Raw genomic sequence first — 72089 nt, 5'->3', positions numbered from 1 at the left:
CAATATTAAATCGGATTAATCGCATTTATGTCACAGTTAATTTAGCAAATTTTTATATATTCTAAATGTCTCTTCATTTATTTTGTTTTCCATCATTTTTTTTTTTACATTTTAATGCTCTTATCAACATGGAAAAGTGGATTGGCTTTCTTTATGCAAATGTTTTATTTTATTTGAAAAACAACATTGCCAAACAGGGCGGTACAAAATAAAATTATAAAGTGCACATTTCAGGTAAACAAGGACTCAGCCTATTGTGCAGTTAAACCATGGCTTAATATTAAATTTTTTTCAAGTTTGCTGTGAACATAGCAGTCAGGCCTCTTATATCAGAAACAATGAACCATAACAGTTAGGTTACCAATAAAAGGTAAGCCTACTACTTCTTTGCTTTCAGCTAGCTACTCAAACAGACAAGCAACAAAATAACAAACAAACAAAATACACAGGCAAGTGTCGGCCTACTTTGAAATAAATTAAACACAGAACTTTGTAGGGCTATTTGAGTCCTCCCCATATTTGTGGAAAATGTATGAAATAAGTACCCTATTTTTTAAATAAATAAAACCATATAGCTGCAGCCTAATAGTGTAACGGACTGGGTTTATGTTTGGTTTTGACGTATGTTCAGTAAAACACTGTTCAAGGAGCGTTCTGATGTCTGAGGGTCAGTGAATGGGTCGGGTGGGACATGTGACTGTTTGGACCAATAGGATGGTGTTGTTTGGGGATCGGGGGCCAATGAGGAAGTGAAGTGTTGTTGATGTGTGCGAGTGACGGAGTAAGAGTGAGAAGTGCCGTGTAGAGAATAATAAAAGCTACTAAACCACGAAGAAGTTCCGTGTCCTGTCTAAGCGGGGACGCTACAATAGCTTAAAAATATATATTTTAGTTGGCGAAATATTAAAACAAAAAGCGAGAGCAGGTCAGACTGGAGTCGAACACAGATACTGAAGCTGCAGCTCTGCTTTAACTCGCATTAAAAAAATTGACGGCATTAAAATGGGTTTGCGTTAACGTTGTTATAATAATAATAATATGTTTGTTTTAAGACAATGGTTTCTTGGTTTGTGAGATTCAATGACAGTGTGTGTTCTCCTTTATGTATTGACTGTGACCAAGAATAAAGGACTAATAAAAGATAATTGCGCCCTCGCCCTCCTCCTCTTTGTTTCTGTACGAACGGAGGCTGCACTGGCTACAGTTGAACAGACATGTTTGTTACGTTTGACGTGAAGTCGGAACTGGGCAATTTCAGGTCAGAATATCTGACATACGAGTCGTCTGGAACGCAGCATTACACTCACACACACGGACAGTGAAGCAGCGATGGCGGAGGAGCACTCGTTGACATGAATGATGGTAAATGTCAGACAGCAGGATTGTTTAATTCAGAGACAGCTGTGATGTCCCCAATATATCAAATTTGAGAATTATTTTTATATGCCTGCTCTCGTACTGGGATGGTTTGGTTCTGTCGGTCAATCTGTGTGAGACTGGACTCAAATCACAGATCGATATAAAACAACAGATCATAGGGCAGTGATTCAAAACAAACACATTTAATCTAATGAGCAATTAGCAGGCAAGGATCGACATCACGTGATGGACACAGGAAGTGAAGCGTGAGTGATATTTGCAAAACGCATGTGCTTGGGCCCATTCAGTGCTGCTTTGCAGTCCTAGAGATTATAGAAAATATAATTTTAATGTTTGTTTTTGTTTTCATCTCAATTTGAGGTTGATGTGAAGGTTTGAAATAAGAATTTACTTGGAGCCGTCTAGTGTGTTTTGTTAGGCACAGCTTCAAGAAGAGTAAAGCTCAACACAGTGTTCCTTTTCCAGTGCCTTTGTTGATGAAACAATTTGTTCCCTTAATTTGTAATTGCAACTCTAGGAGGAATGATAATGATGAATCTCATCTATGAAAAGAAACTGAGCAGTGTTGGTGTCTGTTTAACTGACTTATGTATCATTGGTGACATTAGGTTTGATTGTCTTATTTATTTCAATGTTTTTCTGGGATTAATAAAAAACAAATGCTTCTTTTAATATGTTCTCTGACTCAACGGAAAGCCAATGAACTGTCTCATTGCCCTTCTCCCTTATCTTGTTCTTATTGATTTGAATTGTCATACGGGGTAAAAGATGAGCATATACAACAAAACAAAGATTATTGAACCTGGAAAGGAACCAGACCTGACTCTGAGAAGAACGACAGACGAGTTAGAATCTGCAGAGGAACCCGAGCAAACACAGACACAAGTATCTGCTCTTAACTTGGGGACAGTGGCGTTTCTACATTAGGGGCAGGTGGGGCACAGCCCCACCAGATGGCGCTGTTGTGCAGAAAGCTAAATACTGCATATCTGAACTTTGTGGCAAAAATATATTTTATTTTATTTTATATGCAAAGTAGCGTGAATGTGTGTGTGAATAAACTTGACTCACAAGCATTATAGTCTTGTTTTGGAGTAATTTGATTCGTGTCTGTTTCTGTCTGTGTGCTCGCTATCTCAAACGCTTTTCGCTTGCCGTCGTTCCCTGCTCTGGGCACAACGGGGCAAGCGTCAGACCTGTGGCATGGGAGCACCAATCAGCGTGAACCACACAGACCACAGTTAACATTGGGCCCAACCGGGAGAGTGGGGATTTTTCAGATGGGCCCTACGAGTCTCCCAAGCTACTGGACTCAGTGTCAGCCTGTTTTCCGGTTCGGCGTCACCAGAGCTAACAGGCTAACAGGCTATCTCTCGTCAGTGAACACCACCCGAGACTGTGGACAGGTTCACTCACATCGGATGAATAATACGTTTTGAAGTTCTGCTTGTTCTCCTGACAGAGAGGCTCAAGACGTGTGAACTCCCGTTTCTGAAGTTAGTCAAGTTTAGTATTGTATTAATCTATAAGTAGTGATTCAAAGGGACGTGTAACTGGTGGCAGAGGTGTCAAGTAACGAAGTACAAATACTTTGTTACCTTACTTAAGTAGAAATTTTGGGTATCTATACTTTACTGGAGTATTTATTTTTCAGACGACTTTTTACTTCTACTCCTTACATTTTCACGGCAAATATCTGAACTTTCTTCTCCTTACATTTTAAAAATAGGAGAGCAAAGCCAGAGCTGCGTGCGGCCTGCGCCACCCCCCCGCCTCCGCTGACGCGCCTCGCTGTCGGGTCCGTCGGCCATCGGGGCAGGCCGGCAAAGGCGCTGGACAGGGCTCAGAAGAAGTGGAGGAGACAGAAAAAGAGAAGGGAAGGGGGGAGCACTCGCGTCCCAACCCACACACACCCCGGCCTCGGGAGACTAGCTGGCCCTGGGGCGCAGCGTGAGACCCTAAGCACCTGTGGGGGGGTTTGGGTGCCATGCTCGACCAGATTTGAATCAGGCTGTACCGGTAATGATCCTGCCGGAGGTTCACCTACGGAAACCTTGTTACGACCATTACTTCCTCTCGATCAGGGGTGTCCAAACTACGGCCTGCGGGCCAACTGCGGCCCGCCATCCATTTTTAATTGGCCCGCATCAAAAAAATAAATAAATGAAAATAAATATGACCCGAGCTTACTGGAAATTCCTCGTTCATGGGAAATAATTGCAATCCCCAATCCCTATCATGAGTAGGGTTCAGTGGGTTACCCGCGCCTCTCAGCGAAGGGTAGACACACGCTGATCCAGTCAGTGTGGCGCGCATGCAGCCCCGGACATCTTAGGGCAGTGATTCTCAAACTGTGTGGCGCGCCCCACTTGTGGTGCGCGGACGCATAACAGGTGGGGCGCGCAATCGGTAGGAGGAAATGTGAGGCGGAACTAATATTATAGCCGAATTAATGTTTTGACGTCTGCATCTCTTTAACGGCGGAGCAGTAAACAAATCACTCTTTCGCCGTAGCCAGGGGTCTACAACCCGAGGCTCTGAAGTCGTGGGCGGCTCTTCAGTCCCTCTGCAGTGGCTCTCTGTGCAACGCACACACACAGGTCCCGGGGCTCTGCCCCCCGCCCCGCTCACTCACTCAGAGACACACAGGAGATCAGAGTTCGTTCACGTGAAGCAGGCGGTCAGGGACAAACAAGAGACAGTGTTCAAAAACCAAGTTGCAAAGAGAGTACGATGAAACCTGTCTTGCTCTTGGTTTCACAGCCAATGTGGTAGGACATGAGAGACCAGTGTGTTTCAGTGTGTCTGTATTTAATGTCTGAAAACTCTATGAAACCAAACAAATTAAAAAGACACTGAGAAACATTACACCCCAGTCACATGCATGTGTTCTTTTTGGTTGAGCTTTATCATCTTTGTAACAAAGTGATTTTAATTGAATACATTTTTTCTCTATTATTGAAAAAGTACAGACTGATGGAGGAATGTAGTGATAAATGTCACCAAAAGTACTTCAATTATGTTGAATTTAAGCGAAGTTATCGCACTATTTTTTTAAATAAGTGACAAATGTAACAAAAAGTTGTTTGAAAAATGATTTTTCAAACAACTTTTTGTCAGAAATTCCTGAAAGTAATGTGGATTTAGTGTTCATGTGTATGTTATGTAAATACACATGTTAAACTTGCCCCATTTTGTTGGGGCGGGGGAGCGGGTGGGGCATGAAAAATATTTAGACCCAAAGTGGGGCATGACAGAAAAAGTTTGAGAACCACTGTCTTAGGGCATCACAGACCTGTTATTGCTCAATCTCGGGTGGCTAAATTGGCTGAGAATCACGTCATTGAGGACTCCCAATCATCTGAGGAAGAGGAGTTGTTTTCCTCCTTGAAGAAGACCGGCCCTCTTGAAACGACCCAGCAGTTGGATGCGTACCTGGGGTTCCCAGGAGACACAGTAGATGTACTGAAGTCCTTCCCAGCTGTGTGCCAGGTAACACTTAAGTTTAATACTGCTGTTGGGACTGAGGGCCCAGTGATCTGAGTTTTCAACAATGGGTCATAAAGCTTGAGACCAGGCTCGAGTAACCCCTCACATAAAATTCCAGCATGCAGATCTTATCTCCATGTGGAAGCAAATCACTTCCTGGGTCCTTCGAAGGACCCCACTGTAAGCCGCTCCCTGAGACTTGACTTTTGACCTTTCAATTGGCCAATGGCAACACTGACCCTTGACCCCTCCTCCAGGGGGCCGGTACTCTTTGAGAAGGTACAAAAGGTGCTGAACTCACAGAAATCTCCCTCTTTTACTCAGATGCCCAAGCTACAACAAAACCCCTAGGGGTTTTACTAGTTAACTCGGTATTTTTTTAAGAGACTCTCTTTGTCCTCTTTTCCACTCCACTGCTCAAGTTGCAACTAGGCCTCTTGAGGTCTTACTACACGACTCAGCAAGCTAATGGAGGCGATAAGACATTTATTTGAATTCATTCCATTATTCTTCTTTTATCTCAGTCGAAGTTTTATTTTGAAAGGACATTTTCGCTGATTTAACTTGAAAAGACCAAACAGGAATCTCACTCGCGAGACGAGTGAGACACAGACTTTTATTCTTTTTCCTACACGATCTTCAACCGGCTCCACGCAGCCGCACATCCCTGCATAAGAAGACCAAGCTTCATCCCGTCACGGAGCATGTCTGATCCGCTCCGGTCCGGCCCAGCTGCGGTGCTCACGGGAGCCCGCCTGAGAGGCCAAGACATTGTTCACTGGAGTTCCGGGATATCCGCGCGGAACGCGCACGCACCCCATGAAACCACGGTCACAGTAAGAGGCGAAACTGTCTGGGCAGATGTTAGTTTAATACGTAGCGTATTGTTTTAATACTTGAGTGTATTTGTTTTATAGGAGACCGCTGAGTCTCCAGTGTTTTAGCGGTGACGAGCCGGCCACTTCCGGTTTCCGATTTAACGGCAATGTTTGTGTTACAGTGAATAAGCGCCGCGAGAAAAGCTTCCGGCCGCGCTGTTAACGTCTGTGGAAGTCTGCAGTGATTTTACCGATCAAAACCTCAGCCCACAACGTCCGCTTGAGGGCTGAGGGGTGAACCACTGTCAACTTATCTCTGGCGTATTTTTAAGAGTTCATTCTCTTTCTCTTGCTCTTTCTCTCTCTCTCTGTTCTCCTGAACCTGTTTTACACAAACGTTCCGATCTGTATATACAGTTCATGTCACATAGTTAAATCTATATTTAGAGAGCCTGAATGCATCTTGCCGCCATTTTGACTCCAAAGCTAAACTAGAACAAAGAATCCTTTTGTTCTACTTCCTCCTTTGTGTCTCACACGTGGTCCGGCGGCCATTGAAGATTATTCATCTCTAGACCCGCCCTAAAGTCTGGCTCTAAATTCATAACGAATCCGCCATTTTGTTTTGTAGTTTTAGGCCTAATGACTCCTTGAGTCATTGTCTGCCTCCATCTTAGATGTGACGTCACCACGTGACTGCGTCATCGCCACGCCCCCTTCTATTTCTCTCTCTCACACACACACACACACACACACACACACACACACACACACACACACACACACACACACGCATTGATAGACATAGACAGATACTCACACACACAGATACACATAGATGGATACATGTGTGTTCTAAATTGTGATAAGCTGCTGCTGTTGTTATTTTTGAAATATTGTGGTTTGTTAAGATGATGAATCATTAAATAACACTTACTTTATTTCACATACACCCACATAGACACACACACACAGAGACACTTTGACACAGACACACACACACACACACACAGAGACAGACATACATAGGTAGACCGCAGGTTTTACATGTATTTTCTGAATTGTGATGAGTGCTGCTGCTGTGGTTATCTTTGAAATATTGGAGTTTGTTAAAATGATGAATCATTAAATAGCATTAAATTTATTTCCCCTTTTTAATAAATGCTTTTGTAATTAAGGTATCTGTAGTCTGTGATTATTTGTGCATATGTGTGTGAATACAGCTGGATTATGATTGCCTGTGCTCGAACTTAGAAGCCTTCACTGTTTATTAAATAATCAGTAATATTAACTATTAAGATTATTAATTTAACCAATATCATATGAGACTGATATTTATAGCTTGATTTCGTTGGTCCCTGTAACCAGGGTGGTGCCCCTCTACGATAAGTTATGGCCTTATCATTTTTTTAAATTATTTTTAATAAATAATCTTTTATTATTTTAATAATCATATTTCATGATTATTAATAATTAGCCAACGTCAAGTCTACTCCTATTGCAAAACACTGCACTCCCTGCCTCAGCAGCCTGTGAAAGACTATTTAGTGTTGCAGGACTCATCTTCAGGCCAGGAAGAGCATGCATAGGCTCAAATAACTTTGAGAACCTGCTGCTTTTGCGGCTGAACAAAGACTATTGGTAATGTTGTTGTACATACAGGATTGAGTCCAAAGGTCTCAAGGTCTCTTCCAATAAAGGTTATTGATAACATTCCACTGAAGTTTGACTTTTTGAACTATTACAATACTTATTGGCAACTAGTTATCATGTCTTCTACTCCATGAAACGCATGTTAATGCTCAGTAGTACACATATGGCACTCTAATGTATTTGCATTGTAATAAAATGTGATAATTTTCAATGGGCATATATCCAGCTGAAACTGGTAGCCTAGTGCATCCCACATTTTTCAACATAACATTTTAATATAACATTATTGTCATAATGGCCTTTAGAAAACTGTTTTTTTTTTGTGGAGGAGGTGGGGTAGTGCACTATAGGCCCCTGAGACGCGGCTTAAGAGTTTGTCCTTAATGGAAAAAAAATTCCCCTTACATTACTTTTACTTTTATACTTTAAGTAGTTTTGAAACCAGTACTTTTACACTTTTACTTAAGTAAATAGCATGAGTTGATACTTCAACTTCTACAAAAGTATTTTTAAACCCTAGTATCTATACTTCTACTTGAGTAATGAATGTAAATACTTTTGACACCTCTGCCTGGTGGTTAGCTTAGCTCGGCGGCAAGCCCGCAGTCATGCTACATGATCCGGTCCACCCAGCAGAGAGAAGCGTTAGTTTATGAGGATGATTGTGTTTGGAGAATAATATATACAATACTAATAATGTGGAAGAACTCCATACAGTACATGCATTGTCTTGGTAGTGCACAGTTTAATCCAAAACCATATTCAAAATCAGTAGTTGAATATCCACAGAAAATAAAGATACAAACTTTGTGTAACACTTCCTCTACAAAAATGCCATGTTTTATGTTTCCTATCATTTTATTAGGTACGGACGAGCCTGCAGGACACAGCTGTGCTGACCGTGTTCTGTCTCTTATGGCAAAGAAGAAAAATAAAACACTGGGTTCTTATCTAAAGTGTATCAAATCAGGAAGCAAAAGATAAACATTGTTCTAAAAAGTGTTCATTTGAATATATAATATATAATGAATATAGAAATTAACTCTATTATCCATGACACTTAGCAATGACTGCCAACTCTAAACAGTTGCAGACTGTCTTTAGTTAAGAGAGGAAAACACAAAGTATTGTGCAGATGAAGCTGGTGCATGTCGCCTCATGTTGATAATAATAAATTAATAAATGATGCAAGTTATTTGAGCTATGTGTCTGTCTAATCTTTTTACTTTGTTGCAATCATTTTACTTTAATGCTCGATTATAGGCAACATCTTTGTGTCGGGCATGTGAAATGTATTTGAAATAGGATTTCTGCTCCCTGCTGGCACTCAAAATGCAGCCCATGGTATATCTCACTGGTCTATATAGGCCTACTGCTTATAATTATCAGCTACCTCTATTTTTGTGACAGTGACATGACGTCAAACAAAATTGCCCCACCAGAAATTTCAGGCTAAAATCGCCACTGCTTGGGGACACTCAAGTAAACGTTATATGTAGGTTGGTGAGTCTTCTGATAGAAATAGTAACTCTTAGTGAGACTAGTCAGGACAACGGCTTGATAACTGGAATCTAATGATATCTAACAAATTGAATTTTTCTTTTCAGTATCGACAGCAAAAATATTGGATCTCAAGAACAGTCAGAGCTTGAAAGCTGTGAAACATGGTGTGTAGCACCTCCCAGTGTCCATTACAGGTACCAGCATGTTCAACAAAAAAAATAGTTCAAACATATAAAAGAGTGCATGTAAATCTTTGAAAGATGTTTTCTTTATTGCTGCTCGTTTCATTTTCTTTTTCTTCTTCTTTCTGGGTTTGCTCTCGTCTTCCAGAACGACTACTTCCGTGGCAATTCGAACTCTCTTGGTCTTTGAAAGCTCTCGAGCTAGTTCTGTGGACAGAGGGAGGCAGATGATGAGTGTTAACGAGACACAGACAGAACCAGGACGTGAAATATAGAGGCTTTGTACTTATTAAGTGTAAGAGAATTAAACATAAATCCTTGTTGTTCTAGAACAGAGGTCTTCAACAGGGGGTCCGAGACCCCTAGGGGGTCCGCGGAGGTACTGCAGGGGGGTCGCGAAATCTTTGGTTGATAGACAATTTTTTTGATTTTTTATAATTTTTTTTTTTTTTTTGTCACGAATTTAAATGTCCTTCAATACACGTTAACATGCATCCAACATATTGTGAGGCTGATTTGACCTTCTGCCTGACAACCTCCATCCATCCAAGATTAGATAAGTTGTGTGCTACCCATCAGGGTCCGACATCTCACTAATGTGGGAGTATGTGTGCCATCCACAGATAGCTTGAGGATTCACTGTCTCTTCTACATGTATGTTTAAAACAAAAACATGAATCTGTGAATTACTTTAATAGCTCAGTGTTGTATGCAAGATGTACAGTGGGTACGGAAAGTATTCAGACCCCTTTAAATATTTCACTCTTGGTTCATTGCAGCAATTTGCAAAAATCAAAAAAGTTCATTTTATTTCTCATTAATGTACACTCAGCACCCCATCTTGACAGAAAAAACAGAAATGTAAAACATTTTTGCAAATTTATTAAAAAAGAAAAACTGAAATATCACATGGTCATAAGTATTCAGACCCTTTGCTGTGACACATATTTAACTCACATGCTGTCCATTTCTTCTGATCCTCCTTGAGATGGTTCTACTCCTTCATTGGAGTCCAGCTGGGTTTAATTAAACTGATTGGACTTGATTAGGAAAGGCACACACCTGTCTATATAAGACCTTACAGCTTACAGTGCATGTCAGAGCAAATGAGAATCATGAGGTCGAAGGAACTGCCCAAAGAGCTCAAAGACAGAATTTTAGCAAGGCACAGATCTGGCCAAGGTTACAAAATAATTTCTGCAGCACTCAAGGTTCCTAAGAGCACAGTGGCCTCCATAATCCTTAAATGGAAGAAGTTTGGGACGACCAGAACTCTTCCTAGACCTGGCCGTCCAGCCAAACTGAGCAATCGTGGGAGAAGAGCCTTGGTGAGAGAGGTAAAGAAGAACCCAAAGATCACTGTGGCTGAGCTCCAGAGATGCAGTAGGGAGATGGGAGAAAGTTCCACAAAGTCAACTATCACTGCAGACCTCCACCAGTCGGGGCTTTATGGCAGAGTGGCCCGATGGAAGCCTCTCCTCAGTGCAAGACATATGAAAGCCCGCATAGAGTTTGCCAAAAAACACATGAAGGACTCCTAGACTATAAGAAATAAGATTCTCTGGTCTGATGAGACCAAGATTGAACTTGTTGCCGTTAATTCTAAGCGGCATGTGTGGAGAAAACCAGGCACTGCTCATCACCTGCCCAATACAATCCCAACAGTGAAACATGGTGGTGGCAGCATCATGCTATGGGGGTGTTTTTCAGCTGCAGGGACAGGACGACTGGTTGCAATTGAAAGAAAGATGAATGCGGCCAAGTACAGAGATATCCTGGAAGAAAACCTCTTCCAGAGTGCTCTGGACCTCAGACTGGGCCGAAGGTTCACCTTCCAACAAGGCAATGACCCTAAGCAGACAGCTAAAATGACAAAGTAGTGGCTTCAGAACAACTCTGTGACCATTCTTGACTGGCCCAGCCAGAGCCCTGACCTAAACCCAATTGAGCATTTCTGGAGAGACCTGAAATTGGCTGTCCACCAACGTTCACCATCCAACCTGACGGAACTGGAGAGGATCTGCAAGGGAGAATGGCAGAGGATCCCCAAATCCAGGAGTGAAAAACTTGTTGCATCATTCCCAAGAAGACTCATGGCTGTACTAGCTCAAAAGGGTGCTTCTACTCAATACTGAGCAAAGGGTCTGAATACTTATGATCAGTTTTACTTTTTTATAAATTTGCAAAAATTTCTACATTTCAGTTTTTTTCTGTCAGGATGGGGTGATGAGAAATAAAATGAACTTTTTTGATTTTAGCAAATGGCTGCATTGAAACAGACTTAAATATTTAAAGGGGTCTGAATACTTTCCGTACCAACTGTATGTTTATAAATGGCAGTGGCATGGCCACCCTGTACCTTGCACATGTTTAAATTAAAAACGTGAATATATGAACCCGTGTAATATTTGAATAGCTTAGTATTGAATGCACAATATCAGGGTAGTTATGTTTGTACATGGCACTAGGCCCAGTTTAATATAAAACACAATTTGATACAATATATATAGTAGGGGGTCCCTGCTCCATCTCTCCACCTGTTTGGGGGTCCTTGGCCTGAAAAACGTTGAAGACCTCTGATTTAAAGGGTTAGGATTGAGAAACTTGATGAATGATAATCTTATGAATTGAAACACACACATTAGTAATCCTCCATCATAAAACTGTCCACTGCTTTCACCTTGCAGAACAACAAGGAGAGTTGGTGTAAGTTTTTAAAAGTTGGACATCAAATTTAAAATACATTTTACAAAAGAATGCAATTACCTGGTTTCATGAGCCTTGAACTCAGACACGCATTTCGGTTTTTCCAATTCACACAACCTCACGATCTCATCATCTCCTGCGACGGCCAGGAGGGAGTTCTGAAAAACAATCACAATAAAACATCCATGTTATTTTACATGTGGTATATTGTTAATCTACAATAGCAGGGCTCGTAAAACAATCATCACAACCACAACTGTCTCTACATCACTAAGAGAAGCCACAGTTTGTGTAAGTATTCACAGAACTTACATTTAAGAACTTAACAGACGAGATTATTTTGGGGTTCATGATTGTTCCCGTCAGCGACGCCGTCTCCAGGTCGTAGATGTTCACCTCGTCATCTAACACCACCACATATTTATCTCCATCTGGAGACCACCTGACAATGTGTGCAGCTGTTAAAAGTGAACAGAGAAAACAAATGAGTCCAGGATGAATTCAAACTTACAAATATCTCAGTTCATTAAAACACACAAAGAAACTTACTCTGTTTTATGTATTTGATGAAGGTCAACATCACGTGACGCACGCAGGAAGTGAAGCTTTCATCCTCTCCGCAGTGCGTAAAACTCATGCAACGCTTCAAAATGCATGTGCTCGGGCCATTCAGTGCTGCTTTTCAGTCCTAGATATTGTTGTTTATTTTTGGTTTTACTGTCGGAGTTTGTTTAATTTAATTATTGAGTATTTCTACTTATCTGTCTTAGTGCTTTTACTTGTATCGGAATATTACTTTACTGTCTTGTGACTTTTACCTCAGTGAATGATCCGAATTCTACTTCCATTATTGGTTAAGTTTATTTCGTTGCTTATACTTTAGTACTTCTTTAACAAGTACATGTAACAGAGTATTTCTACTGTGCAGTATTAGTACTTTGGTTTCCTCTTCATCCTCCAGTCCAACAGGGGTCGCTGCAGGCTCGGAGCTCAGAGTCTCTGTTTCCTGTTGCTGGCTGTCTTTGTCCCCTCAGAGACTCAGCCGTGAGCCCCTCCGCCGTCCCGGAGCACTCACAGGCGGTCAGTCTCCCAGTAGCCTTGCAGGCAGACAGAGAGAGAGAGGAGAGCCAAGCTCTGCGTCCTCCAGACTAAAAATGTTGCCGGTCCCAAGCCCAGATAAAGCCGGAGGGTTGGACGTAGAGCCAGCAATTCCACCCCACTTAACACCCTTTGATTAAATTTGATATTTTAACATTTAACAATATAGTACAAAATTGATTTTGTATGTGGGTCTAGAAACAGCATTAAGTCATGAAGTTATTTTGAGATGTGATGGCCTATTTCAATGGCAAGATAACAAATAAAAGACCAGAATCAACAGAAGAATACGGAAGCGTATTGCATTCACTTGAAAAACAAAAGTTGTTTTTTATTTTATTTTATTGAGAACCTATAATTATCTCAAAAAGACATAATTTAGTTTTTTAAGTTAATTCAATACGCTTCCGTAGAAGAAAGCTCATTTGTAGTTCTAATCATATTTAGGATGTTTTTTTCTCACTTTTTGTACGTCCTACAGCGACCATTACAAATATGCAAATTTGGCGATGACGTCATTTAGCGACTTCTAGCGACTTTTCGATCAGCCAATAGCTGCTTTCCTTACTGAGGAGTCGGCAACACTGCACTCAGAGACTCAGAGAGGAGCAACATGGCCGCCATGCAGCTGCTGCGGGTGTTGGTACATGAGCGGATCCGCGCTGCCGCTGAAGACTTCCTGCTGCAGGTGGAGGAAGGAGGAGGAAAGGCTCGAGTCCCGGAGCTGAGAGCGATGCTCACCGAGCGGCTCGCGGCGGCGGGAGAGCAGATCCTCGCGGGGCTTGAGGAAACCTTGTTAGAGTCCGAGGAGCGAGTGGAGCGGACCGAGCTGGAGATCTGCCGCCAGAGGAGGCTGCTCGATGCCGTGATGCAGCCCGAAGTCCGGCTGCACAGAGCAGGTCAGTCCCGGCAGCAGGGGAGGGGGGATTCATGTTGTGGAGGGCCGGACCAACAGGCTGAACTAAATTCTACTCATATTCATTTGATAAGCTGCTACTGGTAAGAGTAAATGTTATGATTACGTCATTACGGTAAGCGTGCTAGCTCCTCTGCTAACAGCTGTTTCTCTGCATCACTCCGGCTACAATCACCGGTCTGTAGTTAAACAGCCACACATCCCAGCCCCTCCTCTCTGGTGCTCAGTGACTCTGTGTTCTGTGTGAGCTCAGCCTCGTAGTCTAACAGGCTGATACAGCAGCGATGGCTTGTCTCTCTCTCTCTTGCTCCGAGTGTCTCATGTTTACTGACTCCTCCGCCTCCATTAACAGTAGTGCTACATGTAATAAATGCAGTGTGTTGGTAGCGATGGAGGAGAGGCTTAGCGACTTAAAAGCTTGGCTCTGCAGCTTAGAAGCTCCGTTAGCTGTAGTTAGCTTAGCCGCCGCGGAGCTACCTAGCTTAGCACGTAGCTTATCCTTAGTTAGCAGTACCTGGACCTGCCCCGTGCAGCCGGGAGCCCAGGGCGGCTGGGTGACGGTCCGGAGGGGGCACAGTGCTACCCTTAAAGAGCCCACGATTAAAGAGCCACCAGCTCACGGTTCAAACAGATTCTCCAGCGACCACAGTCAGCTGCATCCCAGGGACCAGAGCCGGGGCATCGAATCCAAACTGAAGCTGCTGGCTGGGACTTAACGTAAATACAGTAAAATCGTAATTCACGTCGGCAGCAACGACTCCTGGCTTCGCAGGTCAGAGGTCACTGAAGTTAATGTTGAGTCGGTGCTTTTGCAAAAACGATGTCGGACACAGTAGTTTCCTCTGGCCCTCTCCCTAACACAACAAGTGAGGACATGTTGAGCCGCATGTTGTCTTTTACCCGCTGGCTGTCCAGATGCTGTCCTGTAAACGGTTCCCGGCTTTGTAGATAATTGGCAAACTTTTTGGAGGAAACCTGGTCTTGTTAGGAGAGACGCGTTCATCCCACTTGGGATGGAGCAGCTCTCTTATCTAGGAATATTACCCGGTCTGTCACATGACAACCCAGAGTTGGGACCAGGAAGCAGAGCTGCAGTGCTACACACTTCTCTGCTCCCTCTGGATCAGTCACACAACCCCATAGAGATCGTGTCTGTCCACCGTCTGATTAAATTATTAAAATTAAACAATAACAGAGCCAGAACTCTACACAATAATCTAACACATATTAACACAACCTCTGCAACAACGCAGGAAACTAAAACTTTTAAAGGTGGTCTTCAGGGTATCCGCAGGGTCTTGAAAAGTATTAAAAGGTTATATATAAATTTAAGGAAAATCAAAAAATGACACGAGAGATGGTTCTTTAATCGGGAGATCGCACCCGTTTATTTTCCTTCGCACTTCTCTCTCGATAACACCCCTTTCGTTAGAACCCCCCTTCAAAACAAGAGTTCCAACCAGCTCCTTGCTTATAACAGGAACTACACATCAACCTTCCACAATAATGCCACTAAATAAAATAGCTTAAAGATGTGTTGTTTTCTCTGTGAATAGCATATTTGTCAAAAGTTGTTAAAAGTTTATGTGCATTCACTTTTTCTAGTCCTCACGACAACGTAACAAAAAAATACCTGGCGTTCAAGCGGGGACGGGGCTCGGCGCGAATAGCACGAGTTGTTGAATCTTCCATGTAGAGGACGGCTAGCTGCGAACAGTAAGCTATACATTATTTATATAGCTGCAATGGGTAAGTGTAAATTCGCGGAGTCGTGGCTGGAACACGAGCAGTTCAAGCCCTGGCTGAAGCCCGTCGCTGGGAGTGAACTGGAGGCTACTGTTTGGTCTGTAGGAAGAAAGCGAGTGTAGCTTCAATGGGGATCAATGCTCTCCGGTCACAGATGCAAGGCGCTAGCCACGAATCCGCTACGGCACACAGACAGCGATTGTCCATCGAGCATTGGGCAACACCTTCCTCGGTTAACGTTGTTAAACGACCCAGTAAGAGTGTTGATCTGATATGTGTTATTTATGCTGCAAAATATTTTTATTATTTAAAGTATTATAAAAGTGCCTATTGCAGAGTTGAGGGAACCAGTTACTGCTCAGTGTGTCTGTGCAGTGTTTCTCACACCACAAGTAGATTCTGACTGCCATATTAATTTTCATCTAGCCTTTTAATTTGTCTCTCAAAGTGGACCAGATTGATGCATTTTTACTTTAAAATCTAATTTTATTTGTATAGCCCATATTCACAAATCACAGATTGTCTCACAGGGCTTTAACATGGTGTGAAATCCTCTGTCCTTAACCCTCAACAAGAGTCAGGACAAACTACTAAAAACCCTTTTAACAGGTAAAAATACGTAGAAACCTCAGAGAGACACACGTTAGGATTTGGTCTTTTAAACATTAGATCACTTTCATCAAAAGCTATTATAGTTAATGAACTAGTCTCAGATTACAACATAGGTTTATTAGCCCTAACTGAGACGTGGCTGCATCCTGATGAATATGTCAGTTTAAATCAGGGGTTCTCAAACTTTTGCAAGCTGGTTAGGGGTAGTTGGGGCCCCCCCACCGCCGCCCTCAACTAAACCACCATATATAGATAGATAGATAGCATATTGTTATTGATAGGCCTGGCATGTCAAGGTTAGGCTATTATTACTGTTAGGCCCATACAGACAATTATTATTACTATTTTATCAATAGGCATTTCTGATATTCGGCGTGACACAATGTCATTTGATATAGGTCAGGGGTCACCAACCTTTTTTAGACTGAGAGCTACTTCGAAGGTACTGAGTAGTACGAAGGGCTACTTGTTTCCAGTGGTGGGAAGTAACAAAGTAGAAATACTTTGTTACTGTACTTAAGTAGATTTTTCACATATCTGTACTTTACTTGAGTATTTATTTTCCTGACGACTTTTAACTTTTACTCGCTACATTTGAGCACAAATATCTGTACTTTCTACTTCTTACATTCTCAAAACTGGCTCGTTACTTGAGCAGCGGAGGTTGGCGGAACATGCACCTTTACGCACGGCGCACCTCTCTCTCACTCTCTTGCTCCTGCAGGAGCTCGGTTCAGTCTTTATTATAAAGGCCAGAGCACTGACAGACGTGAGGCCCTATTGAAATTGTAAGGATTATTATTCAGGCAAATGAATTTTCTTTTTGAGGGCTTTTATTAGGTGACTTAACATAATTTTTTGAAGGTATTCCTTTTTCGATTCACATTCGTTTTCCCTTTCCTGCTTCGTGTCAACATCTGCACATAAATACATAACTCAAAGCAGTGAGTGGTTAACTTTTCTTAAAGAAAATATTGGAAGTATTTGGTTTAAACAAAAACTGTTGGTAAATAGACTATCATTGGTTGGCCGTGTCTACTTAGTCTTACACGTCCACGTAAACAAAACAAACAGATTTAAAACAAGTCGAGATGGAAAAACAAACAACACAACCAATTATATAAGCAAACGCAAAAACAACTTTCAGCCAACACAACCAAAAACAAACACTGCCGTGGACTACTGCATATTCACGCACACAATTCAGGTTTTTTAATGGACCTCGCAAAATGGAACCCTGGGTAATCAGGCCCAGTTTTCCACTCACTATAATGCCAATATAATTTTTGCAAAGATATTATATATCTATATATTGCCAATTCCAATCCTTAGTCGCCCTTTGTGCTGACTCAACACAACTTAGAAGCTGTTGAGTCTTTATATAAATATTGTACAAACTGGCTAATGTGTACAACTTCAAGCAGGGTTGTGTCTTCACTTTGTCGTCCCTACAGGCAAGATACCCTACAGGTGTGTTGTCACCCTGCTTCAAACAAATGCAAACACAACCGCAGGCCCATTCAGTGAAGATAGTCTCATGATAAATAAACAGGCTTACATGTAGATGCGTGGACAAGCTGGCGGGCAGCTACACAGGCAGGTAAACATCCAGGCAGTTACACAATACAGCTAATAGACACAAAAGGTTAATTTGGTCTATTAGTGTTCTTAGGAAGAATCAAGAGGCACTTGTTTATTCTGTTGTGTTGATTCTTTGTTGTCTCTAGAAGTTCAGATGCACTAGTCCAATACTTTTTTAACCTCAGCATCTCGGGTTCAAAATTTGTAAAATTATACAATATATATATAGTGTTGTTATAATTTTTCAGTCAGTTGAACTGAACAATTTTGGGTAGTTTTGTGTCTCTATAGGCCTACTATAAAAAGCACTTAGCATTATTAATTTTGGTACTTGTACTTTTACTTTTGATACTTAAGTACATTTCAACACCAGATACTTTTGATACTTAAGTACATTTAATATGAGCAACTCTAAGACTTTTACTCAAGTCATTTTCTGACAGGTGACTTTTACTTTTACCGGAGTCACTTTCAAGTAAGATATCTGTAACATTTATCACTACATTCCTCCATCAGTCTGTACTTTTTTTAAAAATAGAGAAAAAATTAATTTAATTAAAATCACTTTGTCACGAAGATGATAAAGCTCAACCAAAAAGAACACATGCATATGACTGGGGTGTAATGTTTCTCAGTGTCTTCTTAATTAGTTTGGTCTCATAGAGTTTTCAGACATTAAATACACACTGGTCTCTCCTCATGTCGTACCACATTGACTGTGAACCCAAGAGCAAGACAGGTTTCATCGTACTTTCTTTTCAACTTGGTTTTTGAACAATGTCTCTTGTTTGTCCCTGACCGCCTGCTTCATGTGAACGATGCTCTCCACTGTGTGTGTCTCTGAGTCAGTGGGTGGGGGCGGGGCGGAGCCTCGGGGCCTGAGTGTGTGCGCGACGTGCACGTCACTGCACAGGGAGCCGCTGCAGAGGGGCTGAAGCCGCGGGCTGCCGACCACTGGCTACGGCGAAAGAGCGATTTGTTTACTGCTCAGCCGTTAAAGAGATGCAGACGTCAAAACATTAGTTCGGCTATAATATTAGTTGAGCCTCACATTATCTCCTAACGGTCGCACGCCCCACACAGTTTGAGAATCACTGCTCTGAGCGAATGATTGGGGGCGGAGCCCCGGGGCCTGTGTGTGTGTGCTGTCTGGACGGACACACACACACACACACACATGTCCCCCTCCCGGTCGCGCGCCCTAGCTGTTATGCCTCTGAGCCACACAGTTTGAGAATCACTGGCATAGAGTGAGCTGGCGGTTTGACTATTTTTTAAATTTCAAATTAAATTTTTTTTTTTCTTTTTTTTTTCAATTTTTTTTTTTTTTTTTTTTAAATTTAGAGCATGTCTTGCGGGCGACTCGCGGGTTCCCTGCGGGCGACCAGGTGCCCGCGGGCACCGTCTTGGTGACCCCTGACATAGGTATTGCCCTGAGTTTAGCAGCTGCACTCACTCCTATTATTGTTCTACACATGTCTTGCGCGGCTGGCAAAATCAGTGTTTCGGCGATTGTATGGGGTTTGCCAAGCTTAGCATTGTGTGAGCCACTACATACGATGCCTCCAGACAGTGCTTGGAGACAGTGCTATGCTTGGAGATGATGGCTTGTTGCTCGAGGCCATCACGTTTACGTTTAAAGAAGTCCACAGGCTTCTCTTTCAAGTCAGGGTGTTTGGTGTCAAGGTGCCTTTTTAATTTGCACGGCTTCATGCTGTCATTTGCCCGCACCTCGAAACAAAAAACACACTGAGGACGTTGCTCAGTGTGTTCTCGTGCTCTCGTCATATTTGCGAAGCTTTGGCTTCTTCGCGACTGGCGCATCGGTTGCCTGACTTTTATGAGTCAGAAACTTGTCCATAGAACAGTGTTTGTGAAGTTAATAAAGTTTTAATTGCAACGACGTGGTCTTCTGAGTGTTTGTATGTGTGGCTGTGAGCGACTCGCACACGAATAATGAATACGAACAGTACACAATGTAGACAGGGACAGCACAGAATAGTATTCAAGTGCTGGTGTTTTATTTGTTGCAACACAGTGGATGATTGAAGATGTAAAGGTATGTGTTAAGGAGAAAAGGGCTAGCTGCATTTGGAAGAAGTTAGCTAGCTAGAAGGCTAGCTCTTGAGGCTACGAGCTTTCTAAAAAGACTGTGGAGCAAATTTCTCCTTAGATCAGGCTACGAATAGGCCTACTGCACGTGAAGAAAGGCATTACTAAGGAAGGAGCGAGTCTTTAAAAATACTGTTTATAAAGCAATGAATAAAAACAAAAAAAAATACTCCGTCTGTGACGTTGCGCCCCCCCTGGAGTAGGGCTGAACGATTAATTGCATTTGCGATTAAATCGTGATATGATAAAACACAATTTCTCAATCGCAACGTGCGCGATTATAACGTGCAAACGAGAGTAGGGCACCGGGCTGCTGTGCGCACCCGCAGCCAGAATGCCGCGGGACAACAAAACTCCGCTGATCCAGAAGATAGCGAAGCAGGCCGGCATCACGTGGCGGAAACACACAGCGAGCTCATCTCGCTGGTGACCGCGGTGCAGGCGGCGGACCTGAAAATCGCTCCCGGAAAAGCAAGCCGAGTTCCGGGGCGGCGGAGCTCTAGAGCCCCCCGGTCACCTACACGCACATCTGCGAGAAGGAGGTGCTCAGCATGGGGGTGTTCCTTCTGAGGCCCGGCGCCTCCTTACCGCTGCACGACCACCCGCACATGAACGGAATGCTTAAGGTCTTTACTCCGACTCATGTCTGCTGTGTTGTTGCTCCACACACACTCTGTCTGTTAGGTGACTTGTGTTCGAAAGGGTTAAAAATCACAGTCTGAGGAGTGGGACCATTTCATCAGCTTCAGGAAACTGTTCATACATACAGTTGTGTTTGACTTTGTGGCCTGTGCATTTCTCCGTTTTTTATTTATGTTAAGTATAGTAGAGGCAAATTCTATGTTTCAGTTGTGTGAAATGCTACTGACTTGGGAGCAGTAAGACACCGATTATTTTAAATATTATTTAACACTAAATGTATCTTATATTGTGTTGGTCATATTTAAATCATTCATTACGTTTTGTTGGGAAAAAAATTGGATCAAATAAAAAAATCGCATATTAAATCGCAATAATGGGGGGAAAAATCGCAATTAGATTTTTTTCCCAAATCATTCAGCCCTACCCTGGAGAGTGTTCGTGCCCCCCCACTTTGAGAACCACTGGTCTAAATGGATCTACTCCCCCCAGTCCTATAAATTTACACGTTCCCAGAGAATTCGGCCGAGGAGGTGGAGTTGCTGCTATTTTTAACTCAAGTATATCAATTAATCCTAAACCTGAACTCAGCTACAACTCATTTGAATATCTTGTTCTTATTCTTCCACACCAATCCAAGAAACACCAACAGCCAATCATACTTGCTGCAGTTTACCGTGCTCCTTGGGCTTATACTTAATTTTTAGCGGAATTCCATTAGTTTTTATCAAACCTAGTCCTAAAGACAGATAACATTATTATTGTTGGTGACCTGATATTCATGTTGACAATAATAAAGATAGCCTTAGCGTAGGGCTGTGCAATTAATCAAATTTTAATCGTAGTTTTGATTTTTGGGTCAAACGATCTACAAACTAAAATAAACGAGTTGAAACGATTTTCTCAAATTGCATGTGCAATTCAGTCCTTCCCCCAAAGCATTCAACACGGCCCTGCTGACTGGCTCTCACTCTCAAGCAGATGTAAAGTGAAGGAGTGAAGTGTGTGTGGTGACCTGCGGTATTTAAAAAAGAGCGCAGGTGGAAAATGGCAGAGGGAGGGCAGCCCCGTCTGATCGACAAAAAGGGTGGAAAAAGTTCTCTTGTATGGTAACACTTCGGATTCAAAGAATCCGACAAGGGCAGAACCACACAATGTAGCGCCGCGCAGCGAAGCACCATTCTCAAGCAGCCGCCTGGCTGTTCACACCGGACTCGCATTTCACCGCGCCGGTCAGCCCGTGATTCTCCGCTTGTTGTATGTAACCCGTTCAATGTAGGTTCTCGGGGGTAAATGATGATGGTCCTCATAGCCATCCCCAACCCCTCTCTTTCTCTCTCATTTACAAAGTGTTTTTTTGGAGAGAAATACTGAATAAATGCATCATGTTTTAAAACTCAAAAGGAATCGTTTGAATAATCGTGATTTCAATATTGTCCAAAAAAATCGTGATTATGATTTATTTCCATAATCGAGGAGGAACCGCTCACAGGCTTACATTAGCTAGTATCAGCTCCAGCAGCAGAGTTAATACGCCACTTCCTGTCTCTGTCTGCTGCACCCGGCTGCTCCACCTCTCACCTGAATATTGAGGAGGATTTGATGCTGTTGTGAACGAGTCTGTGCAGAAAACCTGCTGCTGTGAAGGAAAAACGTTTTGACCAGAAACCCTTTGTTTTATGCTGCTTCCTTTACGAGCTGCGTCGTTACACCAACTGTAAACAACCTCAACATCTCTACTTCCTGATATGATCTTTCAAAAATCACAGTTGACATTGAACCACATAACACAAGTTTTTCTAAACACTTCAGGAAACTCTGAAATGATAAATGTGTGTATTTGTGTTTCAGTGTGTCCTGCAGACGTCCAGCAACTGATGGTGATTAAAGAAGAGGTTCCCTCTGAGGAGCAGCAGTGGAGCCCCCTTGTGGACCAGGAGGACCCAGAGCCCCCCCACATTAAAGAGGAACAGGAGGATCAGTGGACCAATCAGGATGGACAGCAGCTTCAAGGACTGGAGGAGGCTGATATCAAGTTCACATTGACTCCTGTCGCTGTGAAGAGTGAAGAAGATGAAGAGAAACTTAAATCGTCAAAGCTTCATCCGAGTGAGACGAAGGAGAAGAGAGCGGACTGTGGAGGACCAGAACCAGCCAGGATCTCAGCTCCTGATGGACGTTTACAACTGATGGTGATTAAAGAAGAGGTTCCCCCTGAGGAGCTGCAGTGGAGCCCCCTTGTGGACCAGGAGGACCCAGACCCCCCCCACATTAAAGAGGAACAGGAGGAACCGTGGACCAATCAGGATGGACAGCAGCTTCACGGACTGGAGGAGGCTGATATCAAGTTCACATTGACTCCTGTCACTGTGAAGAGTGAAGAAGATGAAGAGAAACTTAAATCGTCAAAGCTTCATCCGAGTGAGACGAAGGAGAAGAGAGCGGACTGTGGAGGACCAGAACCAGCCAGGAACTCAGGTCTTGATGGAAGTTTACAACCAGGTCCTGAGGACAAGACTGACTCTTCTGAGACTGAAGTCAGTGAGGATGATTGGCTGGAGACCATGGAAACTCAGACTGGTTTAAATACAACAAACAACAAACAGCCTCTAAATGATATGGGATTTAAGACAGAAAAAAAAATGTTTAGTTGCACTGAGTGTGGTCACAGATTTAACCAAAGAAGAAGTCTAAATAGACATATGAGGATTCATACAGAAGAGAAGCCGTTTAGTTGCTCTGAGTGTGGTAAAAGATTTAACTATAGGTGCAGTCTAAGTAGACATATGAAGATTCATACTGGAGAGAAACAGTTTAGTTGCACTGAGTGTGGCAAAAGTTTTAACCAAAGTTCACATCTAAATACACATATGAGGATTCATACAGGAGAAAACCCATTTAGTTGCTCTGAGTGTGGTAAAAGATTTAACAAAGGGTCAAATCTAAATACACATATGAGGATTCATACAGGAAAGAAACCATTTAGTTGCTCTGAGTGTGGTAAAAGATTTAACCAAAGGTGCGATCTAAATAAACATGTGAGGATTCATACAGGAGAGAAACCGTTTAGTTGCCCTGAGTGTTGCAAAAAATATGCCAATAGAGGCAGTCTAAATAGACATATTATGATTCATACAGGAGAGAGACCGTTTAGTTGCTCTGAGTGTCGTAAAAGATTTAACCAAAGGGGGGATTTAAATAGACATATGAGGATTCATACAGGAGAGAAACCGTTTAGTTGCCCTGAGTGTGGCAAAAAATGTACCGAAAGGGGCGATCTAAATAAACATATGAGGATTCATACAAGAGAGAAACAGTCTAGTTCGTCTGAGTGTGGTTAAAGAGTTAAAGGAGACATACACTCCTGATCAAAATCTTAAGATCAGTTCAAAATTGCATGAATTTGCATTTTGCACTGTTGGATCTTAGGAAGGTTCTAAGTAGAGCTTCAAAATGCTAAAAGAAGAAATGGGAACAAGAGACCAAAAGTTGTGAGCAGGCAATTTATTGAAAACAACAATTTAACTCAAATAGGCTGTTCATCAGCTGATCAAAAGTTTAAGATCCCGGATTTTTAGCTATCCATTACCTCTGTAGAAATATGGCTACTGGAGACGAAGATAAAATCTTGCAACCAGATCGTTTTGAGTGAGGTAGGCCGAAGCCCGGCTCCGGGGTGAGACGGGCCCGCCAGCTGACCGGCGGGCCGTTCCGCGAGCTGACCGGGCCGGTGGAGCCGAGCCGTGTAGCGTGACTATGACGTGTGTTCTGGTCATAATCCCATTCAACCATTCCATCTAGCTATTGTTTTTTTCCAGAGGAACCACAACAGATCGCGGGAGGTTTTTTTTTCCAGAGTTTTTGGGACGGTAGACATGCTAGAGACCCAAATTAACGTGTAGAAGCACTACAAAAGTGGAATTTTCATAATATGTCCCCTTTAAGATTCAGTCCCATTGTACGAGACGTGAGGATTAATAAAAGAGAGAAGTGATTCAGTTGCAACTTTTGCAACAAAAGATTTATTAGGATATATCAGCAGATATTCATATTATACATATTCATAGTTCTGTTTTAAGTAGACTATTACCAGTTTTATGTCCCTAGAAAATATAACTCATTGAATAACACGAAAGATTTGTGCTTATATATCTTGTTTCTACTGATTTCTACATAATGTATCTATTTTTCATAAAGTCCTTCATGTCATTTTAAGGTTAAAGTGTGTTCCTTGCACCGTATGAATGTGTGTTCTTAACTAGTTCATATGATTAAATATGTTTGTTTAAGACAATGGTTTCTTGGTTCGTGAGATTAAATGACAGTGTGTGTTCTCCTTTATGTATTGTGTTACGCCCCTGGTCTAGGGGAAAACAGAGACATAACATGTGGTGCTTCTCCCCATTCTTCCCACTCCCAAGCAGACCAGTGTCACCAGGTATTTTCGTTTAGGGGTAGCTTTTTATTTTCACTTCAGAGGGAGAGAAGGCCAACACAACAAACAAAACAATCTATCTCCCTACCTTCCTGCTACAAACCAAAAATGTTAGCAAAAAGACAAAAGCTTACCTAACTCCTAATACAGGAAACACAGGAGAAAAAAGGGTAAAAGAAAATGGCTTCTCCCTCCTACAGGACTACCACCCACAGTTTTCTACTTGCATACATACGCAACAAAACAATACTTCAGACAGACACTGGTCCCAGTTGGATGTGGGAGAATTGGTGGAGAGAGGCAGACTGCAGTCAGTCAGTGCTTCAAGTAGGCTCCTCTCTTCACTCTGGCCAATCCTGGAGCAGCAATCAGGCGGCTCACGCCAATCAGCAGGTCCAGCCTGCTATCAATCAGGCACACACACACACACACTCAAAGAAGACTACTCACACTCTAGGAGGAGGAACAGAACAGGATCACATATACACACAGGGTCATAACAATTGAATGTGACCAAGAATAAAAGTCTAATAAAAAGATAATGGCCTCCTCCTCTTTGTTTCTGTATGAACGGAGGCTGCACTGGCTACAGTTGAATTGTCTCATCATGAGACAAATTAATCAGCCTCTCACAGTCAGACATGTTTGTTACGTTTTACGTGAAGTCGGAACTGGGCAATTTCAGGTCACAATATCTGAAATACGAGTCGTCTGGAACGCAGCATTACATTCACACAGTGAAGCAGCGATGGCGGAGGAGCCCTCGTTGACATGAATGATGGTAAATGTCAAACAGCAGGATTGTTCAATTCAGGCACAGCTGTGATGTCCCCAATCTAAAAAATTTGAGAATTATTTTTATATGCCTGCTCTTGTACTGGGATGGTTTGGTTCCGTCGGTCAATCTGTGTGAGACTGGACTCAGTAGATCATTGATCTACATAAAACAACATAGGGCAGTGATTCAAAACAAACACATTAAATCTAATGAGCAATTAGCAGGCAAGGATAGAGATCACATGACAGACGCAGGAAGTGAAGCGTGAGTTATATTTGCAAAACGCATGTGCTTCGGTCCATTCAGTGCTGCTTTGCAGTCCTAGAGATTGTAGAAAATATAATTTCAGTGTTTGTTTTTGCTTTCATCTCAATTTGAAGTTGATCTGATGCAAAAGTTTGATATAAGTATTTACTTGGAGCCGTCTAGTGTGTTTTGTTAGGCACAGCTTCAAGAAGAGTAAAGCTCAGCACAGTGTTCCTTTTCCAGTGCCTTTGTTGATCAATTTGTTCCCTTCATTTGTAACTGCAACTCTAGGAGAATGATAATGATGAATCTTTTTTTCAAGACATCTATGAAAAGAAACTGAGCAGTGGTGGTGTCTGTTTAACTTACTTATGTTTCAGTGGTCACATCAGGTTTGATTGTCTTATTTATTTCAATATTTTTCTGGGATTAATAAAAAACATAAATGCTTCTTTTAATATGTTCTCTGACTCAACGGAAAGCCAAAGAACTGTCTAATTGCCCTTCTCCCTTATCTTGTTCTTATTGATTTGAAATGTCAGACGGGGTAAAAGATGAACATATACATCAAAACAAAGATTAGTGAACCTGGAAAGGAACCAGACCTGACTCTGAGAAGAACGACAGACGAGTTAGAATCTGCAGAGGAACCCGAGCAAACACATACACAAGTATCTGCTCTTTACTTGGGGACAGTGGCGTTTCTACATTAGGGGCAGCCCCACCAGATGGCGCTGTTGTGCAGAAAGCTAAATACTGCATATCTGAACTTTGTGGCAAAAATATATTTTATTTTATTTTATATGCAAAGTAGCGTGATTGTGTGTGTGTGAATAAACTTGACTCACAAGCATTATAGTCTTGTTTTGGAGTAATTTGATTCGTGTCTGTTTCTGTCTGTGTGCTCGCTATCTCAAACGCTTTTCGCTTGCCGTACATCTCTGCTCCGGGCACAACGGGGCAAGCGTCAGACCTGTGCCATGGGAGCACCAATCAGCGTGAACCACACAGACCACAGTTAACGTTCTCCTGACAGAGAGGCTCAAGCCGTGTGAGCTCCCGCTTCTGAAGGCCAATTTATGCCTCTACGTCTTTTCTAAAACGGATAGATAAGACCGCCCTATCCGTCATGGAACGCCCTCTCCGAGCGCCTCGGACAGCTTTTCGTGCACCTCTGATTTTTCGAACTGTCCCTGTTTATTTCGGAGATCCAACGGACAGACCTTGGCTGTGATTGGTCCGCGAACGACATCATTTTCCGTATTTCACATTTCCGGACCTCAAACTTCCTGCTTCCTTCCCTGTCACAAAAACCCAAACACAACTATGATTCTACGATTAATGTGTAATTGACGTGTGTGTTAAGCCAGCGGAGTTGTGCGGCTGACGGTGGCTCGTTAGAGCACTGACGGCATGTGTGCACGGTCACATACGGTTATAACGAGCTTTCAAACGGCGCTAGCGTGCTAGGCTAGCGGGCTAGCCACCATGCTTACTGCGGTGGTACCGGTGCAAAAACCCGCCGTCACGACTTTAATTCCACTTCTATCATGACACTGTTTCTATAATACCGTCAGGTTAGAAGCAAACACTGGGTAGTAGTTAGTGCCGGGAGTCCCTGCTGACTGTGTGTGGAAGCTGGGGGGGAGCTAGCTGGGAGGGGAGCTAGCTAGCTCCGTGTAGCCTCAAGCAGATTAAAGCTGTGGAATCAGCAACACAGTTCGGAAACAAGACCGGGGAACCGCTGCGCTAAGAAACGATAACATCAGCATTTTGACCCGCTGGGTGTCACTTTATTTAGTTCTGTTAGTTGCAATGGTTCCGTGTGTGGGAGGCCAGCCGACAGAGGTAAACAGACACACGTGGACTTCTTCTTCCGAGAAATGGGGTAGGCTTCTCTGAACTCGTCTTCCCTTTGCGCCACCTATGGGTTTGGCGGTGAATTGTTTTCAACGTACAGTCGTCAGAGAGGTAAAAATCAAAAAGACTCTCTGCTCTCCGTGCAACCCTCTCCGAGAAACGGATACGTAGAAGCATACTGGAGCCTTGAGGTTAGTTAAGTTTAGTATTGTATTTATCTGTAAGTGATTCAAAGGGACGTGTACCTGGTGGTTAGCTTAGCTCTCCGGTCCACCCAGCAGAGAGAAGCGTTAGTTAATGAGGATGAGTGTGTTTGGAGAATAATATATGCAATCTAATAATGTGGAAGAACTCCATACAGTACATGCATTGTCTTGGTAGTGCACAGTTTAATCCAAAACCATATTCAAAATCATTAGTTGAATATCCACAGAAAATAAAGATACAAACTTTGTGTAACACTTCCTCTACAATAATGCCATGTTTTATGTTTCCTATCATTTTATTAGGTACGAACGAGCCTGCAAGACACAGCTGTGCTGACCGTGTTCTGTCTCTTATGACAAAGAAGAAAAATAAAACACTGGGTTCTTATCTAAAGTGTATCAAATAAGGAAGCAAAAGATAACATTGTTCTAAAAAGTGTTCATTTGAATATATAATGAATATAGAAATTAACTCTATTATCCATGACACTTAGCAATGACTGCCAACTCTAAACAGTTGCAGGCCGTCTTTAGTTAAGAGAGGAAAACACAAAGTATTGTGCAGATGAAGCTGGTGCATGTCGCCTCATGTTGATAATAATAAATTAATAAATGATGCAAGTTATTTGAGCTATGTGTCTGTCTAATCTTTTTACTTTGTTGCAATCATTTTACTTTAATGCTTGATTATAGGCTTCATCTTTGTGTCGGGCTGAGCGCTAAAGCATGTGAAATGTATTTGAAATAGGATTTCTGCTCCCTGCTGGCACTCAAAATGCAGCCCATGGTATATCTCACTGGTCTATATAGGCCTACTGCTTATAATAATCAGCTACCTCTATTTTTGTGCAGTGACATGACGTCAAACAAAATTGCCCCACCAGAAATTTCAGGCTAAAATCGCCACTGCTTGGGGACACTCAAGTAAACGTTATATGTAGGTTGGTGAGTCTTCTGATAGAAATGGTAACTCTTAGTGAGACTAGTCAGGACAACGGCTGGATAACTGGAATCTAATGATATCTAACAAGTAGAATTTTTCCCTTCAGTATCAACAGCAAAAATATTGGATCTCAAGAACAGTCATATCTTGAAAGCTGTGAAACATGGTGTGTAGCACCTCCCAGTGTCCATTACAGGTACCAGCATGTTCAACAAAAAAATAGTTCAAACATATAAAAGAGTGCATGTAGATCTTTGAAAGATGTTTTCTTTATTGCTGCTCATTTCATTTTCCAACTGCCTTTTTCTTTCTTCTTTCTGGGTTTGCTCTCGTCTTCCAGAACGACTACTTCCGTCGCAATTCGAACTCTCTTGGTCTTTGAAAGCTCTCGAGTGAGTTCTGTGGACAGAGGGAGGCAGATGAGTGTTAACGAGACACAGACAGAACCAGGTCGTGAAATATAGAGGCTTTGTACTTATTTAGTGGAAGAGAATTAAACATAAATCCTTGTTGTTCTAGAAAATTACTCATTGGGAGCTTGTTTTCTTGTGTACACTGTAAATATTCATATTTTCAACCTCAAACTGCATTGACTGTAAATACGAACTGCTGAGTGGAGACAAGCTCAGGTGAGTGTAAAGGTTGAGATCATGATGTTCTCATTTCACCTCCTTCAACACAAACACTCCCTGTCCCAGCTCGTGTCTGGTTTCTCTTTAACAACACAATGATCCTGTGAGATGAACGTCCGGTCGTCACCTTCAGATGTCGTCGCAGCAGCTGCTGGTTCCTCAGCGGGCGGCTGCACCGATGAAGGTTTCCACACGGCGAGGCACGTCAGCCGGGCCGAGGTGTTCACTTCCACGAGGAGGGTGGGAGGTTCCAGCTCCTGTGGGACGACAGCGGTTGGTCAGTGGATGATCGGCAGCTCAGCGGGTAACTGTGTTTTTTTAATCTTCTTTGTTTCACAGAGTTGTGTTTATTGAAAGCTTGTTATATAATTTACAGGGTTAGGATGGAGACACTTGATAAATGATAATCTTATGAATTGAAACACAGACATTCGCCAAAAATGTAAATGTGTTAAAGTATTGGTTGAAATAAAACGTAAGTGGCTTCTTCTCCCAAACTGTTTACAAACAACAACACAGACGTGCCTCTTTAAGGTGGAGCTTCCACATCTTGATCAATCTGTCATTGGAAGCCGTCACCAACACGCAGTAATCCTCCATCATAAAACTGTCCACTGCTTTCACCCTGACACCACAACAAGGAGAGTTGGTGTAAGTTTTTAAACATTAGACATCAAATTCAATAATACATTTTACAAAAGAATGTAATTACCTTGTTTCATGAGCCTTGAACTCACACACACATTTCAGTTTTTCCAATTCACACAACATCACGATCTCATCATCTCCTGCGACGGCCAGGAGGGAGTTCTGAAAAACAAACACAATAAAACATCCATGTTATCTTATATGTGGTTTATTGTTATTTTCAATACCAGTTCTCCTAAAAAACAATCATCACAACCACAACTGTCTCTACATCACTAAGAGAAGCCATAGTTTGTGTAGGTCTCCACAGAACTTACATTTAAGAACTTAACAGAGGAGATTCTTTTGGAGTTCGTGATTGTTCCTGTCACCGACGCCGTCTCCAGGTCATAGATGTTCACCTCGTCATCTACCACCACCTCATATTTATCTCCATCTGGAGACCACCTGACAATGTGTGCAGCTGTTAAAAGTGAACAGAGAAAACAAATGAGTCCAGGATCAATTCAAACTTACAAATATCTCAGTTCATTAAAACACACATAGATTTGGCACTGCTTTCTTATGAATAATTAAGTTATTTTCTTAAAAAAAAAAAAAAAAAATGTATTCAGTGTCATAACTACATCTCTGACGTTTACAACAAACCAGATCGTTTAAACATCGATTGAAAATTGAGCAAGATATGGTTATTTACCAATACAACACAATGTTATGGGTGAGCGAACTGCCCCCTAGCAAGATGGCCGCCATGTGTGGACGTCCGGCTCCGTCGAACGAGACATCTAGTCTTTATAAATATATCTATGGTCTATGTCCCCTCAGAGACTCAGAGAGGAGCAACATGGCCGCCATGCAGCTGCTGCGGGTGTTGGTACATGAGCGGATCCGCGCTGCCGCTGAAGACTTCCTGCTGCAGGTGGACGAAGGAGGAGGAAAGGCTCGAGTCCCGGAGCTGAGAGCGATGCTCACCGAGCGGCTCGCGGCGGCGGGAGAGCAGATCCTCGCGGGGCTTGAGGAAACCTTGTTCGAGTCCGAGGAGCGAGTGGAGCGGACCGAGCTGGAGATCTGCCGCCGGAGGAGGCTGCTGGAGGCCGCGATGCAGCCCGTAGTCCGGCTGCACAGAGCAGGTCAGTCCCGGGAGCAGGGGGGGGGGGGGGGATTCATGTTGTGGAGGGCCGGACCAACATACTGAACTCAATTCTACTCATATTCATTTGATAAGCTTCTACTGGTCAGAGTAAACGTTATGATTACGTCATTACGATAAGCGTGCTGCGTCATTTCCTGTTTACCAGCCGCTGCCGCTGGTCGCTCTCTGAACTAGCTCCTCTGCTAACAGCTGTTTCTCTGCATCACTCCGGCTACAATCACCGGTCTGTAGTTAAACAGCCACACATCCCAGCCCCCCCTCTCTGGTGCTCAGTGACTCTGTGTTCTGTGTGAGCTCAGCCTCGTAGTCTAACAGGCTGATACAGCAGCGATGGCTTCTCTCTCTCTCTCTCTCTCTTGCTCCGAGTGTCTCATGTTTACTGACTCCTCCGCCTCCATTAACAGTAGTGCTACATGTAATAAATGCAGTGTGTTGGTAGCGATGGAGGAGAGGCTCAGCGACTTAGAAGCTCGGCTCCGCAGCTTAGAAGCTCCGTTAGCTGTAGTTAGCTTAGCCGCCGCGGAGCTACCTAGCTTAGCACGTAGCTTAGCCCAGTGGTTCTCAAACTTTTTCTGTCATGCCCCACTTTGGGTCTAAATATTTTTCATGCCCCACCCGCTCCCTATTTACATAACATACACATGAACATTAAATCCACATTACTTTCAGGAATTTCCTCCAAATAATAATAATAATAAATGACAATTTCAAACCATAAAAAGTGTACAAACTCAAAGTTCACAGACTTAAATCAATTGTGTCTTACACAGAATTTTTCATATAATATAAGACCATTTTACTTGAATTGCACATTTGTGTGACAGATCATATTTTTTAAAGAAAACCTCTTCTATTAAATACAGTACAACATGACAGTTTGTATGGTTTGAAATTGTCATTTATTATCACACTGGCATTTAATTATCACGGGAAACAATTACACTGCACCTAAAATGTAAGTGTAAATGTAAAGTGAAAATAACAAAACCAGTCATTATGACTTGTGAACGAATATAATTCACGTCTTTCTATACTAAAAACACAGAGTGTTCATTTCTCCGGGAGACAGTGAACGTCCCTCGCTACAGCTCCAGCACTGAGCCAATGCAGGTCACCTGAAAAATGATCCAAAGACTCGTACCCGAAGACCCAGTATGGAAATGAACGAATCATTTCTGCTTCCTTGACTGAGCCTATGGAACAGTCCCGATGCGCAGTCCCTCCCCCCCCCCCCCCCCCCCGTTGAAATGAACGAATGACTCGAAAAAAGATTCGTTCATTTTACTGAACGAGATTGAAAGAACCGAGTCGGTAAAATGATCCGAACTTCCCATCACTCCCTGTGCAGGTTTGTGCACGTCGCGCACACGCTCAGGCCCGGGGCTCCGCCCCGCCCCTACTCACTCGCTCAGAGACACACACAGGAGATCAGAGCTCGTTCACGTGAAGCAGCCGGTCAGGGACAAACAAGTCTGAAAAGTGAAAACTCTATGAGACCAAACAAATTAATAAGACACTTAGAAACATTACACCCTAGTCACATGCATGTGTTCTTTTTGGTTGAGCTTTATCATCTTTGTAACAAAGTGATTTTAATTGAATAAATTTTTTCTCTATTATTGAAAAAGTACAGACTGATGGAGGGATGTAGTGATAAATGTCACCAAAAGTACTTTAATTATGTTGAATTTAAGCAAAGTTATGGCACGATTTGTTGGAATAAGCGCATAAGGTCACAAAAAGTAGTTTGAAAAGGGATTTTTCAAACAACTTTGTCAGAAATTCATGAAAGTAATGTGGATTTAATGTTCATGTGTATGTTATGTAAATACACATGTTAAACTTGGCCCAATTTGTTGGGGCGGGGGAGCAGGTGGGGAATGAAAAATATTTTAGACCCAAAGTGGGGCATGACAGAAAAAGTTTGAGAACCACTGCCCTAACACAACAGGTGATGACATGTTTAGTCGCATGTTGTCTTTTACCCGCTGGCTGTCCAGGTGCTGTCCTGTAAACGGTTCCCGGCTTTATAGATAATTGGCAAACTTTTTGGAGGAAACCTGGTCTTGTTAGAAGTGACGCGTTCATCCCACTTGGGATGGAGCAGCTCTCTTATCTAGGAATATTACCCAGTCTATTACATGACAACCCAGAGTTGGGACCAGGAAGCAGAGCTGCAGTGCTACACACTTCTCTGCGCTCTCTCTGGATCAGTCACACAACCCCATAGAGATTGTGTCTGTCCACCGTCAGATTAAATTATTTAAATTAAACAATAACAGAGCCAGAACTCCACACTAAAATCTAATTCAAATTAACACAACCTCTGCATAAACGCAGGAAACTAAGACTTTTAAAGGTGCTCTTTTAAACATTAGATCACTTCCATCAAAAGCTATTATAGTTAATGAACTAGTCATCATTCAAAACTCTATTTTAAAGATGTATGGAATGCAGCACACGCTGCATGTTGAGTTTCAACCCTCCGCTGCATTCTTCCATCACATGCAGATAATTCCCAGCATCCTTCACACTACAGCAGGGCTGATTGAGGCCTGCTGTAGTGTTCAGGACGAGTCAGGTCAGTTTCGATGATATTACTGGGGAAAATATATTAGCATGCTGATTGAGGATTGTTCATCTTGCCTATTTCCATTGATTTATCTATCAATTCTAAAATATGTTTACAGACAATTCCAATTGTTTGGATAACTATTTATATCTCTGGCATTGCATTAGCGTTTTTTTACAAACTTTTTTCTCATCTTATTCTACAGAACAATGCCACGTGCACTATCTCATGTGTGGAGACATTTCACCCCATCCAATGTAGAAGGAAAGGCTGTGTACATTTGCAAATACTGTGCAAAGACCTATGTTAAGAATGCCACAACGATGCAGAAGCATATAGTCAAGTGCTCGAAGTTTCCTCAGGGCTCAAATCAGCCTATGACAAAACAAAATGTTTGTATTTATGTCTGTATATGACAAGGTAAATACAGTTAGTATAAATTACCCACAACATTTCCAGTTTCTTCCTGTTAATTCACGTATATTCCCGTTAATTCCCATGGAAAGTTTCCAACTTTGAATGTTCCCGGAATTTTGCAACCCTAATTACAACATAGGTTTATTGCCTTTAACTGAGACGTGGCTGCATCCTGATGAATATGTCAGTCTAAATGAATCTACTCCCCCCAGTCATATAAATTCACACGTTCACAGAGAATTCAGCCGAGGAGGTGGATTTGCAGCTATTTTTAACTCCAGTCTATCAATTAATCCTAAACCTAAACTCAGCTACAACTCATTTGAATGTCTTGCACACCAATCCAAGAAACACCAACAGCCAATCATACTTGCTGCAGTTTACCGTGCTCCTGGGGCTTATACTTCATTTTTTCCGGAATTTCCAGAGTTTTATCAAACCTAGTCCTAAAGACCGATAGCATTATTATTGTTGGTGACCTTACTATTCATGTTGACAATAATAAAGATTAGGGATGGGTATTCGATTAAATTGTCTTATTCGATTGTCAGGAGTGTTAATGACGAATTTTCGATAAATCGTTAATATTTTTATATTAAAATTCACCATTTATAGGCTGTTAAAATGGAGTGAAAATAGAAAAAATACAGCGCGTTTCCTCATTGAGATCTTTATTGCAAGTTGAACAACTCTTGTGGCAGTTAAACGGGATCCGATCAATGGTTACACTTGAAAATATGCGCTGTTGTACTCTTAAGCCCCACTGAGAGAGCAGCTAGCCGCTGAGAGCTAGCTGGATTTCGCGGTTCTCGACCTATTACTCCGGTTGTTGTCACGTCCTCACTCCCGGAACCCCTCAACCAAACCCGGATTTGTCCGGGTCCAAAGGGGCTAGCTTTGGAGCTAGCCTCTGCTAGCTCCGGAGGCTAGCTGTGGAGCTCGGCTTCATGTCCGCACACGAACCCTCAGTCTACTGGGAGGGAACCCAGACAGACCGGGGTCTGGGTGAAGGGTTCCGGGATTGAGGACGTGAAAACAACTGGACTGAGAGGTCGAGAACCTTCAAATCCAGCTAGCTCTCAGCGGCTAGCTGCTGGTCTTTCAGCGGGGCTTGTAGAGTATAACTCCGGGCTGCTTCCTACAGCTGCTAACATCCTCACTGTGCTGCGTTCAGGCGACTCGGATATTCCGACCTCCTACTTGAAGAAGAGCAGTGGACACAAAATAATGTCATCGACAAAATTCTTAATGATCAATTAATTGATCATCGATTAATTATGTCCATCCCTAATAAAGATAGCCTAAGTGTAGGGCTTGCAATTAATCGAATTTCAATCGCGATTTCGATCTTTGGGTCGAACAATCTCCAAACTAATATAATCGAGTTAAAACGATTTTCTGAAAATGCATGTGCAATTCAGTCCTTCCCCAAAGCATTCAACACGGCCCAGCTGACTGGCACTCACTCTCAAGCAGATGTAAAGTGAAGGAGGCGAGTTGTGTGTGCGGTGACCGGCGGTATTTAAAAAACAGCGCGCATGGAAAATGGCTGAGGGAGGGCAGCCCCCGATTGATCGACAAAAAGGGTAGAAAAACTTCTCTTGTATGGGAACACTTCGGATTCAAAGAATCCGACGAGGAGCAGAACCACACAATGTAGCGGCCGCGCAGCGCCATTCTCCAGCACGCAGCCGCCTGCTGTTCACAACGGACCCGCATTTCTCTGCACCGGTCAGCCCACGATTTTTAACTTATTGTTGCATGTAACCCGTTCAATGTCGGTGTTCGGGGGTAAATGATGATGGTCCTCATAGCCATCCCCCACCCCTCTCCTTCTCTCTCTGTCTGCTTGTGTGTTAGGGGGGGGGGGCAGATGGGGACATTTAATAATGATAGGAAATTTCAAAGTTCTCATTTACAAAATGTTTTTTTGGAGAGAAATACTGAATAAATGCATCATGTTTTCAAACTCAAAAGTAATCGTTTGAATAATCGTGATTTCAATATTGTCCAAAATAATCGTGATTATGATTTATTTCCATAATCGAGGAGGAACCGCTCACAGGCTAACGTTAGCTAGCATCAGCTCCAGCAGCAGAGTTAATACGCCACTTCCTGTCTCTGTCTGCTGCACCCGGCTGCTCCACCTCTCACCTGAATAATGAGGAGGATTTGATGCTGTTGTGAACGAGTCTGTGCAGAAAACCTGCTGCTGTGAAGGAAAAACTTTTTGACAAGAAACCCTCAGTTTTATGCTGCTTCCTTTACGAGCTGCGTCGTTACACCAACTGTAAACGACCTCAACATCTCTACTTCCTGAATGTGATCATTCAAAAATCACAACAGTCGATATTAAACTACTCAACACAAGTTTTTCAAAACACTTCAGGAAACTCTGAAATGATAAACGTGTGTATTTGTGTTTCAGTGTGTCCTGCAGACGTCCAGCAACTGATGGTGATTAAAGAAAAGGTAACCTCTGAACAGCAGCAGTGGAGCCCCCTTGTGGACCAGGAGGACCCAGAGCCCCCCCACATTAAAGAGGACCAGGAGGATCAGTGGACCAATCAAGATGGACAGCAGCTTCACGGACTGGAGGAGGCTGATATCAAGTTCACATTGACTCCTGTCACTGTGAAGAGTGAAGAAGATGAAGAGAAACTTAAATCGTCAAAGCTTCATCCCAGTGAGATGAAGGAGAACAGAGCGGACTGTGGAGGACCAGAACCAGCCAGGAACTCAGGACCTGGTGGAAGTTTACAACCAAGTCCTGAGGACAAGACTGACTCTTCTGAGACTGAAGTCAGTGAGGATGATTGGCTGGAGACCAGGGAAACTCAGACTGGTTTAAATACAAAAAATAACAAACAGCCTCCAAGTGATATGGGATGTAAGACAGAAAAAAAAATGTTTAGTTGCCCTGAGTGTGGTAAAATATTTAACCATAGGGGCCATCTAAATGCACATATGAAGATTCATACTGGAGAGAAACCATTTAGTTGCTCTGAGTGTGGTAAAAAATGTACAGAAAGGGGCGATCTAAATAGACATATGAAGATTCATACAGGAGAGAAACCGTTTAGTTGCACTGAGTGTGGTAAAAGCTTTAACCATAGGAGCAATCTAAATACACATATAAGGATTCATACAGGAGACAAACTGTTTAGTTGCTCTGAGTGTGGTAAAATATTTAACACAAGGTCAGATCTAAAAACACATATGAGGATTCATACAGGAGACAAACTGTTTAGTTGCTCTGAGTGTGGTAAAAGATGTAACATAAGGTCAGATCTAAAAAAACATATGAGGATTCATACTAGAGAGAAACCGTTTAGTTGCCCTGAGTGTTGCAAAAAATTTACCGAAAGGGGCAGTCTAAATAAACATATGATGATTCATACAGGAGAGAAACCGTTTAGTTGCTCTGAGTGTGGTAAAAGATTTAACCACAGGTCAAATCTAAATAAACATATGAGGATTCATACAAGAGAGAAACAGTTAAGTTTCTCTGAGTGTGGTTAAAGAGTTAAAGGAGACATATTATGCCCATATTACCACAGTTGATATGGTTCATTGGGGTCTTAATGAAATGTCTGTAACATATTTTGGTCAAAATACCACAAGGATAATTTAAAACGGCACACTTTTTACCCTGTCTAAAACCGCACTCCTCAGATTGACCTGTTTTGAGTGCCCCGCTCACCCCTCTCACCCCTCCTCTTTCCTTCACAAGATACAAGCCCCCAGATCTTTAGCTATCCATTACCTCTGTAGAAATATGGCTACTGGAGACGAAGATACAATCTTGCAACCATATCGCTTTGAACCAGAGTGGTGGGCCAAAAGCCTGGCTCCGGGGGGAGACGGGCCCGCGAGCTGCCCGGCCGGTGGAGCCGAGCCGTGTAGCATGACTATGACGTGTGTTCTGGTCGTAATCCCATTCGACGCTATCTAGCGTATCGTTTTTGACAGAGTAACCACAACAAATCGCAGAAGTTGTTTTTTTCCCAGAGTTTTTGGGACGGTAGACATGCTAGAGGCCAAAATTAATCAGCACTACAAAAGTGGAATTTTCATAATATCTCCCCTTTAAGATTCAGTCCTATTGTATGTGCCTTATGAGGATTCATAAAGGAGAGAAGTAGGGCTTGTCAGGGACAAACAAGTCTGAAAAGTGAAAACTCTATGAGACTAGGGCTGCAACTAACGACTATTCTGATAGTCGATTAGTCACCGATTATTGAAACGATTAATCGACTAATCGGATTATGAATGACACAAATTCTCAATTGCTCTTATTTAGCAAGCAGCTTTTAAATTTAGCTTGAGGTTGTTCGAGGCATGTCATGACTGAAAATAAAGGCAATAAATATTGATACTTCATTAAAAAAAAATGTCTTTTAATAAACTTTGTTTCATATAAGGGTACTGTTGACACAAAAGCAAAGACAAATCAAGTTTTTGTCCATTTAAAAGCAAGGACAGGCAAAGTGCTAATAAAACAAATAAATTAAAAATCAAGTATTCATTTTTCATGTTCAGAAAAATGACAGGGAAAGTAACAGCAATAAAAACATCAACAAACGAAACTACAGTCTTCTTCTGACTAAATAATTGTGATTAAAAAAAGACGTTTGTCAGGCAATAGGATAACGCTTTTAAACTCGATAATAAAAAGTTTAAACCATATTTTTGTAATGGATGCTAAAATCCTGCGCTCAGGTATATACGTTTATATATAACATCTGACAGAGGCGAGTCCGCATCGTCTCCGTTACGAAGTCACACGTGCCTCCTCCTCAAATGCGCGTGTCCTGCTTCCATGGAGAACAGGTCCGCTGTACAGATACTGCAGGTAGTTTTTTTCGGGCTGTTACGGGTGAAGTTCTCCGGAACTTTTTACTTTCTGGTGCGCGATGCTGCTGCAGCGGAGGACGCCATTGGACCGTGTTTTGACGCTATTGCACATGGGCGACTTTCAGAGATAGGAAGGAAGCAGGATGGCTCACTCCTCAGCTGCTTTCATCAGCACCTCCGGTAAAACGACGTTTAGTTCAACTGCACGGCACGAAAAACACGTGTTATGACGTAACCAACGAATCATCGACGAGTAAATTCGTCGGCGACTATTCCTGTCATCGATTTTTGTCGACAACGTCGACTAATCGTTGCACCCCTAGAGAGAAGTGATTCAGTTGCAACTTTTGCAACAAAAGATTTATTAGGAAATATCAGCAGCTATTCATATTATACATATTCATAGTTCACTGTTTTAAGTAGACTATTACCAGTGTTACGCCCCTGGTCTAGGGGAAATCAGAGACATAACATGTGGTGCTCTCTCCATTCTTCCCACTCCCAAGCAGGCCAGTGTCACCAGGTATTTTCGTTTAGTGGTAGCTTTTAATTTTCACTTAAGAGGGAGAGGAAGCCAACACAACAAACAAAACAATCTAACTCCCTACCTTCCTGCTACATACCAAAAATGTTAACAAAAAGACAAAAGCTTACCTAACTCCTAAACCAGGAAACACAGGAAAAAACAAGGGTAAAAGAAAAATGGCTTCTCCCTCCTACAGGGCTACCACCCACACTTTTCTACTTACATACATATGCAACAAAAAAAACACTTAAGACAGACACTGGTCCCAGTTGGATGTGGGAGAGTTGGTGGAGAGAGGCAGACTGCAGTCAGTCAGTGCTTCAAGTAGGCTCCTCTCTTCAGTCTGGCCAATCCTGGAGCAGCAATCAGGCGGCTCACGCCAATCAGCAGGTCCAACCTGCTATCAATCAGGCACACACACACACTCAAAGAAGACTGCTCACACTCTAGGAGGAGGAACAGAACAGTATCACATATACACACAGGGTCGTAACCAGGGCCGGGTCTAGACAGGCATGTATGAGGGGGCAGCCACAAATCTTGAGGGGGCATTGTGCTTTATTATATTATTATTATTATAAATTGGGATTTAGTTTGAGGGGGCACAACATTTATTTGAGGGGGCCAGGCCCCCTCTTGCCCCTGCCTAGACCCGGCCCTGGTCGTAACACCAGTTTTATGTCCCTAGAAAATATAACAGGAAAGATTTGTGCTTAAATATCTTGTTTCTACTGATTTCTACATAATTTATCTATTTTTCATAAGGTCCTTCATGTCATTTTAAGGTTAAAGTGTGTTCCTTGCACCGTATGAATGTGTGTTCTTTACTAGTTCATATGATTAAATATGTTTGTTTTAAGACAATGGTTTCTTGGTTCGTGAGATTCAATGACAGTGTGAGTTTTCCTTTATGCATTGAATGTAACCAAGAATAAAGGTCTAATAAAAAGATAATTGCGTCCTCGCCCTCCTCCTCTTTGTTTCTGAACGAACGGAGGCTGCACTGGCCACAGTTGGTTCCGTCGGTCAATCTGTGTGATACTGGACTCAGATCACAGATCTACATAAAACAACATAGGGCAGTGATTCAAAACAAACACATTTAATCTAATGAGCAATTAGCAGGCAAGGATAGAGATCACATGACGGACGCAGGAAGTGAAGCGTGAGTGATATTGCAAAATGCATATGCTTGGGCCCATTCAGTGCAGCTTTGCAGTCCCAGAGATTGTAGAAAATATAATTTTAAAGGTCCCATCGTATGAAAATTCCACTTTTGTAGTGCTTCTACACGTTAATTTGGGTATCTGGCATGTCTACCGTCCCAAAAACTGTGGAAAAACACAACTCCCGCGATCTGGTGTGGTTCCTCTATGTCAGGAAGTGTGCGCTAGCGAGAGTCCAATGGGGTTATGGGCATTCTTTACGTCATTGGCATTCTTTACGTCAGCCCCACCAACACTCGACCCACCAATGGATGGAACCACAATAGATTTAAGAACCACCCACTTTATTGACCCTGCATCGGTTTGCGCCGCCATTGCATTCTTGCCTTGTAAACACTTGGATAACATGAAACGACTTCGACCACCGAGATGCTCAGTGCTGGACTGCACAAATCCGCACAAAGCTGTTCATGTGGCTCCAGCTTCAGAAGACACAAGATTGAGATGGATCGACTTCATATGTGACGGCAACGTTCCTGCAAGAGTTGGCAAATATCTGTTAGCGTGCTCTAACCACTTTTCATCGGACTGTTTTACCAACCTGGGCCAATATAAGGGAAATATAAGTATTTTTTTTATAATTCTGGTAGTTGCCTCTTTTAGACATTTTGTGTGGAGGCTAGTGACGTTAGCATGTTGTGGCTTGTGTGTGAGGGGCTGCCGGCTAGTATGTAGTGGTTGGGGACAGGGATGAGACTTTACAGGAGTTTTCATGGTGGACTATTAATAACGTTATTGAACAATTCATCGAGGACGGCTGGCGAGTCTTAGCGAGAAGACGGCGCCGGAGTCCATGGTGAACGGTGCACAGCACGCTAGGTTCGTGTGTGTTGTGGTCTCCACTCTGTTTTCCTCTCCTCCGCTCGCATGTCCTCCCTGTACAGCTGCTGCAAGGGAGCTGTAGCTACAGCCTACAGCTACGGGGATTTAGCACCAGTTACACTCATCAGCACCGGGCTGGAAGTAAGCTCCGCCGTTAGCTGTAGTAGCTACAGCTGCTGTAGCTACATGCTACGGGGATTTAGCAGACGGCGTCGCAGGCCACGGTGAACAGGTTCGTGTGTGTTGTGCTCTCTTCACGCTGTTTGCCTCCGTCGTCGTCTGTACATATGCGGGCCTGGAGCTAACTTGTAGCTACGCTAGCATGCATCGTAGCCTCTGGCCTCATCTGCTGAGGGAAGTCGCGCGGAAGATGTTGTTTACATAATGTGCGGGAATAGAACGAGTAATCACTACCAGCCCTAGTTGGGGAAAATGTGTCCTTGTATCCTTGTTTGCATGACTGTTGTACAAACATGACTAACATTGCTCATTTTGGTGTTTAGGCAGGCACATCTGTTCACGGTGCTAGGCTAAATGACGTAGCTTGCCAGACGGATCCACCAGAGAAACGTACATATGGCACGCAACTTTCTGTGAAAACACTGCGACCTCACTACAAAAGTACAGGTTTGTTTACCCTCAGTTACTTCGTCATGTCATCGATTGTGTCTCCGTGTTAAAGCTGTAACAGCATCTCATTTGTTGTGACTCCACGGATACTGAATGTCTGTTTTATCATAGCCACACAGACAGCTGTGCCCTGCAATGATGTCGGGGTTGGGGTTGATGTCATCTGTGGCCTTCAAAGCATCACAGCCATTCCTAACATCGACCCCAATGAAGAGACCTGGTAAGAGACCTCGCTTGGAGGAGGAAGAGGAACACCCAAGTTCTTCAAGTTTGGACTTAGGAGAGCCACATGATTCTACCTATGATCCTGATGACTCGGTCACAGTCTTGACTGACTCAGCAGATGTGACGTGAGTGACTCAATATTTAATCTAAACATTTTGATCATCAGATGGTTTACCATTCTACACTTGTTTTAGCTGTTGCAGCCTTTTGATGAAATCTTTGTCTTTCTAATAGAATGGAATCTGGCAACCCTGTTCATAAGACACCCACATATATTGTATATGAAAACTGCCTCCTGGAGCTGTTTGAGAGGTGTCCTGTGTGTCGGCGGGTGTCAGATGTGAAAACAAGAAGGGTTGGGACATTCCTCTCTGTAGAACAAAAGTGCCCATACTGTGAGTTCTACAGAAAATGGAATAGTCAGCCTCTTCTTGGTAGCACTCCTGTTGGAAACATCCAACTCTCAGCTGCAGTGTATGCCACTGGTGCATCTTTCTTCAAACTGGAGAAGGTAATTGTTAATTGTCTTTACCTTAATTCACAACTTCATTCACTTTTAGTAAATACTTTGATCATAGGATATTATCATTTGAATTTGAAGAGGGAAATTGTACATATTAGTTTGTTAGTATATACACACACAATTCGAAAAGCAGTACTAAAGCAAAGCGTCCTGTGTTTTTTTTTTTAACTCAGATCTTCCGGGCAATGCAGCTGAGTTTGTTTCATTATGACACAAGATGTGGGGAAGCTGAGCCCTCACTACCAGACCTCGTCGTTGGAGTCGTTCCACAGCGTCATTCTGCGTTTTGCACCCAAAAACGTTTTGTTTCCTTTTCTGGGAATGTTATGCAGGTAACAGTAAGATTATTTTGTCAAAGAAATGTATACCTATTATTTATTATACAAACTATTAAAAATGCATACACAGATGCTCTAACAACTATTATTTTCTCCCCAAAGACTGTACCTGGCAGCCCTGCATTTCAATGAAAATGCTGTCCGTCCCCAAGCAACAAGTTCCACTGGTGAGCCGCTATTTAAAGTGAGCTACCCAAAGTACAAAAAGGGCGAGTGCACGGCAAATATGGTGAAAGCAGAGGCAACCTTCCGTGAGTGTCACAGGCTTTATTTAAAATTCTACAAAGTCAAACAATGTACAAACAGTATGTGAAACATAACTGACATATCAATTAACTGCTGTCTTGAAATGGTCTTCAGGATAAATAGATCAATATAAATATAAAAAGAAAATAAATACAAAAAAGTGCAAAATGTACAACTTTTTGTCCCAATTTGTATTACAGATTACGTGGACAACCTGTTGGACCTCATCTTTCACAAGGTTTTTCAGGACCCGGCCCCATATGTGACTGAGGTGCTGAAGATCCCAATACCTGCGGATCTCTCTGCCAACTATGAGAAACCTGACAAGCAGGAAGTTGTAGACAGATATGTGTCGAGGGACAGTGAAGGGCAGGTCTGAACCCCGTATACCTTCCCTGAGCATCAGGGAACACTCTGCGGATCTTGAGAACCACGCAGGAGGGCAGGACCATCCTGACACTCTGGCCCACGTAGCCCCAACACCAGCTAACAAAGCTTCGGTACGCCAAATACCTGTAATGGCTGAGCAAAGTTTACATTTTAGTTAGAGAATCAAAGTTGACACACAAATATAAAGTGTTCCTTTTTTTAAAGTATGGCTACTGATGGCACAAAGTGTGTTTTTGTAATCTATGTTTTTGTTATACTGCATTTTTTGTATTTATTACCTCTGTGGTGTTTCTGACAATAAAAGTATATAGAAACAGTTGTGTGCTTTTAGTGTTTGATATGTAAGATGAGCAGTTAGCAAAGTAATACAGAGGGAAGAGTATTTTATTGTACTTTATTCCTCAGTCATTTGACTGATAACTCATGCATTAAAAAAAACAACTTACTGCTCTATTCCTCTCAGACGTAAAGGCCCATAATCTGCCCTATAGATGTTGAATGCATTCTGTAGTGAGAACACATTCAAACACACTGGTTCAAGGCCTGGGTGATCCACCATGCATGTTGTCTGGTTCTGAAGCTGCAGAAGTCTTCTGGTAACCTTGAATATTGAAAGAGTTAGTGACATGGAATATAAAACTTGAGTACGTCGAATATGACTGCATATTTACAATGTCATTCGCAAAGACTTCTACCTGTGGTATCTCCCTGCAGCATACGTTCTCAGGCTCTGTAGGCATTTGAGCACACTGGCCACGAGTACACCTGTATAAACAAAGAGTTTTAAAAACTGACAACTCTGCAGGTAAAGTTTATTGGAACGTTGTGCTCATATTACAGACATAAGTCATCAAATACAACGATTTAATAAGAAAACAATGTTTAAACGCCAATTACTGGAGGTAAGAAACCTTAGGTCCTACACCTGCCTGGTGAACTACTGTTGTTGGATAACAATTTAGTTTACAGATGGAGCTTTACTCATGTAGCAATTATATCTTTATGGCGTTCCCATTACTTGTATTACATAAAAACTTTTCACATACAGTTACTTACATAAACACACTATTTTTAAATAGTCATACATGCACACACTATTTACTTACTCCAGTGATTTTCAACCTTTTTTAATTAATTAAACGGTCCCCTGGTCCACACCAGTTGAAAGTCAGCTGCTAGGCGCCAGCCGAGGCCGGAGTCCAGAGTCGCCGCCGGCGGCAGCCATACCCGGTCCCCGTCTTCCTCACCAGCGACGTACATCGACCCGCGGTCCAAGAGAAGGACAGCTCCCGCACCAGCGCACCGTGAGGTGCCGCGGATGAGGACCCCACAGCACATCTGACGATCTCTCAAGGCACTCTAGCTTGCAGCGGCACACTGGTTGAAAATCACCGACGTACTCGAGTCACTATCATCAACATGCTCTCAACACCGATAACAAGTCCTAAGCCAATGTAAAACAAAAAAAAATAAATGTAGTGACAAAGTTTACTTACCATTCAGATACGTCCTGTTGAGCCCTAAGTTCGCTAACCCGTCTGGGTCCTCTTCCTGTACAGGGTCTGACTCAAAACGATATGGTTGCAAGACACTATATTGGTCTGCAGCAGCCATATTTCTAAGGAGGTAATGGATGTCTCTGAGAGCAACCGGTGAACATCTCTTGTTACCGAGGGGGGAGGTGGCAGGTGGGAGGGGGGAGAGGGGAGAGGTGGGAGGGGCGAGAGTGGGGAGGGGTGGAGCGGTGGGGGGAGGGGGGGGGCACTCAAAAGAAGTCCATTTCAGGAGGACTGTTTTTGACGGGGTAACAAGGTGCTGTTTTACATGATCCTTGTGGTATTTTGACCAAAATAGGTTACAGACATTTCATTAAGACCCCAAGGAACCATATCAACTGAGGTAAAATGGGCATACGATGGGACCTTTAATGTTTGTTTTTGTTTTCATCTCAATTTGAAGTTGATCTGATGCAAAAGTTTGATATAAGAATTTACTTGGAGCCGTCTAGTGTGTTTTGTTAGGCACAGCTTAAAGAAGAGTAAAGCTCAGCACAGTGTTCCTTTTCCAGTCAAGACATCTATGAAAAGAAACTGAGCAGTGGTGGTGTCTGTTTAACTGACTTATGTTTCAGTGGTCACATCAGGTTTGATTGTCTTATTTATTTCAATATTTTTGTGGGATTAATAATAAACAAATGCTTCTTTTAATATTTTAATGTCTGAGTCAACGGAAAACCAATGAACTGTATAATTTCCCTTCTCCCTTATCTTCTTCTTATTGATTTGAAATTTCAGACGGGGTAAAAGATGAATATATACATCAAAACAAAGATTATTGAACCTGGAAAGAAACCAGACCTGACTCTGAGAAGAACGACAGACGAGTTAGAATCTGCAGAGGAACCCGAGCAAACACAGACACAAGTATCTGCTCTTTACTTGGGGACACTCAAGAAAACCTTATATGTAGGTTGGTGAGTCTTCTGATATAAATAGTAACTCTTAGTGAGATTTGTTGGGATGACGGCTGGATAACTGGAATCTAATGATATCTAACAAATATAATGTTTCTTTTCAGTATCGACAGCAAAAATATTGGATCTCAAGAACAGTCAGATCTTGAAAGCTGTGAAACATGGTGTGTAGCACCTCCCAGTGTCCATTACAGGTACCAGCATGTACAACAAAAAAAATAGTTCAAATATATAAAAGAGTGCATGTACATTTTTTAAAGATGCTTTTTTTTATTGCTGCTCATTTCATTTTCCAACGGCCTTTTTCTTCTTCTTTCTGGGTTTGCTCTCGTCTTCCAGAACGACTACTTCCGTGGCAATTCGAACTCTCTTGGTCTTTGAAAGCTCTCGAGCGAGTTCTGTGGACAGAGGGAGGCAGATGATGAGTATTAACGAGACACAGACAGAACCAGGACGTGTAATATAGAGGCTTTGTACTTATTTAGTGGAAGAGAATTAAACATAAATCCTTGTTGTTCTAGAAAATTACTCATTGGGAGCTTGTTTTCTTGTGTACACTGTAAATATTCATATATGCAACCTCAAGCTGCATTGACTGTAAATACAAAATACAAATTCCAAGAGGAGGGTGGGAGGTTCCAGCTCCTGTGGGACGACAGCGGTTGGTCAGTGGATGATCGGCAGCTCAGCAGGTAACTGTGTCGTTTCAATCTTCTTTGTTTCACAGAGTTGTGTTTATCGAAAGCTTGTTATATAATTTATAGGGTTAGGATGGAGACACTTGATGAATGATAATCTTATGAATTGAAACACACACATTCGCTGAAAATGTAAATGTGTAAAAGAATTGGTTGAAATAAAACGTAAATGTCTTCTACTCCCAAACTGTTTACAAACAACAACACAGACGTGCCTCTTTCAGGTGGAGCTTCCACATCTTGATCAATCGGTCATTGGAAGCCGTCACCAACACGCAGTAATCCTCCATCATAAAACTGTCCACTGCTTTCACCCTGAAGCCACAACAAGGAGAGTTGGTGTAAGTTTGTAAATGTTGGACATCAAATTCAAAAATACATTTTACAAAATACTTTCAGACACACATGGAGGTGGACTGTGAAATAAATGAATTAAAGAGTAATTACCTGGTTTCATGAGCCTTGAACTCACACACGCATTTCAGTTTTTCCAATTCACACAACTTCACGATCTCATCTCCTGCGACGGCCAGGAGGGAGTTCTGAAAAACAAACACAATACAACATCCATGTTATCTTACATGTATGGGGTGCCGTTTGTCAAGCAGCTCACGCTGAAAATAACAGCAACATTTTGTCACATTTAGCTTCAAACCATGTTTAAAAAACTGGTGTGAATTTTTGAGAGTCACTTTTTTGCACATTTACAACAATATTTGTCAACTTGGAGATATTTTAAATATTTAAATCCAAATGTTAAATGTAACACTTAAATGTTAAATGTTAAATCTAAATGCTAAATCTAAATCTAAATCTAAATGTTAAATCTAAATCTAAATGTTAAATTTAAATCTAAATGTTAAATATAAATATAAATATAAATATAAATGTTAAATTTAAATTTAAATATAAATGTTAAATATAAATGGTAAATTTAAATCTAATTGTTAAATTTAAATCTAATTGTTAAATCTGAATCTAAATATAAATGTTAAATCTAAATGTTAAATCTAAATGTTAAATATAAATATAAATGTTAAATCTAAATTTAAATCTAAATGTTTAATCTAAATTTAAATCTAAATGTTTAATCTAAATGTTAAATTTAAATGTAAATGTTAAATTTAAATCTAAATGTTAAATCTAAATCTAAATATAAATGTTAAATCTAAATGTTTCGGGTGAAACTAAATATTTAGCTAATATGCAAATTCAAATGCCGGTTACAGGAAGTAGTAACAAAATAAAAGCTCGAGGAAGTCTTAGCGATGTCCTGTGTGTGTCTGTGTCTACTTCCTCCTCACGTCCCTCTGTCCCCCGCTCACTTTACACTTTAACAATAAACACCAGCGCTGATCACAAGTTATTAGGACACCTACAGGACTGATGTTATGATCTCATACTATCTCATAATAATGAGATACTGACTCCAGGGTCTGTCATGGGAGACTGTGTGTGTGTGTGTGTGTGGGCTGTGTGCGTGTGTGTGTGTGGGCTGTGTGCGTGTGTGTGTGTTGGGGGGGTGTATGCTTGTCTCTGTTCCTCTTCACTAAAACTGATAATCACATGTATTTTTTAGTTATTATCCGATGATGACCGATCATGACTTCGGATCGCTCCGTCACTTTAACGCTGACGGTCCTGACTTTGCGCGTCACGTTCTGAGGAGCGGGGGACTACGTGCACACAGTGTTTAAACATGTGTTTCATGAGATCAAACAAACACAAAGTAAACATCAGTCCTGTAGGTGTCCTAATAACTTGTAATCAGCGCTGGTGTTTATTGTTAAAGTGTAAAGCGAGCGCGGGACAGAGGGAAGTGAGGCGGAAGCAGACACAGACACACACAGGACAACCGGACTTTTAATGAGCGTCTGTTCTGGTTATAATGATTCAGCGGCAGCACATCGCTAAGACAATGAACGGAGCAGAAAACATGGATCGATCCTGTTATGTCTCTGTATCGATGCACAGTCGCCCACTTCCGCGAGTAGGGAGGCTGTCCCCGCAGCCGCTCAGCCCTGCTCTGTGGCGCCCCGCCCACAACCCGTATCTCATAATAATGACTTAATATGTCATTATTATGAGATACCCGGATGTACATTGTCCTAAACTTTCTCGGGATCTCGCAAAAGTCATTTTGCTGTCCTCATTTCCCCCCGTGTCCCCTGGGGGGCTCCGTAATAAACACACTCTGACTTCCTCGAGCTTTTATTTTGTTACTACTTCCTGTAACCGGCATTTGAATTTGCATATTAGCTAAATATTTAGTTTCACCCGAAACATTTAGATTTAACATTTATATTTATATTTAGATTTAACATTTAGATTTAGATTTAGATTTAAATTTAACATTTACATTTAAATTTAACATTTAGATTAAACATTTAGATTTCAATTTAGATTTAACATTTATATTTAGATTTAACATTTATATTTAGATTTAACATTTAGATTTAACATTTATATTTAGATTCAGATTTAACATTTATATTTAAATTTAACAATTAGATTTAAATTTAACATTTATATTTAACATTTATATTTAAATTTAAATTTAACATTTATATTTATATTTAACATTTAGATTTAAATTTAACATTTAGATTTAGATTTAACATTTAGCATTTAGATTTAACATTTAAGTGTTACATTTAACATTTGGATTTAAATATTTAAAATATCTCCAAGTTGACAAATATTGTTGTAAATGTGCAAAAAAGTGACTCTCAAAAATTCACACCAGTTTTTTAAACATGGTTTGAAGCTAAATGTGACAAAATGTTGCTGTTATTTTCAGCGTGAGCTGCTTGACAAACGGCACCCCATATACATGTGGTATATTGTTAATCTACAATAAGCCATAGTTTGTGTAAGTATTCACAGAACTTACATTTAAGAACTTAACAGATGAGATTCTTTTGGGGTTCGTGATTGTTCCCGTCACCGACGCCGTCTCCAGGTCGTAGATGTTCACCTCGTCATCTACCACCACCACATATTTATATCCATCTGGAGACAACCTGACAATGTGTGCAGCTGTTAAAAGTGAACAGAGAAAACAAATGAGTCCAGGATCAATTCAAACTTACAAATATCTCAGTTCATTAAAACACACATAGATATGACACTGCTTTCTTATGAATAATTAAGTTATTTTCTTAAAAATTTAATAATTTATGTAGTGTCATTACTACATCTCTGACGTTTATAACAAACCAGACCGTTTCAAAATCGGTTGAAAATTGAGCAAGTTATGGTTATTTACTAGCCTGGGTGCCAGACGAACTTAGCCCCGCCCACAACATTTGTTGTTCGGGAAGTTCGGTCTGGAGTCGCTCCGTTGGGGAGAAACTATGCTCCAAACCGAAGCGGTTCGATCCAATCAGATCGTCAGGGCGGGCTTATACGATGATTGACAGATGATCTACAGTGACGTAATCAACCACGTCACCAAAGAGCGCTGCCTGCCGAGCTGAGACATAGACATATATAGTGTTTATATCTATGAGCTGAGATGTGTCGTCTTCACGCCGCCGGCGGCCGGGGCTCTCACGAGCAGCCCTGGTCTCCAGCTGCTTCCTGGGGGCTTTGCCTCCGGTGGATATACGAGCGGCATTTCCATTGATTTATTTAGAGAGTGAATCAACTCCTGAAACAGACAACTGACAGCAACTATGCGTCGCTTGACATAAGTCACATATTACGTTGCTCTGATTGGTTGTAGGTCTATCCAATTGAGCGAAGAGACATTTGGTTTCCTGGTTCGGTTGAAACACGCCCCATAATCACAGCCCAATGGAGCGGTCTCAGACTCATATTCTGACTAGAATAATGAGTATGACAACGTCAGGCTAGTTATTTACCACTACCAACACAATGTTAAGGGTGAGCGAGCAACCTCTGGCAAGATGGCCGCCATATGGTGACGTCCGGCTCGGTCGAACGAGACATCTAGTCTTTATATATATATCTATGGTCTTTGTCCCCTCACATACTCAGAGAGGAGCAACATGGCCGCCATGCAGCTGCTGCGGGTGTTGGTACATGAGCGGATCCGCGCTGCCGCTGAAGACTTCCTGCTGCAGGTGGAGGAAGGAGGAGGAAAGGCTCGAGTCCCGGAGCTGAGAGCGATGCTCACCGAGCGGCTCGCGGCGGCGGAAGAGCAGATCCTCGCGGGGCTTGAGGAAACCTTGTTAGAGTCCGAGGAGCGAGTGGAGCGGACCGAGCTGGAGATCTGCCGCCGGAGGAGGCTGCTCGATGCCGTGATGCAGCCCGAAGTCCGGCTGCACAGAGCAGGTCAGTCCCGGGAGCGGGGGGGGGATTCATGTTGTGGAGGGCCGGACCAACAGGCTGAACTCAATTCTACTCATATTCATTAGATAAGTTTCTACTGGTAAGAGTAAATGTTATGATTACGTCATTACGGTAAGCGTGCTGCGTCATTTCCTGTTTTTCGCTGCCGCTGGTCGCTCTCTGAACTAGCTCCTCTGCTAACAGCTGTTTCTCTGCATCACTCCGGCTACAATCACCGGTCTGTAGTTAAACAGCCACACATCCCAGCCCCTCCTCTCTGGTGCTCAGTGACTCTGTGTTCTGTGTGAGCTCAGCCTCGTAGTCTAACAGGCTGAGACAGCAGCGATGGCTTCTCTCTCTCTCCCTCTTGCTCCGAGTGTCTCATGTTTACTGACTCCTCCGCCTCCATTAACAGTAGTGCTACATGTAATAAATGCAGTGTGTTGGTAGCGATGGAGGAGAGGCTCAACGACTTCCAGCTTCGCAGGTCGGAGGTCACTGAAGTTCATGTTGAGTCGGTGCTTTTGCAGAAACGATGTCGGACACAGTAGTTTCCTCTGGCCCTCTCCCTAACACAACAGGTGATGACATGTTTAGTCGCATGTTGTCTTTTACCCGCTGGCTGTCCAGGTGCTGTCCTGTAAATGGTTCCGGGCTTTGTTGATAATTGGCAAACTTTTTGGAGGAAACCTGGTCTTGTTCATCCCACTTGGGATGGAGCAGCTCTCTTATCTAGGAATATTACCCAGTCTATTACATGACAACCCAGAGTTGGGACCAGGAAGCAGAGCTGCAGTGCTACACACTTCTCTGCGCTCTCTCTGGATCAGTCACACAACCCCATAGAGATTGTGTCTGTCCACCGTCAGATTAAATTATTTAAATTAAACAATAACAGAGCCAGAACTCCACACTAAAATCTAATTAAAATTAACAAAACCTCTGCAAAAACGCAGGAAACTAAGACTTTTAAAGGTGCTCTTTTAAACATTAGATCACTTTCATCAAAAGCTATTATAGTAAATGAACTAGTCATCATTCAAAACTTTATTTTAAAGATGTATGGAATTCAGCACACGCTGCATGTTGAGTTTCAACTGTGCATTCTTCCATCACATGCACAGATAACTCCCAGCATCCTGCACACTACAGCACTACTGAGGCCTGCTGTAGTGTGCAGGACGAGTCAGGTCAGTTTCGATGATATTACTGGGGAAAATATATTAGCATGCTGATTGAGGATTGCTCATCTGTTCATCTAGCCTATTTCCATTCATTTATCCATCAATTGTAAAATATGTTTACAGACGATTCCAATTGTTTGGCTAACTATTTATATCTCTGGCATTGCATTAGTGTTTTTTTACAAACTTTTTTCTCATCTTATTCTACAGAACAATGCCACGTGCACTATCTTGTGTGTGGAGGCATTTCACCCCATCCAATGTAGAAGGAAAGGCTGTGTACATTTGCAAATACTGTGCAAAGACCTATGTTAAGAATGACACAACGATGCAGAAGCATATAGTCAAGTGCCCAAAGTTTCCTCAGGGCTCAAATCAGCCTATGAAAAAACAAAACGTTTATATTTATGTCTGTAAATGACAAGGTAAATACAGTTAGTATAAATTACCCACAACATTTCCAGTTTATTCCCGATAATTCCCGTTATTTCCTATGGAAAGTTTCCAACTTTGAACGTTCCCGGAATTTTGCAACCCTAATTACAACATAGGTTTATTGCCTTTAACTGAGACGTGGCTGCATCCTGATGAATATGTCAGTCTAAATCAGGGGTCTCAAACTCAAATTACCTGGGGGCCGCTGGAGGTAGTATCTGGGTGAGGCTTGGCCGCATCAGGTATTCCACATAAAAAAATCCAAACTTCTCAAATGTCATTACTAACAGTTATTTAACTTCAATGGGTTCTTCTGAACATGAATAGAATATTGAAGAACATGAACGGTTCTTCTGAACATGGCTTCTCTTGCCTAAATTTGGCTTTCTCGCGCAGTTGATCATAAATGTCACTTGACAGGTCAGAAATGCGCTCTGCCACGGTGTTAGCAGAAAGGCTGATGTTGCTTAACTGACCTTTCTTTTCCGTACAGACTATACTTGCAGCCTGTAAGATGCACTTTTTGATAAACTCGCCTTCTGTGAATGGCTTTCCTGCCTTAGCAATCATAATTGTAAAAGAATTTTTTTCAGCATAGATCATTTCTATGAGGTGTCCAGAACAACATACTAAAAGTCCTAAGAAATCCTAGTTGAGGAAATATGTTTAATTCTCATCAATGTGCCAATAAGGCCCGGCAACAATACACCCCAAAAAGACTATTTTTTTCCTTTACTCCTATCAAAATAAAACTTTACACAATGAAAGTAACCATGAAACTTAACATTTTTTGTGTTACAAGTTTCTTTGAAAATGAATTTGAACATGCAAATGAGCTATACACTAATCGAATATGCCCCAAATACACCCAAATAGGCTTAATTTTTTCTTTTACTCCTACCACAATAAAACTTTACATAGTAAAAGTATTTATGAAAAGTAACTTTTTTTGTATTACAAGTTTCTTTTGAAATGAATTTGACAAGCACATGAGCTCCACACTTATTGAATATGTCCTCATTTGCATAGGCAGAAACACCATTCATATGTATGAAAAATACATACATAAATTCATTTTCAAAGAAACTTGTAATACAAAAAATGTTACGTTTCATGGCTACTTTCATTGTGTAAAGTTTCATTTTGATAGGAGTCAAGAAAAAAATAGCCCCTTTGGGGTGTATTGTTGCCGGGCCTTATTGGCACACATTGATGAGAATTAAACATATTTCCTCAACTAGGATTTCTTAGGACTTTTAGTATGTTGTTCTGGACATCTCATAGAAATAATCTATGCTGAAAAAAATTCTTTTACAATTACTTCTATTTTTGGCTCCACAATGGGTTACTTTGCCTGGACTATAACCACGTAGCTTACTTCGACTGCTGCATTATTCTCTTTGGTTGCTTTCTTGAAGACATTTTGTTGCCTCAGTAGACATGTTTTAAGATTGGCAACCCGGTTGGCTCTCTCATCTCCCTGGTATTTTGCATACTCCTCAGCATGTCTAGTTGAGTAATGACGTTTGAGGTTGTATTCCTTGTGCACCGCAACTTTTTCTGTACAAATAAGACACATCGGGGTGCTCATGTGCTCAACAAAGAAATATTACATCTCCCACTTTTCCTGAAATTGTCTGTGCTCGTCACCAACCTTTCTCTTCACTGCAGGCTTTGAAAAAAACATGATTTGGGCTGTGTGACAGATATATATTCATTCCACTTGCTGTCGCTCACGCAATAAAGTTTCAGTCAAGTGTTTAGCCAACCAGCCAGGCACGGAGACCTAATTTCCGCAAATGCACGTTATTTCCACTTTTTCCGGTAACAACAGGTGATGGGGGGGGGGGTAATGTGTTCCCATCAGATTTCGTCCTCACACCCCAGTCACAGGCACACAGCTGCGGCAGCTGCTACTATACACGCTTCTCTGTTCAAAGCACAGGGATCTGAGCCGGGGTGAGCTGTGGATCTGCGCTTTGACGCAGATCCACAGCGGAGGCACAGTGGAGAGCCGAAAGAGGGAGAGGAGAGGACTATATGAGGCAGCGTCATTGTGTGACCAGGGGGTTCAAATGCTGCTGGCCACTGTCGGGGCTTTCGCTGCCTTCAATCACATCATCACATTTTCCTATACATTTTTGTGCTTACTTTGTGGCGGCGTGCTGGCTTGCCTGCGTTCCGGGACTTATTTGAGCAGATCCGGTACCTCTCGTATCGAAAAAAATATGAATATTAAAATAAGTTTTTTAAGAAATGATTAAAATAAAATATAATAATATAATGTAATCACTATAAAATTACGGAGCTAAAGAAGCTCCCAAAACCTCACAGCGCAGCGTGTGCGTAAAGGAGCCGTGGTGTGCGTTTGTGTGGTTGTGTGTGTGTGTGATCCGTGCGTTTTCTCCGCTGGACACAGAAGTCGCCTTTGCTCAAGATGCCACTTTATTAATCACTGACACAAAGACTGATACCGTCACTGCAGTATAGCCTAAATAAGTCCCACTGCATTGTAAGTGGCATGTGTGTGCTGTTTTAAGCGTCGTTTTATGTGCGTTCCGGGACCTGTGCTCGTCGTACCTGCGCTGTGATATGTAGCCTACTTAGCGTTCCGGCACCTTGTGATTTACAAATGAAGCACTGGATACATCATGACCTGCGCGAAAGAGGGCGGAAAACTATGAATTTCAGCCTCCTGCACCGCACATCCAAAGCCACTCTTTTTTCTCCCGGCTCTCTCTCTCTCACTCTCTCTCACACACACGACTCCGCCCCCCGTGTCACTCACATTCATGCCGCATTCACTGGACAGGCACACAGTAGGAAACCAGAGCATCATAACATTGTCGCACACAGCAGCTAACAGCGGGGTTGCTACAATATAAAACTCGCGGGCCGCACTACATTAAACTTTCATATTAAGGTGGGGGCCACAAAATATCCGAGGGCCGCAATTGTCCCGAGGGCCGCGAGTTTGAGACCCCTGGTCTAAATGAATCTACTCCCCCCCCCCCCAGTCATATAAATTTGCATGTTCACAGAGAATTCGGCCGAGGAGGTGGATTTGCAGCTATTTTTAACTCCAGTCTATCAATTAATCCTAAACCTAAACTCAGCTACAACTCATTTGAATGTCTTGTTCTTATTCTTCCACACCAATCCAAGGAACACCAACAGCCAATCATACTTGCTGTAGTTTACCGTACTCCTGGGGCTTATACGGAATTTTTTAGGGAATTCCCAGAGTTTTATCAAACCTAGTCCTAAAGACCGATAGCATTATTATTGTTGGTGACCTTATTATTCATGTTGACAATAACAAAGATTAGGGATGGGCATTCGATTAAATTGTCTTATTCGATCGTCAGGAGTGTTAATGACGAATTTTCAATAAATCGTTAATATTTTTATATTAAAATTCACTATTTATAGGCTGTTAAAATGCAGTGAAAATAGAAAAAATACAGCGTGTTTCCTCATTGAGATGTTTATTGCAAGATGAACAACTCTTGTGGCAGTTAAATGGGATCCGTTCAATGGTTACACATGAAAATATGCGCTGTTGTACTCTTAAGCCCCGCTGAGAGAGCAGCAAGCCGCTGAGAGCTAGCTGGATTTCGCGGTTCTCGACCTATTACTCCGGTTGTTGTCACGTCCTCACTCCCGGAACCCCTCAACCAGACCCGGCTTTGTCCTCTGCTAGCTCCGGAGGCTAGCTGCGGAGCTCGGCTTCATGTCCGCACACGGACCCGCAGTCTACGGGGAGCGAACCCGGACAGACCCGGGTCTGGGTGAGGGGTTCCGGGAGTGAGGACGTGACAACAACCAGACTGAGAGGTCGAGAACCATCAAATCCAGCTAGCTCTCAGCGGCTAGCTGCTGGTCTTTCAGCGGGGCTTGTAGAGTATAACTCCGGGCTGCTTCCTACAGCTGCTAACCTCCTCACTGTGCTGCGTTCAGGCAACTCGGATATTCCGACCTCCTTCTTGAAGAAGAGCAGTGGACTCCTCATGCGCTCATGGAGACGTATAGCTTCGCAGTGTTGGCAGTGAACGCAACAGAATTTCGTCGATGACAAAATAATGTCATCAACGAAACTCTTAATGATCTATTAATTGATCGTCGCTTAATTACGCCCATCCCTAATAAAGACAGCCTAAGTGTAGGGCTGTGCAATTAATCGAATTTCAATCGCGATTTCGATCTTTGGGTCAAACGATCTCCAAACTAATATTATCGAGTTAAAACAATTTTCGGAAATTGCATATGCTGACTGGCACTCACTTTAAAGCAGCTGTAAAGTGAAGAAGGCGAGTTGTGTGTGTGGTGACCGGCGGTATTTAAAAAACAGCGCGGGTGGAAAATGGCTGAGGGAGGGCAGCCCCGTCTGATCGACAAAAAGGGTCGAAACAATTCTCTTGTATGGGAACACTTCAGATTCAAAGAATCCAACGAGGAGCAGAACCACACAATGTAGCGACCGCGCCGCGCAGCGCCATTCTCAAGCACGCACCTGCCTGGCTGTTCACACCGGACCCGCATTTCTCCGCACCGGTCAGCCTGCGATTTTTCACTTGTTGTTGTATGTTACCCGTTCAATGTCGGGGTTCAGGGGTAAATGATGATGGTCCTCATAGCCATCCCCCACCCCTCTCTTTCTCTCTCTGTCTGTCTGCTTGTGTGCTTGTAGTGGGGGGGCAGATGGGGACATTTAATAATGATAGGAAATTTCAAAGTTCTCATTTACAAAGTGTTTTTTTGGAGAGAAATACTGAATAAATGCATCATGTTTTCAAACTCAAAAGTAATTGTTTGAATAATCGTGATTTCAATATTGTCAAAAATAATCGTGATTATGATTTATTTCCATAATCGAGGAGGAACCGCTCACAGGCTGACGTTATCTAGCATCAGCTCAAGCAGCGGAGTTAATACGCCACTTCCTGTCTCTGTCTGCTGCACCCAGCTGCTCCACCTCTCACCTGAATAATGAGGAGGATTTGATGCTGTTGTGAACGAGTCTGTGCAGAAAACCTGCTGCTGTGTATGAAAAACTGTTTTACCAGAAACCCTTTGTTTTATGCTGCTTCCTTTACGAGCTGCGTCGTTACACCAACTGTAAACAACCTCAACATCTCTACTTCCTGAATGTGATCATTCAAAAATCACAACAGTCGACATTAAACGACACAACACAAGTTTTTCAAAACACTTCAGGAAACTCTGAAATGAAAACGTGTGTATTTGTGTTTCAGTGTGTCCTGCCGACGTCCAGCAACTGATGGTGATTAAAGAAGAAGTTACCTCTGAGCAGCAGCAGTGGAGCCCCCTTGTGGACCAGGAGGACCCAGAGCCCCCCCACATTAAAGAGGAACAGGAGGAACCGTGGACCAATCAGGATGGACAGCAGCTTCAAGGACTGGAGGAGGCTGATATCAAGTTCACATTGACTCCTGTCGCTGTGAAGAGTGAAGAAGATGAAGAGAAACTTAAATTGTCAAAGCTTCATCCGAGTGAGACGAATGAGAACAGAGCGGACTGTGGAGGACCAGAACCAGCCAGGAACTCAGGTCCTGATGGACATTCACAACCAGGTCCTGAGGACAAGACTGAAGACTCTTCTGAGACTGAAGTCAGTGAGGATGATTGGATGGAGACCAGGGAAACTCAGACTGGTTTAAATACAAGAAATAACAAACAGCCTCTAAATGATATGGGATGTAAGACAGAAAAAAAACCGTTTAGTTGCTCTGAGTGTGATAAAAGATTTAAACATAGGGGCCATCTAAATAGACATATGAGGATTCATACAGGAGAGAAACCGTTCAGTTGCTCTGAGTGTGGTAAAAGATTTAACCATAGGGGCCATCTAGTTAGACATATGAGGATTCATACAGGAGAGAAACCGTTCAGTTGCTCTGAGTGTGGTAAAAAATTTATCGAAAGGGGCGATATAAATACACATATGAATATTCATACTGGAGAGAAACCGTTTAGTTGCTCTGTGTGTAGTAAAAGATTTAACCACAGGTCAAATCTAAACAAACATATGAGGATTCATACAAGAGAAAAACTGTTAACTTGCCCGGAGTGTGGTATAAGATGTATCAAAAGGTCAGATCTAAATAAACATATGAGGATTCATACAGGAGAGAGACGGTTTAGTTGCTCTAAGTGTGGTAAAAAATTTGACCAAAGCGGCGATCTAAATAGACACATGAGGATTCATACAGGAGAGAAACCGTTTAGTTGCTCTGAGTGTGGTAAAAGATTTAACGACAGGTCAAACCTAAATAAACATATGATGATTCATACAGGAGAGAAACCGTTTAGTTGCTCTGAGTGTGGTAAAAGATTTAGCGACAGGTCAAATCTAAATAAACATATGAGGAGTCATACAGGAGAGAAACCGCCTAGTTCCTCTGAGTGTGGTTAAAGAGTTAAAGGAGACATATTATGCCCATTTTACCGCAGTTGATATGGTTCATAGGGGTCTTAATGAAATGTCTGTAACATATTTTGGTCAAAATACCACAAGTATCCTTTAAACCAGCACCACTTTTACCCTGTCTAAAACAGCCCTCCTCAGATTGACCTGTTTTGAGTGGCCCACCCCCCTCTCACCCCTCCTCCCTCCTTCACGAGATACAAGCGTCCAGATTTTTCCGCAGGGGATGGGCCTGCGAGCTGGCCGGCGGATCCGCGAGCTGACAGGGCCGGTGGAGCCGAGCCGTGTAGCGTGACTATGAGATGTGTTCTGATCTTAATCCCATTCGACGCCATCTTGCGTATGTCTTTGACATAGAGGAACCACAACAAATTGCGGGAGTGTTTTTTTTCCAGAGTTTTTGAGACGGTAGACATGCTAGAGACCCAAATTAGCGTGGAGAAGCACTACAAAAGTGGAATTTTCATAATATGTCCCCTTTAAGATTCAGTCCTATTGTACGAGACATGTGAGGTTTAATAAAGGAGGGAAGTGATTCAGTTGCAACTTTTGCAACAAAAGATTTATTAGGATATATCAGCAGATATTCATATTTTACATATTTATAGTTCACTGTTTTAAGTAGACTATTAACAGTTTTATGTCCCTAGAAAATATAACTCATTGAATAACACGAAAAATGTGTGTTTAAATATCTTGCTTCTACTGATTTATAGATAATTTATCTATTTTTCATAAAGTCCTTCATGTTATTTTAAGGTTAAAGAAGTGTTCCTTGCACCGTATGAATGTGTGTTGTTAACTAGTTCATATGATTAAATATGTTTGTTTTAAGACTGGTTTCTTGGTTCGTGAGATTCAATGACAGTGTGTGTTCTCCTTGATGTATTGAATGTCACTCAAGAAAACCTTATATGTAGGTTGGTGGGTCTTCTGATATAAATAGAAGGGGTGTCAGTTTAACGCGTTATTAACGGCGTCAATTTTTTTAACGCAAGTTAAAGCAGAGCTGCAGCTGCAGCTTCAGTATCTGTGTTCGGATCCAGTCAGACCTGCTCTAGCTTTTTGTTTTAATATCTCGCCAACTAAAATATATATTTTAAAGGTATTGTAGCGTCCCCGCTTCCACAGAACACGAAACTTCTTCGTGGTTTAGTAGCTTTTATTATCCTCTACACGGACATGTGCACTTCCGACCCCTTCACTGACCCTCAGACATCAGAACGCTCCTTCAACACAGTGTTTTACTGAACATACGACAAAACCAAACATAAACATAAACCAAGTCCGTTACACTATTAGGCTGCAGCTATATGGTTTTATTTATTTAAAAATAAGGTACTTCTTATTTCATACATTTTCTACAAATATGGGGAGGACTCAAATAGCCCTACAAAGTTCTGTGTTTAGTTTATTTCAAAGTAGGCCGACGCTTGCCTGTGTATTTTGTTTGTTTGTTATTTTGTTGCTTGTCTGTTTGAGTAGCTGGCTGAAAGCAAAGAAGTAGTAGGCTTACCTTTTATTGGTAACCTAACTGTTATGGTTCATTGTTTCTGAAATAAGCGGCCTGACTGCTATGTTCACAGCAAACTTGAATTTTTTTTAATATTAAGTCGTGGTTTCTCTGTTCTATAGGCTGAGTCCTTGTTTACCTGAAATGTGCACTTTATAATTTTATTTGATACCGCCCTGTTTGGCAATGTTGTTTTTCAATAAAATAAAACATTTGCATAAAGCAAGCCAATCCACCTTTCCATGTTGATAAGAGCATTAAAATGGAAAAAAAATGATGGAAAAAATGAACTGAAGGGACATTTAGAATAGATACAAATTTGAGATTAATTGCGATTAATCACGAGTTAACTATGACATAAATGCGATTAATCGCGATTAAATATTTTAATCGTTTGACAGCACTAATAAATAGTAACCCTTAGTGAGACTAGTCAGGACGACGGCTGAACAACTGGAATCTAATGATATCTAACTAATATAATTTTTCCCTTCAGTATCAACAGCAAAAATATTTGATCTCAAGAACAGTCAGATCTTGAGAGCTGTGAAACATGGTGTGTAGCACCTCCCAGTGTCCATTACAGGTACCAGCATGTGCAACAAAAAAAATAGTTCACATATATAAAACAGTGCATGTACATTTTTGGAAGATGTTTTCTTTATTGCTGCTCGTTTCATTTTCCAACGGCCTTTTTCTTCTTCTTTCTGGGTTTGCTCTCGTCTTCCAGAACGACTACTTCCGTTGCAATTCGAACTCTCTTGCTGTTTGAAAGCTCTCGAGCGAGTTCTGTGGACAGAGGGAGGCAGATGATGAGTGTTAACGAGACACAGACAGAACCAGGACGTGAAATATAGAGGCTTTGTAGTTATTCAGTGGAAGAGAATTAAACATAAATCCATGTTCTAGAAAATTACTCATTGGGAGCTTGTTTTCTTGAGTACACTGTAAATATTCATATATTCAACCTCAAGCTGCATTGACTGTAAATACAAACTGCTGAGTGGAGACAAGCTCAGGTGAGTGTAAAGGTTGAGATCATGATGTTCTCATTTCACCTCCTTCAACACAAAAACTCCCTGTCCCAGCTGGTGTCTGGTTTCTCTTTAACAACACAATGATCCTGTGAGATGAACGTCCGGTCGTCACCTTCAGATAACGTTGCAGCAGCTGCTGGTTCCTCAGCGGGCGGCTGCACCGATGAAGGTTTCCACACGGCGAGGCACGTCAGCCGGGCCGAGGTGTTCACTTCCACGAGGAGGGTGGGAGGTTCCAGCTCCTGTGGGACGACAGCGGTTGGTCAGTGGATGATCGGCAGCTCAGCAGGTAACTGTGTCTTTTCAATCTTCTTTGTTTCGCAGAATTGTGTTTATTGAAAGCTTGTTATATCATTTACAGGGTTAGGATGTCGGTTAGGATGAACTCACACATGCAGGGTTTCCCCCAGAAAACTTGCTAAGCCTGGTGGTAGGGCTGCTAGAAGGCACCCGCGGTGGGGGGGTTCTTATACTCTAAACATGTTGCACTTTGTTTAATATGCACACCTAACTTTTTTATTTTGATAAGGGGTTAAATAGATACTTTGATATCTTTTTGAGTTGCACTGCTGACTTAACTTATAAGCCCTCTTTTTTATTTATTTTTATCATGTTGGAGTTGCTAGTTTAAACCTACAGTTTTGCACTTTAATATTTGAGCCTTTGTTTACATTTTGTTTTGTGCTGCATTATATGGTGACATACAGTTTGTTGTTATCAAAATAAAATTAACTAAATTGAAAAGGTCAATTTGATTTTTTTGGAGGAAAATTAATCGTTTAGATTAATCGACTAATCGATAAAATAGTCGTCAGATTAATCGATAGAAAAATAATCGTAAGTAGCAGCCCTACTTAATATTAAAAAAAATTCAAGTTTGCTGTGAACATAGCAGTCAGGCCTCTTATATCAGAAACAATGAACCATAACTGTTTGGTTACCAATAAAAGGTAAGCATACTACTTCTTTGCTTTCAGCCAGCTACTCAAACAGACAAGCAACAAAATAACAAACAAACAAAATACACAGGCAAGTGTCGGCCTACTTTGAAATAAATTAAACACAGAACTTTGTAGGGCTATTTGAGTCCTCCTCATATTTGTGGAAAATGTATGAAATAAGAAGTACCCTATTTTTAAATAAATAAAACCAAATAGCTGCAGCCTAATCGTGTAACGGACTAGGTTTATGTTTATGTTTGGTTTTGACTTATGTTCAGTAAAACACTGTGTTGAAGGAGCGTTCTGATGTCCGAGGGTCAGTGAAGGGGTCGGGGTGGGACATGTGACATGTGACTGTTTGGACCAATAGGATGGGGTTGTTTGGGGATCGGGGCTCAATGAGGAAGTGAAGTGTTGATGTGCGCGAGTGACGGATTTTTTTTTTAAATAAAAAAAAACAAGCGACGCTTAGCCTGGCGGCCCGCCAGGCCTATACAGCACTGGGGGAAACCCTGCACATGCATTTCAGTTTTTCCAATTCACACAACCTCACAATCTCATCATCTCCTGCGACGCCCAGGAGGGAGTTCTGAAAACAAACACAATACAACATCCATGTTATCTTATATGTGGTTTATTGTTATTTTCAAAACCAGGCCTCGTAAAAAACAATCATCACAACCACAACTGTCTCCACATCACTAAGAGAAGCCACAGTGTGTGTAAGTATTCACACACTTACATTTAAGAACTTAACAGAGGAGATTCTTTTGGGGTTCGTGATTGTTTCAGTCACCGACGGCGTCTCCAGGTTGTAGATGTTCACCTCGTCATCTACCACCACCACATATTTATCTCCATCTGGAGACCACCTGACAATGTGTGCAGCTGTTAAAAGTGAACAGAGAAAACAAATTAGTCCAGGATTATTTCAAACTTACAAATATCTCAGTTCATTAAAACACAAAAAGAAACTTTTTGTTTTATGTTTTTGATGAAGGTCAACATCACGTGACGCGCGCAGGAAGTGAAGCTTTCATCCTCTCCGCAGTGCGCAAAACTCATGCAACGCTTCAAAATGCATGTGCTCGGGCCGTTTAGTGCTGCTTTTCAGTCCTAGAAATTGTTTTTTATTTTTGGTTTTACTGTCGGAGTTTGTTTAATTTAATAATGGAGTACTTCTACTTCACTCCAGGGTTCCTACAGGTTTTAACAAGATAAATTTAAGACTTTTTAAGACCTTTTAAGTCCACTTTGAATAGAATTTAAGACCTATTTCACGACCATACTGGCAAAAAGTATGAAGGAAAATTACTATGAAAGAAGAAATAAGTCACAGAAATACTTACAAAGTAAATTTATATCCATTCAACATAAGAACAATGACTGAACATAACAGTACACAAGTCAAACAAGTCCAAAATGGTAACAAATAGAATCAGAAATAACTGAGCCTTGTAATCAATAAACATGCTTTTTTCCCAAACAGTTACCCAGTATGACAGGCACACTCGCTAATGGAGCATTTGACACAGGTGATGGTCCCTAAGCAGGGGCGAACACCAACGAGATGGCAGGAGTTTGTAGTTGGCTTTTCACGGGGGGGGGGGGGGGTTTTGTGTTTATCTGACTGGGCAAGTGACTCTAAAGCCCTTACACCCAATGTTCCAAGTTTTACCGTTTTCTTGCAAAGAGTACAGTGGGCCTCAAAAGCATTCCCTTCCACTGGTTTTAGCCCACGCACTGAACGTGCTTTTATGCAACCAAGATGGGTTAAACTTACACTTCCCCATTATTTACAAAAGTCGTCGACACACGAGTAAAATTTCCCTCTTTTCGCTTGATTGATGCGCACCTGTTAAGTCTCTATAGGCCAGTGGTTCTCAAACTTTTTCTGTCATGCCCCACTTTGGAGCTAGAATATTTTTCATGACCCACTCGCTACCCTGCCCTAACAAAATGATGCCCCCCATGCCCCAACAAAATTATGACAAAATGGGCCAAGTTTAACATGTGTATTTACATAAAATACACATAAACATTAAATTCACCTTACTTTAAGGAATTTCTGATTCTTTTTTCAAAGAATAGTGCAATAACTTTGGTTAAATTCAACTTAATTGAAGTACTTTTGGTGACATTTATCACTACATTCCTCCATCAGTCTGTACTTTTTCAAAAATAGAAAAAAAAAATATTAAATTCTAATCACTTTGTTACAACGATGATGAAGCTCAACCAAAAAGAACACATGCATGTGACTAGGGTGTAATGTTTCTAAGTGTCTTCTTAAATTGTTGTGTCTCATACTGTCAGCTGCCAGAGTTTTCAGACCTAAAATCCACACTGGTCTCTCCTCATGTCCTCCTTCATTCACTGTGAAGCCAAGAGCAAGACAGGCTTCATCCTACTTTCTTTTCAACTTGGTGTTTGAACACTGTCTCTTGTTTGTCACTGACTGGCGGCTGCACGTTAACAAGCTCTGATCTCACTGTGTGTCTCTCGGAGCGAATGAGTGGGGGCGGAGCCCCGGGGCCTGTGTGTGTGTTGTCTGGGGGCACACGCGCGCGCACACACGCACGCATTCGCCCGCACAACACTGTACAGCGAGCCGCTGCAGAGCCGCGGGTTGCCGAAAGAACGTTTTATTTACTGTTCCACCGTTAAAGAGATGCGGACGTCAAAACATTAGTTCCGCCTCACATTTCCCCCTCCCGGTCGCGAGCCCACCTGTAATGCCTCTAGGCACTGGGTGTTCGCCGATAAGTCCTCACCGGGGGCTGCAAAGTTAGTGATTATTGGTTCCATGCTGATTTATTTCCTTACGAATTGTTGGGTGGGGGGACATTTTGCAGCGCGGACCTTTCCCCAAAACACATTTACTGGAGAACAAGTGTAACCTTAACCTCCCCGAGGTCAGTATCGCGGCTCCGGACCACTCCGTGAAGAAGGAGGTGGAGGACAGGTAGCCGCTCCAGAGCCGCGGGTTGCGACTACAGCCTGTATTGCGACCCCTGGCTACGGCGAAAGAAAAATGTGTTTACGGTTCCACCGATAAAGAGATGCCGACCTCAAAACTTATGTTCCGCCTCACATTTCCAGCTCCCGGTCGCGCGACACAGTTTGAGAATCCATACATTTTTAAGACCTGGCCGAATCAAATTTAAGACTCTCTTTATACCTTTACTTGTAATGGACTATTACTTTACTGTCTATGTACTTTTACCTCAGTGAATGATCCGAGTTATTCTTCCACAATTGTTTAAGTTTATTTGCTTTTTAGTTGCTTACACTTTAGTACTTGTTTAACAAGTAGCCTACATGTAACAGAGTATTTCTACTGTGAATAATTGTTATTTTATAAAAAAAATGAATAATTTATGCAGTGTCATAACTGCATCTCTGACGTTTATAACAAACCAGATCGTTTAAAAATCGGTTGAAAATTGATTTTTTTGAGCAAGTAGTTTTGAACAATGTTATGGTTGAACGAGATGCCCCGTAGCAAGATGGCCGCCATGTGCGGCCGTCCGGCTCCGTCGAACGAGACATCTAGTCTTTATATATATATCTATGGTCTTTGTCCCCTGAGAGAGGAGCAACATGGCCGCCATGCAGCTGCTGCGGGTGTTGGTACATGAGCGGATCCGCGCTGCCGCTGAAGACTTCCTGCTGCAGGTGGAGGAAGGAGGAGGAAAGGCTCGAGTCCCGGAGCTGAGAGCGATGCTCACCGAGCGGCTCGCGGCGGCGGAAGAGCAGATCCTCGCGGGGCTTGAGGAAACCTTGTTAGAGTCCGAGGAGCGAGTGGAGCGGACCGAGCTGGAGATCTGCCGCCAGAGGAGGCTGCTCGATGCCGTGATGCAGCCCGAAGTCCGGCTGCACAGAGCAGGTCAGTCCCGGGAGCAGGGGGGGGGGTTCATGTTGTGGAGGGCCGGACCAACAGGCTGAACTCAATTCTACTCATATTCATTTGATAAGCTTCTACTGGTAAGAGTAAACGTTATGATTACGTCATGACGGTAAGCGTGCTGCGTCATTTCCTGTTTTTCGCTGCCGCTGGTCGCTCTCTGAACTAGCTCCTCTGCTAACAGCTGTTTCTCTGCATCACTCCGGCTACAATCACCGGTCTGTAGTTAAACAGCCACACATCCCAGCCCCTCCTCTCTGGTGCTCAGTGACTCTGTGTTCTGTGTGAGCTCAGCCTCGTAGTCTAACAGGCTGATACAGCAGCGATGGCTTCTCTCTCTCTCTCTTGCTCCGAGTGTCTCATGTTTACTGACTCCTCCGCCTCCATTAACAGTAGTGCTACATGTAATAAATGCAGTGTGTTGGTAGCGATGGAGGAGAGGCTCAGCGACTTAGAAGCTCGGCTCCGCAGCTTAGAAGCTCCGTTAGCTGTAGTTAGCTTAGCCGCCGCGGAGCTACCTAGCTTAGCACGTAGCTTATCCTCAGTTAGTCCCTCGACCTGCCCCGTGCAGCCGGTGTTCCAGTTTAACTGGCGATCATGGCTTCTGGCGATATGTTAACCTTTTTCCAGATGTTAATGGTGGGTTGCAGAGCTGGTCGCAGATTCGTCATTTTCACAAAGCGCATGTGTGTGAAGTTCAGTGATCTACTGAAGGTCTCGCTGAAATAAAAATCCTACAAAAACCCTTCCGGAGTTCATGTGTCCGTGTCAGAATCACGTTGAGACTTCAATATAAATTAAATGGTTAAAAAAAAGGAAAATAGTACAAAAATCCTGACCGGGACTCGAAACAGCGAGCCGAAGCACTATTAACTTCTGGCCTGATGACGATCTCACTACGCCACGGAGCCGCTGATGTTTCCATCGCGCAATAGATAAATGTTTCGTTCCTTGCTTTGTCAGCTGTATAACAACAGATGTGCTTTAAGGTAACGCCCAGATCATCTGGTGATAGTCCCAACACAGACAAAACGCATAAATACTTAATACCAGGCTTCACAATCTGATGCTCCTCTTCATAGGAGACACAGGGAGTTCTGAAGAACACACACGCGTGACCAGCTCCACGCAAAGTGCTTGTGTTTGACGCTGGTGATCATTACAACTCGCACACACAGAACAAGTGTCAGATGTAAACATCGCCTCACAACAAGGCGGAAGCTCCAGCGGTGTTTTTATGAGTAAAGTTGGTGAACATGCTTCTAATGGACGGGTGAAGCTTCACGTGTCCTCCTGTCGCTGCTGGTTAAAGTCAGCAGACGTGATTTTTAAAACACATGTGTAATGAGGCAAGTCTGAAAAACGAACTTAACGTCTTCATTGTTGAACAACGTGTTGTGTATTACTTCTCTTCTGTCAGATGGCTGTGCGCTTTATTGGTGCTGTGTCAGTCGAACGAGTAAATAAAGTTCCATGTGTAACTATGGCAACACTGGCAAATTATAATAGTGATAAATAATAATAATAAAACTATTTATATTTTGTTGTATTTTCACAAACAATGTGGTGTTGTGATACAAGCAATTGTGGACGCTTCATGTAACATCATTATTAAAAATAAAGTGCATTTTGTGTCAATATCATCTTCTGACTAAATATAAATGTGAAAGAAATCCCACCACGGGAATCGATGCGGTGTGGTCCACATAAAAATAAACGTAGTGACAATGGCACTGCCCACTGCGCCACTGATCGGGAGATTTGCTGAGTCACGTTTATGTTCCGGTGACTTTGAAGCCTGTGCACATCTTACCCTGAATTATTGTTTCAGGGAACACGCCCAGGTTAACTTGTGACAGTCACAGTTTCCCCAAAAACTCGGAGTTATCATTCATACTTGACACATTTGGACACCGCTGCGCCCGTGTGCCTACCACACGTATGTACGACATCATGAAAAACTGCTAAATCCTGCGCACAGACAAAGCAAAAGCCACAAATAGTTCGCCTGCTTACTATGAGTGGGCGTTTCATGTGCTCGTTGATACCATGGTTGGTGTGGACCACAGATATGATGATAGTGACACAAAACAAAATGCACTTTATTTTTAATGATGATGTTTCATGAAGCGTCCACAATTGCTTGTATCACCACATCACATTGTTTGTGAAAATACAACAAACTATAAATAGTTTATTATTATTATTTATCACTATTATAATTTGTGTTTTAAAATCACGTCTGCTGACTTTAACCAGCAGCGACAGGAGGACACGTGAAGCTTCACCCGTCCATTAGAAGCACGTTCACCAGCTTTACTCATAATAACACCGCTGGAGCTTCCGCCTTGTTGTTGTGAGGGATGTTTACATCTGACACTTGTTCTGTGTGTGCGTTGTAATGATCACCAGCGTCAAACACAAGCACTTTGCGTGGAGCTGGTCACGCGTGTGCAGTGGTGGCTGGTGAAATTTTTTTTGGGGGGGGCGCACTTGGGCGGCGCGGTTTAAATAGCCCACCGCAATGAGAGAAAAATAACTCCGGGGTGCTCCGGTCCTGTGCTCCGGTCCGGGACCCGGTCCGGACGTCCCCGGGGACGTGCTCCTCCGGGACCGTCCCGGTCCCCGGGGAGGTGCTCCGGTGCTCCGGTCCCGGTGGAGCACGTCCTGGGGACGTCCTGGTCTCCGGAGCACCGGAGGGAGGTGCACCTGGGGAGGTGCTCCGGTGCTCCGGGAGGTGCTCCGGTCGCAGGGACGTCCCCGGGGACGGTCCCGGTCCCCGGGGAGGTGCTCCGGGAGGTGCTCCGGGAGGTGCTCCGGGAGGTGCTCCGGGAGGTGCTCCGGGAGGTGCTCAGGTCCCGGTCCCGGAGGAGCACGTCCCCATGCATGTTAACATGTGGTTAAAAATTTCAGCTGATTATTACTGATCGATAAAACTACACACACGACACAGTAAACAACAATGATTCTATCTGTCCACTGTCTGTCCTCTACCTGTCTCACTCAGTGCTCCGGGACCGGAGCTGCACCTCCGTGCAGATTAAAAGTATCTGCTAACTATGCAGCTCCTGTAGATCAGTGATAAGGTCTCTGATTGGACAGTCCTGTCAGCATGATGTATAAGAAACCCTTTCATTGGCTGTAGGCGCAAGTGAAGTGCGCCCATGGCTCGAACTGTCATCCGCCATTGAGAAGCTGTCCTTGCTCAAATGTTCCTGCCCCTTTTGTTGGCTTCCTTAGACTTCCACTTGCCTGGTGCCCACAGGGAGGAGTGGCTTCTCTCTCAGTGATAATGAATGGCAAATATATTACCAAATATAATATATTAAGTGGTTTTGACAGGGGCTTACGGTCTCCGGCACACATTTAACGCTTTAAAACAGTACATTTCTTATTAAATTATTTGATATATAATGTTTTTTGACATGTCATTTTTTTTTTTTTTTTTTTTTTTTCATCTCAAAATTGTAGGGTGGGCGGCGCCCCAGCGCCCTGTATGACGAACCGCCAATTCGCGTGTGTGTTCTTCAGAACTCCCTGTGTCTCCTGTGAAGAGGAGCAATAGATTGTGAAGCCTGGTATTAAGTATATATGCGTTAATTCTGTGTTGGGACTATCACCAGATGATCTGGGCGTTACCTGAAAGCACATCTGTTGTTATACAGCTGACAAAGCAAGGAACGAAACATTTATCTATTGCGCGATGGAAACATCAGCGGCTCCGTGGCGTAACGAGATCGTCATCAGGCCAGAAGTTATTAGTGCTTCGGCTCGCTGTTTCGAGTCCCGGTCAAGATTTTTGCTACTATTTTCTTTTTTTTAACCATTTAATTTATATTGAAGTCTCAACGTGATTCTGACACGGACACATGAACTAGGGAAGGGTTTTTGTAGGATTTTTATTTCAGCGAGACCTTCAGTAGGTCACCGCACTTCACACACATGCGCTTTGTGAAAATGACGAATCTGCGACCAGCTCTGCAACCCACCATCAACATCTGGAAAAAGGTAAACATATCGCCAGAAGCCATGATTGCCAGTTAAACTTGAACACTCGGAGCCCAGGGCGGCTGGGTGACGGTCCGGAGGGGGCACAGTGCTACCCTTAAAGAGCCCACGATTAAAGAGCCACCAGCTCACGGTTCAAACAGATTCTCCAGCGACCACAGTCAGCTGCATCCCAGGGACCAGAGCCGGGGCATCGAATCCAAACTGAAGCTGCTGGCTGGAACTAAACGTAAATACAGTAAAATAATAATTCACGTCGGCAGCAACGACTCCCAGCTTCGCAGGTCGGAGGTCACTGAAGTAAATGTTGAGGTGCTTTTGCAAAAACGGTGCAGGACACAGTAGTTTCCTCTGGCCCTCTCCCTAACACAGTGGTTCTCAAACTGCGCGACCGGGAGGAGGAAATGTGAGGTGGAACTAATATTATAGCCGAACTACTGTTTTGACGTCTGCATCTCTTTTACGGCGGAGCAGTAAACAAATCACTCTTTCGCCCTTGCCAGTGGTCGGCAGCCCGCGGCTTCAGCCCCTCTGCAGCGGCTCCCTGTGCAGTTTTGTGCACACGCTCAGGCCCGGGGCTCCGCCCCGCCCCTACTCACTCGCTCAGAGACACACACAGGAGATCAGAGCTCGTTCATGTGAAGCAGCCGGTCAGGGACAAACAAGTCTGAAAAGTGAAAACTCTATGAGACCAAACAAATTAATAAGACACTTAGAAACACTACACCCCAGTCACATGCATGTGTTCTGTTTGGTTGAGCTTTATCATCTTTGTAAGAAAGTGATTTTAATTGAATAAATTTTTTCTCTATTATTGAAAAAGTACAGACTGATGGAGGGATGTAGTGATAAATGTCACCAAAAGTACTTTAATTATGTTGAATTTAAGCAAAGTTATGGCACGATTTGTTGGAATAAGCGCATAAGGTCACAAAAAGTAGTTTGAAAAGGGATTTTTCAAACAACTTTGTCAGAAATTCATGAAAGTAATGTGGATTTAATGTTCATGTGTATGTTATGTAAATACACATGTTAAACTTG

General features: G+C 42.5%; 5 protein-coding genes and 1 long non-coding RNA gene across 6 annotated transcripts in view; 5 read left to right on the top strand and 1 right to left on the bottom strand.

Moving 5' to 3' along the window:
• LOC133017982 (oocyte zinc finger protein XlCOF19-like) overlaps positions 1-10 on the top strand; it is a 1330-nt gene extending 1320 nt beyond the window's left edge. The window contains exon 1 of the mRNA XM_061084258.1: positions 1-10. This exon is cut by the window's left edge and continues 1320 nt beyond it. The gene's annotated coding sequence lies outside the window, so the exon portion shown is untranslated.
• Positions 11-13454: 13444 nt separating this feature from the next.
• LOC133017959 (zinc finger protein 2-like) lies at positions 13455-24622 on the top strand. The gene is made up of 2 exons (XM_061084230.1): positions 13455-13728; positions 22287-24622. Exons 1-2 carry the CDS (start codon positions 13563-13565, stop codon positions 23774-23776), a joined length of 1656 nt encoding a protein of 551 aa, XP_060940213.1. The 5' UTR covers positions 13455-13562; the 3' UTR covers positions 23777-24622.
• Positions 24623-29094: 4472 nt separating this feature from the next.
• Positions 29095-30727, bottom strand: LOC133018254 (p21-activated protein kinase-interacting protein 1-like). The gene is made up of 6 exons (XM_061084575.1): positions 30724-30727; positions 30501-30646; positions 30248-30345; positions 30061-30160; positions 29663-29792; positions 29095-29302 (listed from the first exon to the last, which is right to left on the bottom strand). Exons 1-6 carry the CDS (start codon positions 30725-30727, stop codon positions 29184-29186), a joined length of 597 nt encoding a protein of 198 aa, XP_060940558.1. The 3' UTR covers positions 29095-29183.
• A 420-nt stretch (positions 30728-31147) lies between these two features.
• On the top strand, positions 31148-40651 carry LOC133018252 (gastrula zinc finger protein XlCGF57.1-like). The gene is made up of 2 exons (XM_061084573.1): positions 31148-31313; positions 36754-40651. The coding sequence occupies exons 1-2, from the start codon at positions 31148-31150 to the stop codon at positions 37845-37847; spliced, it is 1260 nt and encodes a 419-aa protein (XP_060940556.1). The 3' UTR covers positions 37848-40651.
• Positions 40652-42292: 1641 nt separating this feature from the next.
• Positions 42293-44360, top strand: LOC133018018 (uncharacterized). Its single transcript, XR_009682796.1, has 6 exons — positions 42293-42383; positions 42498-42736; positions 42846-43122; positions 43308-43466; positions 43575-43723; positions 43919-44360. It is a non-coding gene; the product is annotated as an uncharacterized LOC133018018 (long non-coding RNA).
• Positions 44361-58680: 14320 nt separating this feature from the next.
• LOC133017991 (oocyte zinc finger protein XlCOF19-like) lies at positions 58681-60415 on the top strand. Its single transcript, XM_061084276.1, has one exon. It carries the CDS (start codon positions 58845-58847, stop codon positions 59628-59630), a length of 786 nt encoding a protein of 261 aa, XP_060940259.1. The 5' UTR covers positions 58681-58844; the 3' UTR covers positions 59631-60415.
• Positions 60416-72089: the final 11674 nt, after the last annotated feature.

The sequence above is a fragment of the Limanda limanda genome, chromosome 13, assembly GCF_963576545.1.
Source record: "Limanda limanda chromosome 13, fLimLim1.1, whole genome shotgun sequence".
Lineage (NCBI taxonomy): Eukaryota > Metazoa > Chordata > Actinopteri > Pleuronectiformes > Pleuronectidae > Limanda > Limanda limanda.
The sequence above is the reverse complement of the archived record's forward strand: the minus strand, read 5'-3'. Positions and strand labels throughout refer to the sequence as shown.

Bases quoted from the DNA above. Each gene is read 5' to 3' on its own strand.
- LOC133017959 (XM_061084230.1), top strand. From the start codon at position 13,563: ATGCTCACCGAGCGGCTCGCGGCGGCGGGAGAGCAGATCCTCGCGGGG. The intron at 13,729-22,286 runs GTCAGTCCCGGC...TTTGTGTTTCAG, and splicing joins AGTCCGGCTGCACAGAGCAG to TGTGTCCTGCAGACGTCCAG.
- LOC133017991 (XM_061084276.1), top strand. From the start codon at position 58,845: ATGGAGACCAGGGAAACTCAGACTGGTTTAAATACAAGAAATAACAAA.
- LOC133018252 (XM_061084573.1), top strand. From the start codon at position 31,148: ATGCTCACCGAGCGGCTCGCGGCGGCGGGAGAGCAGATCCTCGCGGGG. The intron at 31,314-36,753 runs GTCAGTCCCGGG...TTTGTGTTTCAG, and splicing joins AGTCCGGCTGCACAGAGCAG to TGTGTCCTGCAGACGTCCAG.
- LOC133018254 (XM_061084575.1), bottom strand. The intron at 30,161-30,247 runs GTAATTACATTC...TTGTGGTGTCAG, and splicing joins TTCAAGGCTCATGAAACAAG to GGTGAAAGCAGTGGACAGTT. The intron at 29,793-30,060 runs GCACGTCTGTGT...GTCGTCCCACAG, and splicing joins GGAAGCTCCACCTTAAAGAG to GAGCTGGAACCTCCCACCCT.